This window comes from Coptis chinensis, chromosome 9 (genome assembly GCF_015680905.1).
Source record: "Coptis chinensis isolate HL-2020 chromosome 9, ASM1568090v1, whole genome shotgun sequence".
NCBI classification, from domain to species: domain Eukaryota; kingdom Viridiplantae; phylum Streptophyta; class Magnoliopsida; order Ranunculales; family Ranunculaceae; genus Coptis; species Coptis chinensis.
In genome coordinates, this window is record NC_141464.1 from 37,184,451 (window position 1) to 37,248,204 (window position 63,754).

The 63,754-nt window shown below is 37.3% G+C and overlaps 1 protein-coding gene and 3 long non-coding RNA genes across 5 annotated transcripts; all 4 read left to right on the forward strand.

The window, feature by feature from the left end:
• Nucleotides 1-29,359: 29,359 nt before the first annotated feature.
• On the forward strand, nt 29,360-30,016 carry LOC147475834 (uncharacterized). The gene has a single exon (XM_086585552.1). The coding sequence runs from the start codon at nt 29,360-29,362 to the stop codon at nt 30,014-30,016; it is 657 nt and encodes a 218-aa protein (XP_086441678.1).
• Nucleotides 30,017-32,246: 2,230 nt separating this feature from the next.
• On the forward strand, nt 32,247-35,501 carry LOC147475835 (uncharacterized). 2 transcript variants are annotated; one of them, XR_015208943.1, is made up of 6 exons: nt 32,247-32,725; nt 32,823-33,429; nt 33,499-33,668; nt 34,362-34,530; nt 34,643-34,707; nt 35,002-35,501. It is a non-coding gene; the product is annotated as an uncharacterized LOC147475835 (long non-coding RNA). The 2 variants fall into 2 exon arrangements; XR_015208944.1 differs by having other exon boundaries at nt 34,384-34,530.
• A 1,319-nt stretch (nt 35,502-36,820) lies between these two features.
• LOC147475836 (uncharacterized) lies at nt 36,821-37,357 on the forward strand. Its single transcript, XR_015208780.1, has 3 exons — nt 36,821-36,956; nt 37,066-37,104; nt 37,261-37,357. It is a non-coding gene; the product is annotated as an uncharacterized LOC147475836 (long non-coding RNA).
• Nucleotides 37,358-37,486: 129 nt separating this feature from the next.
• Nucleotides 37,487-39,086, forward strand: LOC147475837 (uncharacterized). Its single transcript, XR_015208781.1, has 2 exons — nt 37,487-37,694; nt 38,855-39,086. It is a non-coding gene; the product is annotated as an uncharacterized LOC147475837 (long non-coding RNA).
• The last annotated feature ends 24,668 nt before the right edge of the window (nt 39,087-63,754 follow it).

The following is a 63,754-nucleotide window of genomic DNA, read 5'->3' on the forward strand; positions in this document are numbered from 1 at the left end:
TCGAACTACATTTCAAACTCTAAACACTTGAAGATGCACTTCACTTTCTAACTTGTGCTATCAAAACCTACAATACAATGGCACAACAATCTAAGATTATAAAACCAAACAAACATGCCAAGCACTCACACAGTGTAATATATAATTTAAAATTAGTACACATGACATTTAATATTTAAAATGACGACTGAGATGTGATATACCTTGGGTATAACCTTCCTTTTCTTGTCAAGCTTCTCCTTCTTAGCCTTAACACGCTCCGCCTCGGCAAGAAGGGCCATCCTCCTAGCAGCCTTAGCATACGGGTTCAAATTCGTATCTGAACTCTTAGCAGTCTGTGAAGATGCAGCTCAAACTCGTATTGGTTTGGTTTACTCTGTCCTCTGTGTTCTCTTCTTCTCTTTCTTTATCCGATACATGAGCTTCTTGTGCAGCTGCAAAGACAAATTCTTCTGTCTTTTCAGTGTTTCCTTGTTTCTCTTCTCTCCTTCTATATACAACACCATCAAATTTGTTCTGAACTCCATTGCTATAATATTAAGGATTGAGAAGAGATAGAAATCAATTTTTAGAGAAAGGAGAAGGAATATGTGAATTGCCATCTTTTCTCGTAATATGTTATTAATCGGGTGGGGAATTGATTGGAAAGGTATATTGAGTTCGACAATTTTCCGTGTTTTTTTTTTGACTTTGTGAGAGAGTTTGGGGTTTTTGTTGGGGTTAGATTCCGGCACAAAAAAAGTAGATGAATTTTTTTAGCTCTCCCTATTTTATCATAATTAGCTTTGCCCATGTGGACACTCTCCAAACTCTCCCTCAATTGATGAGGGGAGAGCTATAATATATATATAGAGATTGGGCACGCAAAATTTGCAAATCGAGGGGAAAGATAGGAAATGTCACCAACTATACAGTAGGCAAAGCTCCGATCGCATGACCCGGACTCGTCAAATAGCAGTTGGTGAATTCACCCAGGGCACTATCAGTGTTACCGAACACATCTATACAGTGGCTCTGAAATGCAAATAGCTCGACGTTTTTGTAAGGCACATTTGGTCAATATATCACTTCCAAGTTCCAACTGCGAAGAATAGAAACAAGTTTCTGGCAAACTAATATTGAGCAAACATTTACAGAAAACTCCTACTCGTTTTTAACTTAAATGGTAATTTGCAAAGCTGGAATAGTGCGATGGTGGAGCGCTTATCAAAATTGGCTCAAATGTAAAATTATATCTATGTTCATCAGAAGTGAGAAACCTAAATCTGATATCCGTGATCGCTTACAAACAAGAAATTCTTATATATAATGCAAACAAATAAAACAGCCAATTTCAGATCATCGAAGACTCTTCTTGTTTCCAAACGCATTGTTGTATAACAAGTGGCCATATTCCAATACTTCTATTGGATCTCTTGCTAGCGACAATATAGCCTGCTCCACGTTATATTCCGTGACTGCGCTAGTCTTGAAGAACTGAATACCATACTCATCAGCGAGGGCCTGGCCGGTGGGAGTAGGCACAACCCTCTGGGTTTCATCCACGTCAACCTTGTTTCCGACCAATATCATACAGACATTGTCACGAGCAAACATTTCAACATTACGGATCCAGGCCCTAACGTGTTTGAAAGTTGACTCATTTGTAACGTCATACACCAGCATAACGCCCATAAATCTTTTGAAGTATTCTCGATCACGAAGCCTTTCCGAACTACTTATGATCTCATACTTGTTTAGTTTTTCATCAATGGGTAGAGAAAACCTTGAGATTCCACGCCGCCATTTGACCGACTGACTCTTGGATCTTGCACATGTACGAAGGGAATTCTTGCCCACCCCCTTATCGCCTAATAGAAGAAGCTGTACGTAGTAACCATCATGTGTATGAGGTGCAGAAGAAGCCCTGAAGTAATTTGTCAAGCAAGAATCAGTGATGTCAACTGTGTTTGGGCATGCATTGCGAATTTTAGAGACCGAAAGATAAATAGAAACAAAAGTAAATCGTTCAGATAAGGATATCATGGTCGAAACATCTTTGCATGGAGATCACACTTGAATGCTTCCCGTTTTGCCGTCCTAAAATTCTCCCAATCAAACCGCCGAACATGAATTATATTGCAAAATAAGTTTGTTACCAAATTGTCAAAGAATTGAAATCCCTCACCTGTTGACATCATATAGAAACTGATTTGGAGCTGGTGAAAATTGTATCTCCTTCTCAGCCTTAAGAAGCCTTTGGTTTATGTCTGTCATCATCATAGAGAGAACATAATCCACTTTAAAATATTTGGCACCACCGGTCTCGCAAAATTTCATATCGTACACATCGGCAAGCGCCTGACCCTCGGAAGTAGGCACAACCCTTCTTTTAAAAAATCTGTGAAAACTGTCAGGCTTGTTTTCCACCAGCATCATATACACATCGTCACGAGCATAAGATTCAATATCTTGGAACCAGTTCTTAATGTTGTTGAAAGATGACTTGTTTGTAATGTCATACACAAGCCAAATAGCTAATGCGTTCGCGTAGAACGAATTACGGGAATCTCCAAGAAGAGACAATGTCCTTACTTCAAATGCTATCGATTTTCCATCAGCATGAATACTATTTCTCACATAGGAATCACCTTCATCTGAATAACGTACTTGATCATCATCTGAAAAGCGTTGGAGAATGGATCTCTTGTTTACACCCTTATCTCCTAATAGAAGAATCCTACTGTCTCATTGATACCAGAAGCCGCTCGTATCCTAGTAAGTTTAGCAGACGTTGGAGAGGAAATCCTGAAACTGAATCGTCTTAGTAAGTATTATAAAATCACATAACATGAGAATGAAGATCTGGGGATCGGAGAGAAGAGACATAAAGTAAGGTATGAATCATTTCTTACTTGTTGGGTACCTTGATCGTTGGGTGAACAGAGAATAGTTGAAGAACAATTAGTTGATCAATTTTCTGGATTTTATTTTAGGATCTTCATGTTGGGTTGGTGGAACCGTCGAGCTTTGCTCCGGTTGTCCGTATACCACACTCACCCCGGCATCGATGAAGAGGGCGACCAAGGCCGTCCATGCCGCCTTTCCATTCCGGCAACAGCTACCGATGCCTGATGCCTAAAGAAGATTTGGCCAAGCCTACCTAAACCAAGGCACTTTATTTAAGAGGGCGCCACTTTTTTATTTCAAGAGAGGGCCAAATTAATGAAGAAGGCCCAAATTTTAATAAGGATACCACATGCTATAGCTCCAAGCTCCGCACTGCGCCCAAGCCCATTTTACTTCCCTTTGTCTATGTACACCTATATAAAGGAAATAGATTAGGGTTTTGAAGTACAACTTTGAGAGATTCATTTCTAGGGTATCGTGGGGAGCTCTGTTGAGCTAGGGTTTGAGTGAGGCCTCTTCTTATTGATTCTTGATCTCTTGTAAACTCCAATCTTTGTTATAAAGGAAACTCGGCTCTTGTGTGTGGATGTAGGTAACATTTACCGAACCACCTAAATCTTTGTGTCTCTTTGCATTGTTACTTCCATTATTATTGTTGCTATGAATTGTGATGATATTGTAGTGGTTTTGCTTTGTTGAGGTTGTTGTGATAACTACCAAAGTCTTGGGTGGGTGATTTCCTTGGTGTGATCTCCAAGTTGAAATCATTTGGGATAGAAAGTAGCTAGATTGAGGTGTGACTTTCTAGTGAAATCTCCCAACAAGTGGTATCAGAGCTTAGGTGACTGTGTCAGAGCTACAGGGTGTTTGAGGAAATTCCTCTGAGAGGTTCTCCACCGTAGTTTTTGATTCAGTAGAGTCATGACGACCGAAAAGGAAAGCTACAAGATAGAGAAGTTTGACGGAAACAAACTTCGCTATTGAAGATGCAAATTGAGGATGTTCTCTATCGGAAGGATTTGATGGAAACATTGATAAGTGAGAAGCCCGAGGAGATTCCACAAGATAAATGGGATTTGCAAGATAGAAAGGCCTTGGCCACAATCCGCTTGAGTCTTTCAAGTCGGTAGCCTTCAATATTAAAACCGAAGACGGCGGGTCTCTCATGGAGGCACTTACTACGATGTATGAACAACCCTCGCCGCAAACAAAAAGTCTATTTGATCACCAAGCTGTTTAGTATGAAAATGTTGGAGGGGACTTCCTTCATGATCACCTAAATGAATTCAACCAAACTAAGGACCAATTGAGTCGGTTGAGATTACATTTAGTGATGAGGTACTAGCTTTGGCGATATTGGACAATTGCCTCCAAGTTGGAAGGCTTACTATGGCGGCTATTAGTGGCTCTCAAGGGAATGACCAAGTTGAAGTTTGAGCATGTTGTTAGTATGGTACTAAACCGAGGAAATCCGAGACAGGATTGTCCGTCATCTTCGGGATCAACTTCGTGGTCGGCATTGAGCAATCGAAAGTAGGGGAAGAAAGCCAAACAGAGTCGAGTAAGAAAAAAGTGGAGGGGAGATCGAAATCTCAAGCCTCCCAATTGCAAAGCGTTGAACACAAACCTCGAGACATAAGTGAAGTGGTGTGCTATAATTGTGGTAGGCCCGCCACTATAGCCCCAATTGCCCTAAGACCAAGAAACAACAACAACATTAATAAGAACAAGAAAAAGAATCAAGAAGCTAATGTTGTTGAGATGGTAGATGACGCTTTGATATGTTCATGGAGCACAAGAAGGAGTCTTGGGTACTTGATTCCGGGCATCTTTCCATGCTACCTCACATCGAGTTCCTTGAGAACTACACCGAAGGTGACCTTTGAACGGTCTTTCTCGGTGATGACCAACCTTGTGACATTGTCGGCAAGGGTGATGTGCATATCAAGATGAATGGCTCGTCATGGTTATTGAGGGACGTCGACATGTTCCGATTTGAGGAAGAATTTGATTTCTCGTGGGGCAATTGGCAAGTGAAGGATTTGTTACAGTTTTACCGGGTGATACTTGGAAAGTCTCGGCGGTTCATTGATTGTTGCAAATGGTAAGAAAGATGGTACTCTCTACATGACCGCATTATGGTTGTGAGTCGATTGTCGTGGGTACATGGCAAAGAGGATCCAATGTTTGGCACCGCAGACTTGGTCACATGAGTGAGAAAGGAATGAAAATCCTTCACTCTTTCGTAAACTCCCAAAGTTACAAATGACCGAAATTGACTTCGGTGGAGAACCGTGTATTTGGAAAGCGTAAGCGGGTGAGTTTTCGTGAGAACGGGTCGACTCAAAGCTAGAAGGCTTGAGTTGATACATACAGATGTCCGGGGCCGACTAATGTCTCTTCACTTGGCGGAAAGTCATATTTTGTGACTTTCATTGATGACCATACTAGGAAGGTGTGGGTCTATTTCTTGAGACACAAGTCGGCGTTTTGAAGTGTTCAAGACTTGGAAGGCCATGGTCGAGAATGAGACAAGCTTGAAAGTAAAGAAGTCGAGATCCGGCAAAACGGTAGAGTATGAGGATTCGTGGTTTAAGAAACCGTTGTCGACAATGGCATCAAGATGGAAAAGACTTTGCCGTACACCCTCAAGAATGGGGTTGCAGAAATGATGAATAGAACACCGACAGAGAGAGCTAGGTGTACGCGCATACTAGCGCGGCTTGCCCGCCTCTCGGGCGAAAGTGTTAGCACAAAGAGCTTACCCCCAATAGAGGACCATCGCTGCCTTTGGATTTTAAGATTCCGTGAGGGAAGTGTGGAGCGGGAAGGATGTGAACCTTTCCCATTTGAAGGTGTTTGGTTGTGTGTCCTATGTTCACATTAGTGACCAAGCTAGAAGCAAGCTTGATGCTAAGTCACTAAAGTGCACCTTCATCGGCTATGGCGGTGATGATTTTGGGTATCGCTTTTGGGATGATCAAAATCGAAAATCATTCAAGTAGAGATGTTGTGTTTAATGAAAAGGTGATGTACAAGGACGAGATGAAGCACAAAACCAAAGGAATCGGGTACGAGAGCAAACGCAGTATGTTGAGTTGGAAGACTTTGATGTAAGTCGGGTATAGTGGGAGCCCCACAATGAGGATGACAAACAGTAGTGACTCGAGAATAATGAGGATACTACACCACGTAGTCCATCTCCACCTCGTGCCCCCAGGAAGACATCCGTGCCACATGTACCGAAGTTCTAGATATCCGCCTCCACCTATGTGAATTACTTGCTACTTTCATCGATGGTGGCGAGCCTCAATGCTATGATGAAGCATTGAGGTGAGTGATGCAAGCAAGTGGGAGCTTGCTATGCAAGATGAGATGAAGTCCCCATCTCCCCGTGGCACGGGGAGTTAGCCAAACTACCCATGGGCAAGAAGGCTCTACGTTTCACAAATGGGTGTATAGAGTCAAAGAGGAACATGATGGTTCCCGTGAGATACAAGGCAAGGCTAGTAGTCAAGGGTTTTCAGCAGAAAGCGTGCATTGACTTCACAGATATTCTCCCCGGTGGGTGAAACCGAATACTATTCGGGTGTTGAAAGTATTGTTGCAAATGAAGATTTGTATCTTGAGCGGTTGGATGTTAAACCGCCTTCCTCCATGGTGACCTAGTTGAGGAAATTTATATGCAGAACCGGAGGGTTTCATCAAGAAGGGTAAAGAGAATATGGTATGCGGGCTCGAAAGAGCTTGTATGGTTTGAAACAAGCCCCTAGGGCAAAGGGTACGGAAGTTTGATAACTTCATGCAAGGAAATGGCTACTATAAGTGCAACGCCCATTGTTGTTACTTCAAGAGGTTCGACTCGTACATCATCCCGCTGCTATATGTTGATGATATGTTAGTAGCGAAGTTCGATATGTCGAAATTGGGAGATTGAAAGAGAAGTTAGCAAGTGAGTTCTCTATGAAGGATTTGGGTGCAAAAAAACAGATTCTAGGGATGAGGATCGAAGAGATAAATAGAAAGGTATTCGAGAGTTGTCTCAGTCGAAAGTATATTGAGAAGGTATTGAAGAGGTTCAAGATGGGTAGTGCGAAACCAGTTTGCACACCTTTGGCGATCCACTTCAAGTTGTCCAAGGAACACTCTCCCAAGATCGTTGAGGAAAGAAACTTCATGGCTAAGGTACCATACCCTCCCATTGGAAGTCTTATGTATGCCATGGTTTGCACACGTCCGATATAGCCCAAGCAAAGGAGAAATCGTAGATTTATGTCTAATCGGCAAGCAACATTGGGAAGCCGTGAAGTGGATATTGAGATATCCGAGAGGTACTACGAGAAATGCCTATGTTATGGAAGGGTGTTGTGAACCCGCAAGGGTATGTGGATGCCGACTTTGCATGAGGTAGATCGCAAGAAGCACTACTTTATGTCTTTACACTACCGCAGCCGAGTTGGATTTCTCGCCATGAAGATTGTTGCTTTGTCTACCACGTATGGCGAAATGTGGCCGCTACGCAGGCAAGCAAAGAGATGATCCGTTACGGGATTGATGGAAGAGCTTGGGATGAAGCAAGAGAGAAGTGTGTTACACGCTGATAGTCGAGTGCTATACATCTTGCCAAGAATTCGCTTTTCATTCTAGGACCAAGCACATTGGTCTCCTGGTATCATTTTATCCGATCTCTCGCTGGAGGATGAGGTTTTGGCACTTGAGAAGATCCAAGGGGAGTGAGAATCCGGCCGGATATGTTGACCAAGGCCGCGTTTCATCGAAAGTTGAAGTTGTGTTCAACCCTCGTGGGTCTTCTTGTTTGAAGACCATGATGAATGAGCCGAAAGTGTTTCTTTAGTTTTTGGATTTGATTGAGTTGTTACAATTGAGATGTGATGTGCATGAAGAATCTCGGTTCTTCCAAGTGGGAGATTGTTGGGTTGGTGGAACCGCCGAGCTTTGCTCCCTAATGTCCGTGATACCACACTCACCCCGGTATCGATGAAGAGGCCCGTCCTTACTTCCAAATGCTATCGATTTTGCCTAAAGAAGCATGAATACTACCTAAGCTCACATTTATTGAAGAGGGCGCCATAGGCACCTTCATCTGAATAACGTACTTGATCATCATCTGAAAAGCGTTGGAGAATGGAGCCCATTTTACTTCCCCTTTGTCTATGTACACCTATATAAAGGAAATAGATTAGGGTTTTGAAGTACAACTTTGAGAGATTCATTTCTAGGGTATCCTGGGAGCTCTGTTGAGCTAGGGTTTGAGTGAGGCCTCTTCTTATTGATTCTTGATCTCTTGTAAACTCTCCAATCTTTGTTATAAAGGAAACTCGCTCTTGTGTGTGGATGTAGGTAACATTTACCAACCACCTAAATCTTTGTGTCTCTTTTGCATTGTTATTCCATTATTATTGTTGCTATGAATTGTGATGATATTGTAGTGGTTTTGCTTTGTTGAGGTTGTTGTGATAACTACCAAAGTCTTGGGTGGGTGATTTCCTTGGTGTGATCTCCAAGTTGAAATCATTTGGGATAGAAAGTAGCTAGATTGAGGTGTGACTTTCTAGTGAAATCTCTCAACACTTCACAATCCACGTCAGAATCTACTTGTCTTGAAACGTTTTCTTTAGATTAGTGATAGAATCCCGAGAAAGGACACGGAAATGTTTTCCAAATCTTTAGATAATTTACCTGAAGAATTGGCAAGTCAGGCTAACCTATCTGTATAATAACTCTATTACAATACACTAGATATTTCACCGATTAATGCTCAAGCTCAGTTAACCTAACAAGTGTGTCAGTTGAGCTTGTTTATATGTTGACAGAGAGTCTAGGTAGTTGCTATGGTCAAGGACATATATTGAGTACTGATCCACGTACTAGTTAATTTAGTGATAGATGGTAGTTTCACTACTTGTAATTTCATGAAACTTAGTTCTGTGATTGTTAATGATATGCTCAACTGGCACTAATATACACCAGAGTGACCAGACAGTTGAACTATTTTTTTTTTCACAAACATTGGCAGCTCAAGCTCAATGCAACAATAAACAACTTGAGCATCCAACGCTTCCGAAAAAATTTAAATATCATAGCAAGTAATTCGTACAATTCAGTAGGGGTAGTAGAGAGTTTTGGGAGTACTCCACCACCAACCATGCTGCTTTCAGGTGAAGAATGTTTGCTGCGTTCTTTTTCTGATGATGCATTTGGCTCTAAATGGGTGTTACCCGAATGAATCTTAACACTCTCTCTTTTCAGATCAATGGGCGGATTACTCTTGGAAGGTGGCCTCGATGCGAAACTCGAACCAGATTCTTTGGGGGTTGAATCATCTGCTCGAGAGAGAGAGTTTTCCTCGAGCAACCTAAAAATAGAAGGGTTAATTTGCCCAGTCAAACACAAAACTAAAGATAAATGGTAAGGCAATTTTGTTTATATATCATATACAATGTGCATGAATGATATTAGAAATCTCACAGTGAGAACATACCCTTCGGAAAAGGCAGGAGAGAATTTTGGGAGTGTTCGACCGCCATACATGCTACTTTCTGGTGAGGAATCATAAAACGGAAACGGATTTGGTGGCTTCTCAAGTGGTATTTCACCTTGGAGCATTTTCACCACACTGCTCATGTCTCGTCTATGTTGAAATTTTTGTTGAGTACACCATAATGCAACTATACATAACTTCTCGGCTTTTAGTTTATTATTTTCCTCAATGCCACACATTAGAATGATTTCCTCTAGTTCGTCTTTCTGAACTCTTTCTGCAACTTCTCCTGGAAACCATCCAGGCCAGGCCCTCAGAATTCTTTTTCTTCCTCAAAATTTCAAATAACATCATTCCAAAACTATTGGGTTTGTGGAACGGTCGAGCTTTGCTCCGGTGTCCGACCTTGTTACTTTCAGTTTGGAGAAGGGGGCGCGACCCGCGCTCAACCATGCTTTGGACAAGGCACGCCATGCGCTGACACTACTGGAAGTTGGGTGCGACCCTCGCTCGCTCATGCCTTGGTCAGGGCGCACCCTGTGCTCATGCCTTCCGGAATTTTGACAGATTTTGAAATTTCGGCCCAAAGCCCATTTTCTCACCTTTTTCTATGTGTACCTATATAAAGGAAATAGAATAGGGTTTTGAGACAACTTTGAGAGATTCATTTCTTAGGTATTATGGGAGTTCTATTGAGCTAGGGTTTGAGTGAGGTCTCTTGTTCTTGATTCTTGTTACTTCTTGTAAACTCTTTAATTTTTGCTATAAAGGAAACTCAGCTCTTGTGTGGAAGTAGGTAATATTTACCGAACCATCTTAAATCTTTATATCTCTTTGCATCATTTACTTCCATATTTATTGTTTGCTATGTTTGTGATGATAAATTAGTGGTTTTGATTGTTGAGTTTGTTGTGATAACTACTAAAGTCTTTGGTGGGTAATTTTCTTGGTGTGATATCCAAATTGAAGTCATTTGGGATAGAAAATAACTAGATTGAGGTGTGATTTTCTAGTGAAATCTCCCAACAAAAACTATAAATATCACTTTTATGAGTTACTATTTGTCCTTTACCCACCTCCAAGCTGCATAACCGGTGGTCCCTCTGTATCCTGACTGTTTGACCTGACCTAAATTCCTTGCCATTCCAAAATCTATAATTTTAGGAGAAAGATTTGAGTCAATAAGCACATTATCAGGCTTTACGTCGTAGTGAATTATTGGTGGCTCACAATGCTCATGCAGAAAAGAGAGCCCAATTGCAATCTCATACAACTTCCCCCATTCTATGTTAAGGTGATTCTTGAACAAAATTTTATGAAATGATCCGTTTTTCACGTATTCGTAAACAAGTGCTTTCATGTTGGTATCAAAGCAATACCCATATAGTTTGATCAGGTTTCGATGGGAAGTTTTGCCCATGGTGCCCACTTCAGCTTCGAATTGTTTCCTCATAATTTCCTTTGTGTTATTGTTGTCTTTCAGTACCTTCACTGCTATTTTGACACCATTAGGGAATTCGCCTTTGTAGACGTCTCCAAACCCACCAGCACCTACATTCTTCTCGAGATTTGACGTAAATCTCTTAAGTTCATCAAGTGAAAATGATTTTGGTTTCTCGTTTGTTAGTTTATACAAAAAATCTTCGATTGGTTCATTTGGTTGTGAGCCGTCATCGTGTTCCATCAGTTTATCTCACAAAATATAGGTTGTAGTCCAACAAAGTAGAGTATGAAAAATAGAGTGATAACGACAACTTCTGGAAAAGAAAAGATGACAATGAGCTGGACATGAATTTCTATAGATTAGAGAATAGAAAATAGACACTGATGATATATCATTTATCCAATAAACAACTAGTTAGTTCTGTGGAGATGTTTCATTCAAGGATATCTTGGAGGAGCAATAGAATAAAAGTTTTAGGATTTTTAGTGCAACAGTTCAGTGCATATATATTTTGGTATATTATCCTAAAACTACCGATGTTCCAAAATGGGGGTTTTCAATAAACTTTGGTGAATAATTACTAAATTTTGTATTTTGGTGGTCTACAGGTTCTCTAAATTCAGCATTTGGAATAGGTTGACGCAAAAAAAAAAAAAAAAAAAAAAAAAAAAAAAAAAAAAACTATCTTACCAGGAATGACTTGATCAAATTTAAGTTTCAGTGCACTCCGATTTCTTACGTGTCAAATAATGATGCATGATTTCTCCGGGGGCATTTTGTATATTGTATTATTTCATAATGAAGGCTTCCATACATACCAAAATAAGTAGTCTGTTTTTAGATAGAAGTTGTTCTTCTCAAACTGTTAGACGAGACTAAGAGTTGAGTTAGTTGAGTTAGAAAGAAAGAGATCGAAATGAAATTTTTGGTCTTTTGGAGTTTTCAGCTTTGATTAAGCCAACTTTTTTTTTGCTCAAACGTTGAAAACTGAAGCTGCCAATTTATGGCATAGGGCTTTGAAGATTGCACAGTGCAACTGGAATGTTTAAAAAATTTATCTTTAAAATTGGACAAGTTGATATTTTCTTATACTACCATGCAGCACAACTGTAAATCTAAAGTCAACAGATTCACATATTGCATTTTAATATGGAGTATAGTTTTCTTAAAAGATCTCAGAGACTCAGATGTAGTGCTCTCTGTATGTTTCACATCTAAATATATTATTTCACTTAAGGAATGCAATGGGGCTATTCAAATTAATTGTCTATCGAATTATTATTTTCAGTACATGCACAAGGTTGCTGTGCTTGAATAGGTCCAAATTGTTTGATGATATGCGAGCACCTAAATATATTGTTTGATTCAATTATTAAGTGAAAATATGTATTTCATAAAAATCTCACATCTAATTTGTATATGAACTGAAAAAGAAAAAAAAATGGTAGGCGGTGTAGACAGTAGACAGTGAATTATAGTTATAAACAAGTCTTATTCTTGTTGAACACTCATGAGTACGTACCATATACCAAACAATCTTTTCAGAGTTCAGCATCGAACAGTTAAAAGTTTTCATATCGAATAACCTAAAAAATCCGTTCTATGATTGGTGCATTGCGACTTTTGAAGGCTTCTTTCCTCTATGGTGATCGAGTTTGGGTTAGGGGCAGGAGTAATGAGTTGAGTGCTGAACAGTTGAATCTTGAAAGGTAAAGAGGAGTCGAGGAGATGGGGTTCTATTATTCTATACTTCCATAGAATATATATTTGTAAACCTTGGAAACTGAAACAGAACATCGAGTTTATAGCAAAGAGACGCTCCATTTATTACAAGATTATTTTCCATACTACCAAGCACAAAATGAATTCTTCAGTCAATGGATTCACATCTTATATTTTTAGGGCATTTCTAATGGAGGTGTAAAATTACATCTTCACCTAAATACCATTAGGATTTTACAATTCTAATAGTATACTATTGTATAGTCTATAAATATTCACATTCTATACTCCCAATAGAAAAGTGTAAAAACAATTGGATTTTAAACTCGGTTGTTTTAATTTGAATTTTTTTTTTACCCCCTTGAGATAAGTCAAGGAGTATTCTTTCTTAATTGCAACAAGCTTGTTGTGCTTTGCAGACAATAAGGCGGGTTAGCTAAAAAGTGATTACGGCTGTCAAATGCTTGCAACATCATTATTAGAAAGAACCTAAAAGTCATATTTGAGCCGATTGTAATTTAAACTCAATCGATTATGACCTCTTACTATCACCAAACCTTTAACTTGTGTTAATTTTGTTACTTCTATATAGGAACCTATTTCTCTAAATGATTGGTTAATTCCTTACTATACTTGTTTTCAGTCGATTATTTGGATGTTGTGCACATCTTTTACACAATTTATAAACCTGTGTTTCAAATCTGTTTATTCGAACTTGGTATTGGTATTGGTATTGATTCAAATTCGAATAATTTAGGGCGACTGTAAAATTTAGTGATACTAAAACAAAGACCTCTAATAGAATATTTTCTCTTTCCTATGTGCACTCTAATATGAGAGATAATCTTTTCTAATAGTATACAATCCCATGTACATAGAACCTCTTTGAAGAGTTTGAGTGTATTTCTAATTCTTATATTTTGAGAGTTTGAGTGTATTTTCACTTCTTATATATTTGATCAGATAAACAAAATTGCTAAAAAAAATAGGTGATTTGTAAAAGGTAATTTCCTATTACGAACCAAACATTTTTAGTGTTCTAATTCTTATATATTTGATCAAATAAAAAAAATTGCTAAAAATATGTGATTTGTAGAAACTAATTCCCTATTACAAATCATACAATTTTAATAAAGCACCGACTTATTTCGAATATATCATTAACACGGCCTTAAAAAAACATAGTTAAAAACAATTATATAAAAAATAACATCACAAAATATATAATAGAAAATGAACAAAAAAATAACGGCAAAACAATAATGACAAATATTTTAAAAAATATATAATACTGAATGAAACTAACGTCAAAAAATAATTAATGGGGAATCGAAAACTGGATGTAAATGCATCAAACTAATCTCAAATAATATTTAATAGGAAATCGGAAACTGGATGTAAATGCAAGTATTAAACTAATCTTAAAAAGTAATTAATAGAAAATTGGAATATGGATACAACTTCATTAAACTAACCTTAAAGAATAATTAACGGAAAATCAAAACTTTGATACAAATACATCAAACTAATATAAAAAAATAATTGTCGGAAAATCGGAAACTGGATGCAAATGCATTGAGCTAACCCTCAAAGATTAAATTAATGGGAAATCGAAAACTGGATGCAACTACATTAAACTAACCTCAAAGAAAAATTAATTATAAATTGGAAACATGATGCAAATGCGTGGAACTAATATTAAAGAATAATTAACGGGAAATCAGAAACCGGATGCAACTGCATAACACAATATACTTTATAACAAATCTCAAATATACTAAGCATCACTTTGCATAACACAAAACAAATACTGAGGTCTACGTAACATATAGATAATACATTCTCATACGTATATGGTACAAATGGTTCTTCGCCATTCACTCAAGGCATCGATCCCCATGTTTAGCAGTGGGTTCAACATGGTAGTCCCAACTCTACCGCCACTCTAACCCATGGGTTCAACGTGATCGAATGTGCCACTTTCATCAAAGTGGATTCAACGTATGCCCCTTAAGCGACTTGGGTTCAACGTGAAGACCATTCCCATAACTAATAATCACAACCAATAATCACAAATATATATTTCACTTGGATAATAAAATTACTTTCACCCCAAATAATATCGATACGAAAGCGGAATATAATATACTAATTCTTGAGAATAGTGTCACACCCCGAATTTCGACAGAATTCGGAAAAACATTATTTGTTCCCGACTCTTCGATCTCCTGAAGTGTGACGCACTCTCCACTTCCAAAAACCCATAAACAGTTTAAATATGCAGATAATTAAAACCAATAAAAATTTTAACTTAAACAAGAGTCCTTTTCATTATAAAAATTTACAAATGAAAATACAAAAATATTGTCTAGACTGAAAATCTATATCACCTCAAAGAAAAACAAAGCCTATCTTGAAATGCGACGCTAACGCAAACCACAAGCAGCAACCAATCTTCTTCAACACTAAACCTGTCAAGACTTATCAACACCCGATAAGCAAACATGCAAAACGGGTCAGCATTATAAAAAATGCTGGTGTGAGTAGCTCTAAAATACAACATATACTTATACCAAATATATACACAAACCTTACGGCAGTTAGTTCCTCCACCGAAGCGCCTTAACTTTCAACGACTAATACAACATCTTTAAGTATAATAATTAAGGCAGGTAGTTCCTCCACTGAGGCGCCTTAACTTCCCACTAACCACACAACAAACTATACGTATAATAAATAAGGCATGTAGTTCCTCCATCGAGGCGCCTTAGGTTCTAACTAAACAAATAACCAACATATTACCATAATTATATTATTTAAGGCTTTCTTTGCGTGTCCCTAAAATCACGTCGTATCTATGTCTTACCTAGTTTCCCTGGCTACCACAATTGCTACCCAACGCCGAACATGTACATCCACATGCCTCCCCTTACATAATGTACCACTCCGTGCGTAACTACCCTGAGTGGGATGCCGCACACCAGGTAACCCTCACACGAAAGCCATTATGTAAGTAATGCCACTATTCGGCATAAAATATCGCGCGTCTCGTTCTATTTTGCTTAACGGAATAATCAAGCCACTATTCGGGTTATTTCGCCCGTAAGGGCCATTCAGATTCACCAAACGCCGGAAAGGCCAATCATATTACTTACGCCCGAAGGCTATTCAACTTTCACTGAAACGCCAGAAGGGCCAATCATATCACATACGCCCACACAGGGCAAATCACATGAGTTGTGGTAGTCAGGTTCTAGGATTTTCGTTACGTAATTTATTCAGGTGTCATACATTTATGACTCATAAAATTCCACTATATCCCGTGCAGGTCAAATACCTTATTGCACTAAGCCACAATATTTATAAATATCTCAATTATATCTCATAACCACTTTCATTCTGTCACGTGCCAATATATTATTGCACTAAGCCATAATCCCGTGGAAAAATATCCACACATACTATACTACTTCATAATAGCATCTCACATATATAATAATAGAGTGTTTATATATTTATTTCTCCAAAACTATTGCATTTAATATATATATCCCAACATATTATATAATGTCACAATATCAACGTCAAATCTTAATTAGATAATGACCACCAAATTTATACAAGCTTCCACAGCATTTTAGCATTTGATTTGTCCAGACAATTTACAACATAAAATATACCACAATTAAACAGTCCACAGTCCACAATCAAAGCTCAATATATATATGTTTTACACACTACTCACGTCAAATCTTAATTAGATAATGACAAACAATGTTATATAATGTTCGACAATATTTTATTACTACATTAGTCCATAAAATCAAATATGATAAAAACTGGAAAATGTCAACATTCCACAGTCAACGGTCAAAGTCAACGGCCAAAGTCAAAGTCGACACGTCATGGTCAAAGTCAAAGTCAAAGTCGACACGTCATGGTCAAAGTCAAAGTCAAAAGACAACGGTCAAAGTAAACTGTCATGGTCAAAGTCAAATTGTCGTTCCCATGTTCAACAGGTTCAAGGTCATAGCCATGGTTCATGGCTAAGGTCAAAGGTCATGCCCAAACCTTAAAACCCGGCCCCAAAAGTCTAAACCAACTTATTATTCAACCTGACCCAATTGGGGTCATAAGGACAAACCCACATAAAATTATAAACCGGCCCAAAGAAACTAATTGGAAAAAGGCCCAAACAAAATAAAATAGAACTGGTCCAAACTTAACAAAACTGGTCTGGCCCAACAACTAGAACTAAAGCCCAACAATTTAAAACATAACCAGGCCCAATCAAAACAAAACAAACCGGCCCAACCAAACAACCCAAACCCAAGAGAAACTGACCCAGGCCCAAGCCCAAGTCGTCATCTCCTTCCTCTAGCAGCTCCACCAGCCACCAAAATCCGGCCACCCACTCCCATTTCATCAAGTCGGTTCGACTCCTATACACAAACCCTACAACTTTAATAAAGCTAATAACTCTAAATCATTCAATCCAAACATCACCAAAACTAGATCTGGAAGAAATTTCGGCCTCCATTAATGGCTGCTACAAGCTTTCAACAGCCCCCACCACTCTACAACACTCAACCCAACATCCACAACCAACAATATCAACTAAAAACCGTTCAAACTGCTTTACTGTAGTGTTTTGGGCAAGTCGCCTTTAATGGTTTCTCCGAGCTTCCAACAGCCCAATAAACCGACAGTCGCACCCCATCACCAACAATTAGTCACCCCACTATCACCCATGCATCATAATCCCACTACTCCAAACAACCTAACCCAACAAAACAAAACAACCAATTCAAAGGCAAAGACGATTTACGGGGTCGCATTGATGCCGAATTTACAGCTTTGACCCCACTTCCACCCTCCAATACAAACAACATAACTTAAAATGGCGAACGATTCATGGGACTCGCGCCTCCATTAACAACGCTCCCGAGTTTTTCAATAAAAATGTAAGGACCCCCCACGGTATCACAGTTCAACAAGTGTTTGACTAGAGTTTTAACAACTCGCGAACCGAACACGACGTCGAATAAAACAAGACAAAAGAGCAAAGATAAAACAGAAACAATGAGCGATATACCGACATATGAAAACTACAAATCCGGTGAAATAGCAAAATAGCTACTCACCTATATAACAGCTCCTACGAATTCCTCCGAGTCCGAGTCGTCGCGCTCCGACGCTCTAGCCAACGAGCTTTCATTTCCGCCTCCATTTTTATTATTTTTTTATTCTCTCAAAACCCTATTCTCTAGAACAATGTGATTATATACTTGGGTCTGAAACGATTTGGGCCCAAAAATCAGGCCCGCGTATCCCAAATCCAATCCAGCCGATTTTTAAATAAATAATTAAATTAATTAATAAATAAAAAAATACGTATTTTAAATACGGGCGTACAAATAGACATCATCCTATCGTCATGGATTAGTATATTACTACTGTCTAAACACTACCATATAATATGAACGTCTAACAAGCTCATCATGTATCATTTCTTCCTTCACACAATAATCATACAAGTTAACATTTATGGCTCAACATTCAATAATAAGAAAAATCACTTTATAAAGAACAATTGTTAATCCCCTAGATAATTCAGAATATAACTAATCATAATCAAAGCATAAATACTCTCTAAATTTATAGATATACAAGCTATAACACAAATTGTTAACAATACAATATATTTCTACTCAATTTCAACCACAAACTCCAATTTAACTTAAGGATTTGAAGGTAGAGTCACTTGCCTCACCTCCTTTAGCTCCTAGGTAAGATCAAACCCACAAAATACCTTTGATTTAGCTCCAAATTTGACACCCTACCAAAACCCCACTTTGTATATTATAGCAATTGTGAAGAAAATTGATTAGAAGGTATTTAATCACTCAACTAGCTGGGAAAAATGCATATACTTGCCCCATAACAAAACCATAACCTAGTTCTTGTGGAGACATTGAGAAAAGAATGATCGAGATGAAGTCGAAGTCGGAATAAGGTGTATGCACTGTTTTCCCTTTTTTTTTTGGGTTTTCTTCATGGGTTAAAAGTTACTGGGTTATTATTGGGCCCAACACCAAAAAAGCCCTATTACAAAATATACGGTTTGGGGTTTTACATACTTCCACACTTAAAAAGAATTTGGCCCTCGAAATTCGACATTGCTAAAATATAAAGATCTCGGGGTCAAACCACTTCTTAAGAGTACACAACAAATAACATAACCAACGAATAAAACATATAAAGTATACCATAAATTTAGAAATGCAAACTCTAACTAGTTTAATCTAACATGTCATATTCATATCAAACATATATCATTATAGTACTTATCATAAGGGTGTGAAGTGAACTCTACAGTCTTGAGTTAACACACACAGCGTACCTTACTCCTAAAAAAGACGAGGATACTCTGCTCGAATATCAGCCTCTCGCTCCCAAGACGCTTCATGCTCACTGTGATGGCTCCATACTACCTTAACTAAGGGAATCACTCAATTGCGTAGTGTGTGTTCCTTACGGTCAATGATACGTAAAGGAACCTCCTCATAAGAAGCATCAGGTAGAAGAGTCACCTCATCCAAGTCAATAACACACGGATGATCGTCGTCTTTTAAATGCTTCCTCAACATTGACACATGGAAAACATTATGAACTCCTTCAAGCCGCTCCGGTAGCTTTAAGCGATATGCAACCTGCCCTATCCTGTCCATTATACAGAAAGGTCCAACATATCTCGGTGACAACTTGCCTTTCTTACCAAAACGCTGAACGCCCTTCATGGGGGAGACCTTTAACAATACGAAGTCATCTCTTTGAAACTCCAAATCTCTGCAGCGTCTATTAGCGTAACTCTTTTGTCAACTCTGGGCTATGCGAACCCTATCTCTAATCAAAGTCACCTTCTCTATAGTTTCCCAAACCAGGTGAGGTCCTAAAAGCGTAGCTTCACCTATCTCAGCCTAACATACTGGAGATCTACAAGGTCATCCATACAAAGCTTCATAAGGTGCCATGCGAATAGTCGACTAATAGCTGTTGTTATATGCAAACTCCACTAATGGTAAATGCTCCTGCTAACCACCCTTAAAATCCAGTACACACGCTTTAAGCATGTCCTTAAGAATCTGGTTCACCATTTCAGTCTGCCCATCACTTTGAGGGTGATAAGCAGTGCTAAAGTTCAACGCCGTACCGAAAGCCTTTTGAAAGCCCTTCCAAAATCTGGAGGTGAACTGACTATCTCTGTCAGAAACAATAGATACAGGGACACCATGGAGTCGAACTATCTCTTTAATGTAGATTTTACATAGGTCATCCATGCCATGAGTCTTCCGAACCGGTAGAAAGTGAGCCGACTTTGTTAATCTATCCACAATCACGCATATGGTGTCATGCCCTCTCTGTGATCTAGGCAAGCCTTCAACAAAATCCATAGTCACGTGCTCCCATTTCCATTCAGCTACTGGTAATGGTTGTAAAGACCCAGCCGGCCTTTGATGCTCTGCTTTAACTTGCTGACATGTGAAGCACTTAGACACATACTCTGCCACATTGTGTTTCATATGCTTCCACCAAAATTGTCGTTTTAAGTCTTTGTACAATTTTGTACTCCCTGGATGTACTGTGTACCTCGTGCGATGAGCCTTATCTAATAATTCCTTCCTTAGCGCGGCTGATTCAGGAGCTACAAGCTTGCCTCTAAGTCTCAAACCACCATCCAGGGCAACTACAAAATCAGAATCATTACTAGATGATATTTCGGCAACTCTTGCTTGACCCCAAGTGTCACCACTTTGAGCCTCAATCAATCTGGAAATAAACGTAGGGTGAACCGTCATAGTCCCCAAATACATCATAGGTTCCTGAGACATGGGATAAATATTATACTCTACTGCAGACTCAACAAGTCTCCACCAATAAGTCATCAAATATGCAACTCTAGCATGTGGTTTTCGACTCAATGCATCAGCCACAACGTTGGCCTTACCAGGATGATACTGGATAGGGACTTTAAAGTCCTCAAGCAACTCTATCCATCTTCTTTGTCTCATGTTCAACTCCATTTGAGAGAATAAATACTTTACACTCTTGTGGTTAGAAAAGATCTCGAACTTCTCGCCATACAAATAGTGTCTCCATATCCTGAGTGCAAAGACTACGGTGGCCAACTCTAGATCATAAGTAGGATAATTTTGTTCATGCACTTTAAGTTGTCTAGAAGCATATGCTACCACTTTGCCATCTTGCATCAAAACACATCCCAAGCCCTGGTGTGAAGCATCTGTATATTGACATAACCAACTCCACTTTGAGGAATGACCAAGACTGGTGCGATGGTTAACTTGGACTTCAAGGTATCAAATGCATGCTGACAATGGTTTGTCCAAACAAAAGGCACACCCTTACAGGTTAACTGAGTCAAGGGAGCTGAAATACGTGAGAACCCCTCAATAAAGTGCCTATAATAGCCAGCTAATCCAAGAAAGCTACGGATCTCTGTTACAGAAGTAGGCTGTTGCCAGTTCAAAACTGCATCAACTTTGGAGGGATCTACAGAGACACCCCCCTCGGAAACCACATGGCCCAAGAACTTCACTTCTTGTAACCAAAATTCACACTTCTCTAGCTTCGCATACAACTAATTCTCTCTAAGAGCACGAATTCGTAGATGATCTATATGCTCCTCACGGGACCTTGAGAAAATAAGAATATCATCAATAAATACAATCACAAACTGATCAAGATAAGGTCTAAACACCCTGTTCATTAAGTCCATAAAGAAAGTTGGTGCATTCGTTAGCCCAAACGGCATAACCAAAAACTCATACGAGCCATAACGAGTCACAAAAGCAGTCTTAGGCACATTAGCCTCTCTGACCCTCATCTGATAAAAACCAGTTCTCAAGTCAATCTTTGAGAACCACTTGTCTCTCCTTAACAAGTCAAACAAATAATCAATACGCGGCAATGGGTATCTATTCCGGATGGTCTTCTTGTTTAGTTCCCTATAATCGATACATAACCGAAGTGAGCCATCTTTCTTCTTGACAAATAAAACTGGTGCACCCACCCCATGGTGATGTACTACGCCGGATAAAGCCACGATCTAACAAATCTTGGATTTGGGACTTTAACTCACTTAACTCAGTCGGAGCCATGCGATAAGGAGTTCTAGCGATTGGTGCAGTACCCAGGACTAACTCAATACAGAAATCAATCTCCCTTGAAGGAGGTAAACCAGGAATATCCCGAAAGACATCTGAAAAATCAGTAGCAACAGGAATATCGCCAACCCGCGACACTAAAACACCCTGCTCTCCATCCTCCAAATGAGCCAAAAACGCCTCAGCCAAGGTATTACCTCTAGCTGTAGCGATGGCCACTGGATGGTGTCCAGGTAGCTCAAACTTCACTGTCTTAGCATAACAATCTAACCTCACATGGTAAGTCACTAGTCAATCCATACCCAAGATTATGTCAAAATCATGCATCCGCAATACAATCAAATCAATAGGCAAATCATCCATACTAATAGGACACTATACACATACTCTATCAAGCAAAGAGGTCTCGCCCAACGGAGTCACAACCTCTAACGGTGTTAACAACTTCTCATGCACAATATCCAAAGCAAGCACAAAACTATAGGATATGAAAGAATGTGCATGTAGCCCCAAAATCAAAAAGCACTCGGGCAGGTTTAAAGTGAACTAAGAAGATACCTTCAACCACTGCTCCACCTGCCCCACCATCTCTAGGTGTTAAAGCATAAGCCCCCCCTGTGTAGGAACCTGTTGTACTGGCACTGCTGGTATAGGTTGTGGTGCTCTAGGTGGCACGACATGTAACTGTCCCTGTGCCGTATCTGTAGTTTGTCGGGTCTGACCACCTCCTTGTCCATACTGTCTCTACCCATTATACCTCTGCCTCTCTGTTTGCATTGACCCTGCCACTGTGGTCTTTGTCCTTGTTGTCCTTTCGACTGTACTCGAGGTTGCTTGCAATTATTAGCAATTTGACCTTGTTCTCCACAATTGTAACAATAACCATCAAAAGATTTCTGTACATGTCCTTCCGGTTGTGCTCGAGGATGATTGCAGTAAGTAGCATTATGGCCATATTCTCCACAGTTATAGCAAAACCCATCAAAAGTTTGTCGTCGTCCTCCTTGGGTAGTGATGGCTGAAGAAGATGATATTCCTATCTTTTGCTTCTTCTGGAAATGCTGGTCTTGAACCTTCTTTCCTTTGTCCACACTCACCTTACTACCTTCTTTAGGCCCATGCTCTAAGTGGTCTTGCTCGACTAACTTTCTGAATCTATAACTCTCCTCAAGGTTTGGTGTTCTCTAATCTTCACAAGTGTTCTCAGTCTGTCGCATATGCCCTCCTCAAACTGACGAGCTTTCTGCTCCTCACTCATGTTGGATGTAGTATAATGCATGAGCTGATAAAACTTCATCTCGTACTATGAAACATACATGTTTCCTTATGTTAGATTCAGAAACTCTCGAGCCATGGCTGATCTGGCACTATTAGGAAAGTACTGTAAGTAGAATCGTCTAAAAAACTCGGCCCAAATAAGCACTTGTCGCTCCTCAGCACTAGCCACGGTCTTCCACCATATGGAAGCGTCTCCCTCTAAGCAAACACTAGCCAACCGTTGCTTCTACACTTATGTGTAATCCATGACAGTGAACAACGTCTCTATATTTTCTCTCCAGTCCTCGACCTCTTTTGGAATAGAAGTGCCGGCAAACTTTGGGGGTCGCAGCTTCAAGAATCTCTCCACGTATAGTTCTCGTCCAAGCTTTGGGGTCATGTACTTCCTCGGCAACTACTGGTACAACTGGTGCAACAGGAGGACCTGTGGCGCCTCTCTCTAGCTGGGCAACCCTACAAGCTGTCTCGTTAACCACCAATGTTGAACGTTCCATTGACCTTACCAAAGCGGCTGCCCATGGAGGCATCTCCTCAGCGGTGGTCCCTGTAGCCGCTGGTGGTGGCGGTGGTGGTGGATCAGTACCCTCACCAGTACCAATATCCTTGAGTCTGACCGTGCGACTAGCCTTTTTACCACCTTTTCTCTTGGGTGCCATACTGAAATAGGACAGGAAACACTAACACTAGTACGTGCCTGCATCCAAAAGCGGAAATAATTTCTCAAAATCAAACATTAGCCAAATTGATAGAAATAATTAACAAACTAACGTCCTCACTCGCCTAACTTCAATCTACGGCTCTAAGATGCAGAAGAATAAAGAATAACAAGAGTTTATAGGACCCTTAAACCTAGGCTCTGATACCAAATTGTAACACCCCAATTTCTATAACATTTCATCCGCCCGGTTTGAAACACTAAAGAAATGGCACGACAACTGCATCGAGATCACAAGGCTAAAAGAAAAGCTAGAAAGAGTATTCCACCCTATAGGAGATGTGTAAAGATGGAAGTTTACAAAACTATCAAAGTTTGATAGTTATAACCAAATCTAAAAATAGATATTACAAAATCACATCTTAAAATGGATCCAAGGTTTTGCATACCTTTGTAAAACAACAAAACAACCAAAAGACATGAACTAGACAAGAACCCACTAAGCTTATCTAAGCGACACTCCGTCAACTACGTGGATCACCTGCAAAAGAATTTATATAAAGACATCAACGCGTCGAGCAAGCAAAACTATCAACAAGCCTTTAAGATAATTAATTATAATAAGAATTGGAAACAAGGAAAATAAAACACACATAACATAATATACCTTATGACAAATCTCAAATATACTAAGCATCACTTTGCATAACACATAACAAATACCGAGGTCTACGTATCGTATAGATAATACATTCTCATACGTATATGGTACAAATGGTTCTTCGCCATTCACTCAAGGCATCGATCGCCATGTTTAGTAGTCGATTCAACATGGTAGTCCCAACTCTACCACCACTCTAACCCATGGGTTCAACGTGATCGAAGGTGCCACTTTCGTCAAAGTGGATTCAACGTACGCCCTTTGAACGACTTGGGTTCAACGTGAAGACCATTCCCATAACTAATAATCACAACCAATAATCACAAATATATATCCGACACTTGGATAATAAAATCACTTTCACCCCAAATAATATCGATACGAAAGCGGAATATAATATACTAATTCTTGAGAATAGACATTATTCTATCGTCATGGATTAGTATATTACTACTATCTAAACACTACCATATAATAGGAACGTCTAACAAGCTCATGATGTATTATTTCTTCCTTCACACAATAATCATACAAGTTAACATTTATGGCTCAACATTCAATAATAAGACAAATCATTTCATAAAGAACAATTGTTAATCCCCTAGATAATTTGTAATATAACTAATCATAATCAAAGCATAAATACTCTCTAAATTTATAGATATACAAGCTATAACACCAATTGTTAACAATACAATATATTTCTACTCAATTTCAACCACAAACTCCAATTAAACTTAAGGATTTGAAGGTAGAGTCACTTGCCTCAACTCCTTTAGCTCCTAGGTAAGATCAAACCCACGAAATACCTTTGATTTAGCTATAAATCTGACACCTCACCAAAACCCTACTTTGTATATTATAGCAATTGTGAAAAAATTGATTAGAAGGTCTTTAACCACTCAACTAGCTGGGAAAAGTGCATATACTTGCCCCATAACAAAACCCTAACCTAGCTCTTGTGGAGACATTGAGAAAAGAATGATCGAGATGAAGTCGAAGTCGGAATAAGGTGTACGCACTGTTTTCCCTTTTTATTTTGGGTTTTCTTCATGGGTTAAAAGTTATTGGGTTATTATTGGGCCCAACACCAAAAAAGCCCTATTACCAAATATACGGTTTGGGGTTTTACAATTTTTGAGAAACATAAATCAGGTCCACAAGACAGAATTGGGTGAGAATTATGTCTGTGTGGCTAGAAATTATGGTTCCAGGACAAAACATAAAAAGACAGTTTTGCCCTTCTAAGTGTTTTAATTTAAAACAAAAAAAGACATATGTAGCAACTATCACTCTCTCTCTCACACACACACACGTATCTCTCTCTCTCCTCTCTCATGCTTTCTGATAAGAATAAATTGGATGTTGATCAACTCACACTTATGTTAAATACCTTACTCTCGATTCGTGTTGAAATTAGCTTCGAGTAAGGGTTCGTCCCATGCCTAACATTGAAACACTTGTTCACAACTTTACTTTAATACTTCACAAGAGATAGGGAACTTAAATGAGAGAAGGGTTTGATTTGATGTTTTTACACTACACTTGACTTTGATTTCTCTAAACTTACAAATAATGCAATTTATCTTTTAACTACTTATAAGAGAATTGAGAGAGAAAGATGTGGAGAATTAACTCCACTCATGCAATGATAACTACTATTTCTAAAGTTTTCATATATTACAAAAACTATAATCATTCTTGGGTTCATAAACAAACCCAAGAATGATTAGAGTTTGATCCCTAGTAGATTTAACTTATCTCTAAGAAAACCTACTAGCATGAGGAGTTGATATGGTATACCATCTCTAGAAGCACTACTAAAAAAAAAGACATATTATGACGCATGATTTTCATCTATCTTGACGATTTTCAATAAAACCATCAAGATATGTATTTTGGTAAAAATATTATGACGGCTGTTACAACATTAGATCGGATATAATACAAGTGTCAAGAAAATATGATGGTTTTATGACGGTTGTTGCAATATTATGTCACGTATAACACAAGAGTCAAGAAAATTAATATGATGGTTTTATGACGGTTGTTGCAACATTATGTCGCGTATAACACAAACGTCAAGAAAATTTTATAATTTGTTGACGGGTTTCCTAAAATAGTCAAGTCACCAATATAATAAACCAAAGTACTTAAAAATTTCTTGACGATTTTGTCCAATTTTGACGTAACCAAGACAGGTGTCATAATAATTTATGACGTACTTGGCAAAACCATCAGCTGATATAGTTCTATTTTTTATGAGAGTAAGATAGACTCATCAAGAATTATTTTGATGGTTCTAGTACAACCGATAACTCCGGTAGTTCCTAAACCGTCAATACAATTTGCTGGTTAACATTTTATTCAGGGACCTTAAATTAGTGTTTCTATTTTATAGTCAAGCGTGGTCAAGGCATCAAGGGAGATACCCAAAAAGAAAAAGTGAAAAACTTACGGGTTGCTGGTGTACGTGTTTAATCGAAGCGGGTCAACAACTCAAGGCTCGGGAGTTAAGCGTCAACAATCTAGACTTGAGCATGTCTCACCAAAAACAAAAGTAAACCAAAAAAAGAGAAAAAACGTCAAGGGCTCTATTTTTCCCTGACTTATAATGCGAACAAGTGAGTTTTCTTTTTCAACTTCTTATTTTTCACTAGAAAAAAAGGCGCCTTGTTTTCTTCTTTTCTTCTTGGAATGTCACCATCAGTGCCGACCCTGATGCAAAGCGAGGCAAGCCGCCGCTTTGGGCCACCAAGTCAGTATCAAATTTAAAGGCCACATTATACTCGCCCACAAAAGCCCACAAAAGGGAAGTTTATTACGTTTTCTCAAAAAGCCACCTACGGAAACATAAAAAAAAAACCCAGTCGCTGTTCACCTGTTCCAAAACCAAACTTCTACCAAAAAAAAAAAATAGATAAACTCAATCGCTGTTCGCCTGTTCAAGAAGTAAAGATGTAAAGGTACAAAACTCCACTCACTCTACCTGGTTTTTGGTATTAAATATTTAGATAATTAGATTGGAGTGTTTATTGTTTACAATCATGCCTCCTAGAATTAGAATGCATGCATCTGGTAGTAGCAAAAGAAAAAGAAAAGCAAAAAACAGAACAACTTATTCAATCTCAAACATGAGCTATTCATAAGTATTTTTCTAGTGGCAAAGAAAAAGATAGTTCTGATGAAGATTTAGTGAATGAAGAACATGAAAATTTGGTGGATGCACCACATGAAGATTTGGTAGATGAGGAACATACAATTGCCAATGATAATGAGGATCATATGATGAATGACACACATGAAGACTTGGTAGCTGAAGACAATGAAAATTTGGTGGCTGCAAACAATGAAGATTATATTCGGTGGATGAAGATGAAGAAGATTTGGTTGATGAAGAACTTAATCAACAAACAAATGTGGTTGACTTATTTGGGCCAGTAAACATTGATGACCCGCGAAATTGGGATAAGATGGATCAAAATTACAGAGATTTATTAGTGGAAAGATGCCCTAAAAGAGATAACACTGTCGATTTTCCTAAAGATGATCTTGGTAGGCATTTTTATTCTACTCATTATGTTCGACACTTATCAAATGGAGAGAAGCAAGATAGAAGATGGCTTGTATATTCCAATGCTTTGGATAGGGTATTTGCTTTTTGTTGCAAGTTGTTCAAGCACGACGGAAACAATATTCAGATGGTGAATAATGGATTTAAAAATTGGAGAAATCTTTTACAGAGGCTTAAAAGTCATGAAAAAAGTAGTAGGCAAATAAGTTGCATGAGCAGTTGGATTGAATTAGAGATAAGATTGAAAAAGAATGAAACGATTGATAAACGTGTGCAAGAACAGATCAATAAAGAGAAATAACGTTGGGTCACATATTACTGAGGATATTCTCTATTGTGAAAGCTCTTGCTAGAAATAATTTAGCATTTCGTGGGACAAAAGAGAAGATTTATCAAGAGAACAATGGTATTTTCTTAGGCATAATTCAGATGATTCTGAATTTGATCTTGTAATGCAAGAACATATTCGGCGTATTCAAAGAAAAAAAATTCATTACCATTATCTCAGTCACAAGATACAGAATGAGTTAATACATTTGCTAGCAGAGGAGACCAAAGGTATCATTGTAAAGAAGATCCAAGAAGAAAAATATTTTTCTGTGATACTTGATTGCACCCCAGATATAAGTCATGAAGAACAAATGTCAATTGTTATACGGTGTGTTGATGTTTCTACAAGTCCGGGAAAGGTAAAAGACTTCTTTTTAGGGTTTCTACAAGTGGATGACACTTCGGGATTGGGACTTTTTAACACACTCAAAGATGCACTGAACTTTCTTCAGCTAGAAATCGGTGATATAAGAGGACAAGGATATGATAATGGATCTAACATGAAAGGGAAACACAAAGGTGTACAAAAGAGGTTGCTTGAAATAAATCCAAGAGCAATGTACACGCCTTGTGGTTGCCACGGTCTCAACCTTGCTCTATGTGATATGGCTAACTTTTGTTCTAAAGCTGTCTTTTTTTTGGAGTGGTACAACGCATATATTCATTGTTTTCTTCTTCTACAAAGTGGTGGAAGGTCTTCAAAGATCATGTAAATTAAAATACAAAGAAAAGAAAGGTAAAAAAGGTCTAAGTTTTAAGTCATTGTCTCAAACTCACTGGGAAAGTCGTGTGGCAAGTGTTAAAGCAATAAGATATCAAGTGCCAAAGATAAGAGATGCTTTAATTTTCTTGGCAAATGCTAATGATAACCCTAAAACAAAGAGTGAAGCTGAGTCCCTAGTAACACATGAGATGGAAAATTTTGAGTTCTTGCTTGGTATGGTTATCTGGCATCATTTGTTATTTGCTGTGAACTCTGTTAGTAAAACAATGCAGGCTGAAGATATGCACATTGATGTTGCCATAAATCAACTGAAGGGACTTATTTCTGCATTTGAAAAGTATAGAGAAGCTGGATTTGAGGAAGCCAAGGATGAAGCTAAAGTTGTTGCAACTTCTATGCAAATTGAACCTATTTTTCGTGAGAAGCGTATTATTCGTAGAAAGAGGCAGTTTGATGAAAATGCTATCGAGGAGGCACCACTATCAGCTGAGGAATCATTTAGAGTCCATTATTTTGTGTTTATTTTGGACCAAGCTCTTTCCTCATTGAGAAGCAGGTTTGAACAATTCCAAGTATATGAAGGATTATTTGGGCTTTTATTTAATGTAGAAAAGTTAAACTCTGTAGATGCTAACAGTTTGAAGGTTTCTTGTAAGCACCTTGAAGTGTTTCTAAAACATGAAGATGTTTCTGATATTGATGGAGAAGATTTATTTTCAGAATTAAGAATCTTAAGAGAAATTTTGCCGAAGGAGACAAAGAAGGCGATTGATGTGGTGAATTATTTGAGATTAAGAGATCATTATTTTCCAAATGCTTGGGTTGCTTATAGGATATTATTGACTATACCTGTTACAGTTGGTTCTGGTGAAAGAAGTTTTTCCAAGTTAAAGTTGATCAAGTCTTATCTTCGCTCGACCATGTCACAAGAAAGATTGAATGGATTAGCAATGTTATCTATTGAAAAAGTTGTTGTTGAAAAGGCTGACTATTCAAGTGTAATTAGTGAATTCACATCTAAAAATGTGAGAAGAATGATTTTTAAGTTATAGGTTTATTTTTGCCCCCCTCCCGGATTATATTGGCAGATGAAAGCTGAATAATATAAGTATTTTGTTTTGTCTTGCTGTGTTTTTTTTTTACTGCATATAGGGCCACATTTTAGTGCATCGCTTTGGGCCACGAAAATGTCAGGGCCAGCACTGGTCACCATTTCCTTCTCGACTAATCTTTTTTTGCCACTCATCTGGCCATGGAGAAAAGGCACCTCATTTTCTCTCCACGTAGAAAATAGTAGAAGACTAATATGAAAATTTTCGAAACAGATCCTCGCTTGACGGACTATGATACATTGCTCAAGAATATTCGTGGCCTCAAAGAGAAAGAGGGGAAATCAGTTCAGGTGCCAAATTATGACTTCAAGTCTAGCAGTTGAACACGATATAGGTGAGCAATAGTCAACAACTAAATATAACATCGCTTTTTAGCTTAAGCATTTTTTCTTTTATTTTATTTTATCTGTTTTTTTTCCAATCACGAAGATATGTGTTAATAGAAAGTGAACGATGAAATGTAATTGACTGGGTGCTATGCATGAAGTTGAACGCAAAATTTTGAATTTTTATAGTCATTGGATATAGAACAGACGAACAGTAAATTAGTAACTTGATTAACAAGACTAAATTACATAGGATGATACACTACACCATATATTCGAAAAAAAGACAAGACTACCGACGCCCTTCTTTAGTCTGTTATGAGCACACACCACGTGTGTCGTTGAAGTCCCCGTGAGGCGTCGGATCAGAACCCATAGATAAAAAACAGGAGAGAACAAAAAGAAAAAAAAAACTCACTTTTTACTCATTCGTTCTCTTCATAAAAATAAGAAAACCCTCGCTCTCAAATCACTCTCGAATTGCAAATCACTCTCGAATCTCAAATCGCTCTCAAATCACTCTCTTCTCAATCACATACCATCTCTCTTCAGGTAATGTCGATCACTTAAATTGATCTTTTGATTTCGATCCCAAATAAATGATTTCAGTTTTAATTTTGATCACTTCAATTGATGTTTTGATTGATTTCGATCACTTCTTAATCATTACAGATTGTTCACTTTCAGCTGTTTGATCATTGTTTTAATATCATTAGTAAGTAAACAAACCTTGCTTTCATGGCCCTAAATTTTTGTATAAATGTTAAATGTTTATTTTGGATATGTTTTTAGCTTATTATTGATTGGTATTGGTTTTTTGTGATGTGAATATATGAAATAAAGCTTGAAGTAACTTGAAATGTGTTGTCTCCTTATTAGAAAACATTAATGTTATGGTGGAAATGACTAGTAATGGTTACACAAGTATCAGTTAGTTATAATTCAATTGCATTTTGTCAGTTGTTTGTTGTATTGTAAGTTTTAGGTTATGGAAAAAAAAATAACGAATTTTAGCTGAACTTTCAGTGTGTGTTTAGGAATTTTGGAGCTTCTCGAAATTTGGAAATTGAATTCCAATGCTCCAATAAAATTAACGACTCGAATTAAGCTTGTTAATACACTTCTGTCATTTGTTTAAGATCTACTTTCGGGAGATACTGAAAACATACAAACTATTTTGTATATAGACTGCGGCAGGAGAGCGTTGTCTTGATTCTTAAAAGTTTTTTTCTCATCACCTGTAAAACAGCAGGTTTGTTTTATCATCTCATTTCTATTTTTGGTATTAATTCTTTTGTTTATTTTTTTTTCTTCCTTCAAAGTGTATTTGTCTTTAAATCTATTATCGATTTAGTGTGACTAAAGAAATATGAAGGATGTCTATTTTTCTAATTTCTGTTTATATATGTACTGGGAAATAGTGATGTAGTTAAAAAAATGGGAGACGTGGGGAGAGTGGCAAGAGTCAAAAGGGGACAACCTTTTAATGTGGGAAGTGCTATCCTTGTCTCCTAAAAGCACAAAGCCTATACTGTGCTCTGTGCCTCCAGTGCCCTAAGCCATAGCTCTGTGCTTGTCTTCGAGTTCTAATTTTCTAAAACAATACAATCTTGTAAGGTTATTCACTTATTCACGAGCTGACATTTTATGTTTCAGGCAGTTCATACAGGTGCTAATCTTGAATTCGCTATTGACACATGTTTGGGTTACTCTGCCATGGTAAATCTGTCATAGGAGTTCATTTGTTTGTTTAAAAGTTGTCTACGTAATTCAACGAAAAATTAAGATTTCCTGTTCTAATTTGGCAACAGGGTAATGATTTTATGAAAGGGGTCCGAGTTAATCTCATTGGAGCCTTACCATCAAGATTGCAGGTAATCTGACTTCTGATAAAATCCCTGTAGACAGTTATGATCAAATGATCAACATACAACCAAAATTGATGCCGTGTTTGCTTCATGAAATTTTAATTTGAGAATATGCCATCAATAATGATAACATCTAAACTTTCATCTTGAAATGGCAGGAATATCTGAGCATTGTTAAAATGCACGTTGAGGATAAGAATATTGGTCTAGTGATGGAGGTTTGTCTTGAATGAGAGCTTTCATTGATTCTAATTTCAGTAATTTGTAAGAGTATCTTCCAAATATTTTTGTTATCTTTTCAGAAGTTATTTTGGTCACGAATTGAACTCCGTCCACTTCTCCTATCATATAATGAAAGGTTGAAAGATTTAATTTTTTTGGATCTTGCTTTGGATTCAGCTGTGAGAACCACCATGGAGAGAGGATTGAAGGAGTTAAGAAGTACCGATATTCCAGTTAATAGATGCTTACCCCTCTCAGTTTCGTTAACGTCTAAAAGTATTCGTTTTAAATTCTCAAGTGAAGATTATTAATTTGTTATTTATTGGACAGGGAATCATGTTCTTCATTTCCTTGATGCTTCAGAACTTGTGTCTATCCACAGTCGACAATGAAGACCTTATTTATTGCACAAAGGTACCCATGTATTGACTTAGTTGCCTTCTCTCTTCTTATTACGAATTAAACTAGAGTATCCATACAGTGATATGGTGTTATCCATTTATTCACTCACTGATATTTCCAAAGAGATTCGTACATTTTTTTGCATCTTCAGCATACATAATGTAATCAGAACTTTCTTATCTTCACTTTTTTTAAAGTTTATACCCTTTTAAGTTTATTTTGTTTGCTTTATGCTCATTTTCTATTCTTATGAGTTTATACCCTTTTTTAAAGGTATATTGTACTCCGTGCCTCCAGCGCCTTAAGCTTATGAGTTTTTAACTAGTATAACGATGCAATTTGTTGAAATTTGGCTGAGTCAAGTATCACAGAGCCACCAAGTACGTCATCTATAGGGATGCTGGAGATATTCGAAGGTGGGATTTACAGTGTGATTAGAAGAGCTGTTATAATTGGGAACGGTTTTTCAGGTGCTAAAAATCAAAGTATTGGTTTAGTTCGTGCTCTAGGCCTTTCCAATCATCAATCCTTCTATGTAAGTAGTAATTTTATTCCAATTCTTGTCGTTACAAATGAGCTTTCATTGACCATTTTCAGTATGCAGCGTGTTACCAGGCCAAGAGGAGGCATTAATGACTGGCTTCATTGGCTCCCACTCTCTCTACACAAGAAGTTAGATTACATCCCGAGGCGTATTATGGTGATTCACGATTTCCATTTGCAGTCGGGAAAAATAAGTTGGTGCCTTTTCTTCCTTTTAACAAACTCTGAAAAGTATGTGTCCTTTTAAATCATTATACACTAAAAAGAAACTTTGTTGTTGATATTACTGAAGAATTTGCGTAATAATGGATCCTGACACTTTTGAAAAGTATGTGTCCTTTTAAATCATTATACAGTAAAAAGAAACTTTGTTGTTGATATTACTGAAGAATTTGTAGGTTGTCCATCTGTCACTATGCAGGGAGTTCTAGTTACCTCATTACCTGTATATACATCTTCTTTTTTTAATGGTTTATTGTCATTTTGATTGGTAGCATACGTGAACTACAAGGTTATAATATCACCTTGCCTAACTAAAGTGTTTGGCTGTTATGTCACTCTTAGTATCTCACTAAGGATGCAATGTGATTTAAGAGGTGTGACAGCCGATTGTGAGTTTGTTAAGGGATGCAACCTATTTGGAGTGTCTTAGGTTCATTAAGATATCTGGAAAAACACCATTTCTTTTAATATGTTTTATCAGAGATTACATATTATATAATAATAACAAACTTCCAACAGTAAAAGGCATGAATTAAGCCCCATATTTGATCGTATTCCAGTATGATGCCTTTTGATCTCGACTAGGTGTTTTAAATGAAAATGGTGATGAGCCCTTGATCTCTTGAGATATTGCATGTGTAGGAGCCTTCAACAAATCTTATATAAGGATTATGGTTCTATTAATCTATTAATCTATTGCAGGTTCCTTCCTTTATTCTTGCAGTTATTCGTGGTGCAAAAGATAGAAAAGAGTATGCAATCTTAGTATAGAGACATAGAGCTATGGTGGTCATACAAAGGTAGATGAAAGTCAGGATCACTCAGAAAGTATTTATGAACTCGCGAGAGGCTTTAATGATTATACAGTCTGGTAAGAATTGTGTCTTTGATGCTCGAGGATCACATTTCTGCACGAAAAACAAGAGTCCTAACTTGCATGCTTGAGATGATTGGCAGGCTTGATGTCTTTTGATTTAATGCAGTTATTCGTGGCTGGCTTGTCAGATGTTCTAGTGATGTTGGCTTACTTATCCCAACCAGATCAAAGGTACTGTTGTACCATTTATTTCAGTCTTTCATAACTATTAAAGTCTAAGGAGCATGCTTTTCATGTTTTTATGGTGCTCAGAGTTTGCTACTCTGTTGTTCATCTTTTATCCTTTAGTATGAACACAAAATGCACCTTCAAATGCTTTTAGAATTAAATAATTTGCCACCCAAAGCGTATACCAATCAGAAATTAGTGTTACTCAAAGCATAGAGATGTTTACTAGCACATGATATTGTTCTCGATTGACATTGCCTAAAGTAAATTCTTATGATTATTGTTTTTTAATTGCAGGGTTCTCAATTTTAAAATGGGGCAGGAGGTGTACACAAAGGAGGAGATTGACTGGAGCTACATTGAATATGTTGATAACCTTTGTCATTCCAACTATTTAGTCCATTGTTTTAGTTTGGGTAATACTTGGCAGTTTGGTCACTAACCATGTGAACATGTGTTTTGGTTTTCTTCAATGCATTATGAGATATGTGTTCCTAGAAACACACATTTTACCTTTTGGGCTTGTTAAGTGGGTGTGGGAGCATGGACCCATTATTCACTTTGTGAGGTTTCTTTTTTAATTTATGGAAGGTATAATATTTGGATATGGTTGTGTTTCTAAAGAGATTTTGGGCCAGGGAAGAATGGATCCAATTACCCTATACTGGGTGGGTTTCTTTTGGCCATGATTAAGTAGATTTTGGGTTAGGGATTTTTTTTGGCCTTGATTTGGTTTTTTTTTAATAAAATGAAAAAATGAAAAACGACACATGTCAAGTGTCGTAGAAAAAAAACGACTGCAAAAAAATATGGGTCACCATATGACACCCAAAAGTGTCATTTTGTGTTAAAAAAGACACATCTGTCATGTCTTTTTTCAATAGATCTGGTGTAGTGATAGGACTAGCATGCGTGCATGTTTGTTCACATACATATATCCTCATATTTCTAACATAAAGTGAAATTCTAAAGATTTTTTTATTAGCTAAAAAACATAATTTCTAGGCAATAAATTCAATGACAGTTCTTGAAACTTGTCTTACTATATATATATATATATATATATGTTGAATCACAATTTAATGATTTGCGTCACTACTGTTGTTGGATATAGGTGCACATGTTGAACAGGGAAATGGTGTACATAGGAATTGTACTGTTAAAGTATCTTCCACTACACATTGTAGATGGAGCACTGGTCCTGCTTAGTAAGTTTATCTATGGCGATATGAACAAATTTGGACTAGGTAGGCTGAAGGAAGGCCCATTCTTTCTGAAAGTGAAGGATAGTAAGTATCCAATCTTTATATTCTCCACATCATAAATCGAGTGGTTTCAGTAGGAAACACAACTTTTATAAATGTCTTCAGATTCTTTTTTTTTCATCCATGGGAACACACCAATCTATACTTGAATGATTCTAGGTGCCTTCCCATACCCTTGGAAGAGAGGTATCACCTTTACGAGGAACTTTCTTTGGAGGCATACCACTCTGTGGCCGAGCCTGCTTAATTCTTTTACTTGGTCCCCACTCAGCTACCCATCATGGAGATTTAGGATCTTTTTCATAGGGCCTAAGCGCTATGTAGATATAGATTGTTCCTAAGAAGCCTCAGTCGTGGAGAAATTTGCATGATGTGTACTAAAGTCATGTCTCCACTGCCACCCTCAAATCTAGGAGCCATTCCAGTATACCCTCGGGAACATATCCCAGGGGTTTCATTACAACATACATGGAAGATACTTATTTTGGTTCTTTAGAACTAAAAACCACTCTCAAATGTTTTCAATTGTATCCTATTTTTTCCCTTTCGTCATAGTTTCATTTTGTATTTTAGTTTTGAGTTCCAATTGTTCAGAAATCTTAGTTGTACATGGTTTCTAATGATAGAGTTGTATTTTTTGTGTTACTGCCTCTTGCTCTGCTCTTTGTTTTCTTACTAGAGTGTTGATAAACTCTCTCTCCCATATATGACTCTTCTTTCTCCATTCTAGTTCAAACAAAATTTATTCTTTCTAATTCAACACTTCTTATGTAACTCAATCATCCCATCAGGACAGTGGAAGTCCCAAGCTCCCGGATTGTGATAATCGATGGTATCTGCGCCTTGAGTGAGTGATTGCGACCGTTACTAGATCTTCGCGTATCTGTCACAGGTGGTGTTCATTTTTATCTTGTAAAACTGGTTTTCTGGGACATACAACATACAGGCCAAGAACCTGAAGAAATTATTCATCAGATTTCTGAAACGGTTCTTTCACTTTTCCCTTGTCAGATTTTGTTCTTTAGAAATAGTTTGAATGACTTGTATGGGTTTTAATTGGTTATCGGTACTGAATTTTTGTTCGGGTTTTTGACAGATTGAAACGATAGCAGTGGAAGGCTTTGGATCGATCAAGGTATGCCTCCATATATGTTTTAATTTCTCTAACCTTTTTCATTTCATTTCCTGCTAATTGGCGTGGGTTTTTCTGATTTCCCCCTTTAATGAATTTAGTTTTATTGACCATAAATTTGATGATCTCTGATATTGTTATTATATTTTGGAAGCAAAGCTTGACGAGGAGAGGGAAAAACTAGAACACTAGTGTTTGTGGATTTGGAAAAGTAGAAGTTTAAGCGAAACCAAAGAGTAGGTTATCACTCTCTCAATCTATCACCAGGTTCGAATTAAGCATGTATGTTTTTATTTCAATTGGTAGCTTTGACTTCTAAAAGGTCTTCATGAAAATGAATGCCAACCGTTTGATTAAATTTCTAAAAGAAATTAATCTTTTAAAGGCTTGGCCACAAGTTCACAAGAAAGAAGGGCGAAAGCCTGAAGTATGTTAGACGAGAGGAAAGCAAAAAATAGATCGCGTAGACAAATCATAAGTTCGGTAAAAAGATTATAGACCTGAGACTCACAAGTTCTTCCAGATGAAATCATCTGATGTCTCTTCAAAGTCTTATCTCTTTGTGACATCGCTCGTCTTTCTTGCATCAGCAGGTTTGTATATCATTTCCTTTTTAATCCTTATTTGTGATAAATCTAGTTGGGCAATTTTGGTTTTGGTTATAGTTTCGAACCATATATTATAATAGTCCCCAACATGTAATGAATTTATATGTCTTGAATCTTCAGTGCAATCTGTGTAATGAAGAACCATTATGGATGATATTATGCCTTAGGAGTGTTATTGGTCAATTGCATGTTCTAGATGTGTGGGGGTATTAACTCGGTTTATCCTTGTACTTGGAAAATGGTTGGATGCTCTGCTGAAGGTGTTGTTATCTCTTTGTAAGTGGTCTTGTTATATGTTTATTGTTTCTTGGAATGAATATATATTAATGGTTTTGACTACAACATTTTTTTTTTGTGGGGAAATGGATAGTACGAGATTAATTAGAGTTTTTGTTGTAGATAAATGGCTAGTATGTGTAGTTTGCACACTTTCAGCAGGTACAGGTGATCTGACTCACCTTCAAACAACGTGAACCCTTGTTGTAGTTGCTCAAGGGGTTTCTCTTATTATATAATCTTCTTTTTTACATTCTCGTGTTAATTGTAACTTAATGCTCAACTAGTGTACAATAGCATAAATGGTTCTTGCTTTCGTATGTCATTGATAAGGAAGTTCTTGCATAGTGGTAGAAGTTTAATCATCTAGTACTTTCATTTTGAGATTGTCATTGTGAATTTTTTTTGTGAAATATACCATTATTGGTTTTCTTTTCACTACTAAGAAAAGGACATATTATGACACATGCTTTTCATTTATCTTGTCTTTTCAATACTAAAAAAAGCCTATATGCTTGGTGTAGCCTGATTAGTTATTATTTATAACCCCGATTAGTCTTGGACAGAGTAGTTAGCATAGCTAATGCTCTTAGGATGAATAGGGAGGGTTTCAGGTTGGGAGGTGTGAGCTTTAGTATGAAATTTGTAGTATTTGAATGATCTCAGTCTTCTTAAGTGGGGTTATTTCTTCAAACTTTTATTTCTCTATCATACTTGACCGTATCTCTTTCGTTTAGTAGTTATTGACTTATTGTGCTAACATATTGTTTGTTTATTTTTTTTAATACTATGTAGAAGTCGTTATATGATTAAATTTTTAGTTTATTTATTAAACAAACTAACACATTCTTCTTCATATTGTTTTTTAGGTTATAAGTGAGATAACTCGGTAGCTCAATTAAGTTTGTTTGAGATTGATCAGTTAATTAACAATTTATTGGCTGGGTTATGTAAATTGCATTATTTTTGGAATATGAGACTTGATTTTGAATCAAGTGCTTGGGTTATTTAATTTTTTTCTCCGTGAATAAATTATGTAATGTGAACAAGTTCTTGGAATGATTTATGTTGGAAATAAAAGTATGATTCTTGTTTTCGTAATGACTTTAGTTGTCAGGTGTTTGAATGTATTGGTTGACAGGAATTTTCAGATTTAGAGAGGGGAGGTTATGACGGCTTCCAAAGAACTATCGTGTTACATAACAATTCTTGACGTTTTTGTTTCTTAAGATGACGCTTAAATAAAAACAGTCATAAACGAAGGTTTAGTTTTTTACGCTTTTTCTAATAAACTATGACGGTTAAGTAAAACATGTCATGCAAAAGGATCCAATTATGACGTTTATAAATGAATTTTTCTCATATTAAGTTTGAGTTTTGATGTCAGCTTTTCCAAAACCGTCATCAACTTTATGACGTTTTTTGTTAACTTTTATGACGGGCTCTATATTTTGGAGTTAATGTTGAAAACAAGCTCTTCTGAAAAATTAAGCAATGAAAGACTCCATTGATGGAGTTTCTCCTCACATTAGCATTATTAACCCTCCACAAAGGAGGGTTTTAGCTCATGATCCTAGGAGGGATAAATTAACAACAAAAAAAGAACAAAAGAGAAATTCAAGTTGAGAGAGATCAGAAGAAGTTTTTATTCCTAGAGTGGAGAAGATTCTATTAACAACTTACAAGCTTTCTAAACTAAAAACATGGAATGAATGAATAATTTTGCTTTGCTTTTTACATTTATCTCATGGAATAGAATGATTACCAAACATGAGTGGTGCTCACTCCAATTCCCTTACACAAATAGATAAGTGCTTCACTTTGTCTTCCACTTGCCTTTTTCTCCATCATTCTTATCTCCACTCATCTTGTCTCCAATTATGAACAAGATAATGAAGATTCCACATAAGTGATGGGGCCCATGTGTTTTGACATGTGGTGGGTCCATATGGGCCCACGTTGACTTTTACAACTTCTTGTCTTTGCGTAGAGTGTTTCGACCAAATATGATCAAAACACTAAGTGGTGATGAAAGAGATGAAGAACGTAGAAAAGTATTTAGAAGAATGATGGTGATTGGGAGAATGATGAGACTGTACCTTGCGGTTGCCTACGTACCCAAATTATCGATGGGATCAAGTCTCAAGAATGTAGTTCTTTATGAAAAATAGTTTTTGTATTTATATGTGTAGAGTAGAGACTTCTTGTAACTCAAGTACTCTTGTAGCTTAAGTAATTGTAATTGAATATAACTCTCAATTTATAATTATCTCTTTGATAAGAAACGAATCTAGACATAAATTAATGTACGTTAGTTGCAAGCCATGTGGCTAAGGTTCAGCCTTAAACACATGAGTTAATGGGCATGTACATTGATTCATGATATTTGCAAATTGGGTTTTAGCCCTATCGATTAAATGAATAAAATAGAGACCCCTACTAATGGACGTTTGCCACGTAGGTGGGGGTCGAAACACCGCCCCCTCTTTGGCATGTGAACAGAGTTCATATGGCAAAGAAGAGAAGAAAAAATCAACAAGGAAAAATAATGAGAAAAGATAAACGGAATGAAGAACCAGAAGTGGGATGTATAATGCAGTGGTATAAAAATCGGGCTAGGTAGTGTCTAGGCGCTAGGCGGAGTATAGCCAAACTGAGTTGGTATCTAATCGTTGAAGTAATCGGTAGACCGATTAGATAGGATTTGTACGGGGCTGGACGGATTAGTTGGGCCTGTGTATTGGGCTTTGTTATAAAAGCTGATCACCCTAAAAAAGAAACTTAAGTTTGAAACGTTCATAGTACCAGTCCAACATAAAAAACATAATAAGTCCAAATAGGACAAACTACTATAAAGGTCGGTGAAAAAAAAATGATATAAGGTGTATCGCCTCAATATAACTGCTTGGCTCACTCATGGAACTTAAGTGCCCCCACCCTTATCTTATCTTGGATGTATAACCTAATAGTGTCCCACCTGAACTGAACTTTGTCTTGGAATTTGAATGGCCTAAGGAGTGGAACAGTGGACGAACGTGATTGGATAATGAATTGGTAAACATAAAAAACCCGTAACAAAAATAGAACTCGCGAAGGGAAAAAATAAAAAAAAGGGTCGTCTCCTCCTTATCTTCTCCATGTTGTTCGAACTGACCGAAAAGCAAACAGCAGCATAAAACTAAAGCTATATATACGAATTGTTGATGAGGTTGAATGATATGGAATTTGGTGGGTGGTGGACACAAATTAGGTCTGTTGGGGTGAAAATTCGTTGGTGGTGGTGGCCTGAAATTGAGGAGTGGAGGTGGGTTGTTGTTGATGAGTGGTGATGGAACGAAGTTGTCGGGAATCATCTGTTTGAAGTTTGAATGCCGACAGTCGGTGGACTATGGTTGGTGCGTGGAAGACGATCAGTGTTGTCAACATCTCCACTCGATTGTTAAACGAAGCGTCCGACGACTGCAATTCTTTAGCGATTTTTCGAAACTCCAAACGAAACTTGACCAAATCGTAGAAAATCTTTGTGGAATATGACAAAGTGGTGTAATTTGATGTGATGCGAATTTTCGCCGTATGGAAAAACGGTGGTATTATGAGCAAAATATATTCACAAAGAGTCGACGGAGAAAAATTTCGCACAGAAAGGTGTCCAATTAATGCCGTAAAAGAATTAAAGAAGCTGACAGAAGTTTCATTGAGAAAGATCGGCTCAATGCTTTAGAAAAAATAACAAAGCTGTCGGAAAGTTTCAATTTGCTCGAAAAGATTCGCTCAGAAAAAGCGGCTCAATACCTTAGGAAAAATAATGAAAATGTTGGGAAGGTTCAATTCGTTTGGAAAGATTTACTCAGAAAAATCGACTCAATGCCTTAGAAAAAATAATGAAATTGACGAAAATTTTCGCTCGGAAAATTTCTCGTAGAAATATCGGCACAAATCCTTAGAAAAAACTAATGAAGCTGACGAAAATTTTCGCTAGAAAAATTTCTCATAGAAAGATCGGTACAATGCTTTAGAAAAAGGGGCTTGCTTGTGCGCGAGCGAGAAAAATAAAAGAACTGGATTGTGAAGGAAAGAATGATAGAGAATGTCGGGGTGACTATTCGGAAAGCAATGGCTAAAGAAAAAGTGTTGTTCACTTCACTGTGGATGAGCTCGAAAAATACTTTAATGATTGTCGACAACATTAAACAGGTATGTTAGTATTTTTTATCAGTTATCTTAAAATTTTGGTTAAGTCTGAAAGACTGATGAAAAGATTTATATTTTTGTCGCAGGTTGAAACGGAGGAATTACGAGCAAAATATATTGACGCAAAATTTCGAGTGGAAAGATCTCAATGCCTTAGAAAAAATAAAGAAGCTGAAGAGAGGTTTTGCTCAGGGTGATCACGCCATAATGCCGTAGAAGAAATAAAGAAGTCGGAGAAAATTTCCGCTCAGAAAAATCGGTGAAAAGTGTCTCTCAGAAATATCGGCCCAATGCCTTAGAAGCCGACGGAAAGTTTCGTTGAGAAAGAGCGGCGCAATGCCTTAGAAAAAATAATGAATGCGGAAGATAATTAACCGAAAGTGCTAAGCGAAGCGAATGCAGATTTCGAAGAAGAAAATGAAGATTTAATTGAACGACCGTAAGACAACTGACAGAGACAATTGATTAGGTAATTGTGCGAATATAATACCATAGAGCTAAAACTTCTTTTGATGAAAAATAACAATAAAGTATGGGTTTGCTATTGAATATTGTTGTTGTAACTAGGGGTGGGAATTTGGCCCTAACGACCCTAACCCGGCCCTGACCGACCCAACCCTAAGCCCTATAAAGCCCTCACAAAGTTTAAGGCAGGGCCTACCCGATCCTAAGGCCTTCTAGGGTAGGGCTAGGGCTAAGGTTCTGAAACATAGGCCCGACCCTAATTCAGCCCTAACCAAGCCCTAGTTATAGATTTACATTTTCACTATAAATACACGTACTATAATTGTCCAACTCTTTGTTAAAAATATTTTAAATTAAAATAACATTGTCCTTTGTAATTTATCACTTACATCCAAGGGTACTTCCAATAACTTGTCTTATATAACAAAACCTTGTCAACCTATCTAGCAGCCATGAAGAACAATGAGCACTAGCCTAATAAAAAAATAAGACTTTATTCCTTTGATCATCAAATCAAAGTCTAGAACTTATTATTCTCAATTTATTTTCCCACTTACTTCTTATACATTATATTTTTATTCACATGCAAGCCAAGTCTAGAACTAAAGGTTTCCGTCCACACTATTAAAGCGAAATACAGAGCAGACATTTGTAACACAGAAACCAAAAAAACAACATTTGTCCGAAAAATGACATTTGTAAAACGAAGAAAATATATAGGCCCGGCCCTAAAACCCGACCCTAAAACCCAACCTTAAAGCCTTTAAAGAGGGCTTAGGGTAGGGTCAGGGCTTGAGATTTAGACTTGTGACTCGGCCCAACCCGACCCTATGTTGACTTTAGGGCCGGGCTAGCCCGACCCACCCATTGCCCACCCCTAGTTGTAACAGATAACATACCTGCGAAAAACTGACAATGTTGTTGATTTATGTCGTTGAAATGAAATAGAATGAGACGCCCCCATGTAGAGAAAAACGCCCCCAATGGTAACTTCGTCAGATTTTCTCGTAGCTATAATAACGAACTAAGCGAGCGTAAAAGCGTTCAAACTTAGGGACCGACGGCTAAAACGTGGTAACTTCGCGATTTTTGTTGTAGCGATAATAACGAACTAAAAGCGGCGTAAAAGCGTTCAAACTTAAACTGACGAAGCTAAACGTGGTAACTTCGTCAGATTTTGTCGTTGCGATAATAACGAACTAAGCGAGTGTAAAAGCGTTCAAACTTCGACTGATGAAGCTAAACGTGGTAACTTCGTCAGGTTTTTTCGTAACGATAGTAACGAACTAAGCGAGCGTAAAAGCGTTCAAACTTAGACTGACGAAGCTAAACGCGGTAACTTCGTCAGATTTTGTCTTAGCAATAATAACGAACTAAGCGAGCGTAAAAGCGTTCAAACTTAGACTGATGAAGCTAAACGCAGTAACTTCGTCAGATTTTGTCGTAGCGATAATAACGAACTAAGCGAGTGTAAAAGCGTTCAAACTTAGACTGACGAAGCTAAACGTGGTAACTTCGTTAGATTTTTTCATAGCGATAATAAGGTTGCGATGGAAACATAATTATACCATTGGAACTAACAGAGTGTTGTCCGTTTTTTCGTTCAGTTTGTTTATGGAATAAAGGATGGTATGGTAATGAGAAATTGTGACTAATTGTAAAGACAAAACAAAATTGTCAAATGTTGCCAACAACATATTATTTGCCATTGTAAGAAGTCAACGATGCTGGAATACCAAAACGGCAAATAATGTCACGCCATAAGAAATTTTTAACGTCTAAAGCATGGATCAGGGCTTCCGCTCACTTAGTAAAATAATTTGTTGCGACGAGCAAGAAACGAACACTATCAGGGGCTTTCGAAATAAACCAACAATGTCAAGTCCCCATTTCGCAAATGACCCAGGTTTATGGATTGGATGATACTTCGTCGCAGGAAGTTTGACCCATATCATCTATCATGTTTTTGACAAGGCACACACTTCTTGGAGAAACGTTTAACATCCTTCGGCATGTATGGCCACCAATATCATTGGGTCATTGCTATGTGAGCGAGACTTCGCCCCCGGGAGTGTTGTTCATATAGTCCTGAATGAATTTCTTCGAGGCCTACTAAATCGTTCGTTCTACCCAAACAACAAATGATAGGATTGAGACTTGTGCCGCTGCAATAGAGTTTTTCGTCATCAGCAATTCTGGAGCATCGTCAGCTGCATGATCATTGTCGGTAGAAACCGAGACATTATCAGTGTCAAGCTCGTTGGAATCATCTAACAGTATAAGTGGTTAATCCAGTGTTGTCGTGATAGCGACGACTTGATTTTCCACGGATAAGTATGCAATAGAATCAGGATGCCTTACATCATAACGTTGATACGACACAATACTGATAGATGTAAAATTTCATACAATTCGTTGAATTAAGTCAAGATAAACGACCGTTCTATCATTGTGAGCCACATATTATCATTCAAAGTGGCCAGCGACTAACTTAGAATAATTAATCGTAACTTAGTCGCCCCAATTGAAGAGTTGTGCGTATACCGCAAATGACAGTGTCGTATCAGTCCATATTATTTGAAGCATCAAAACCCAAATGTAAAGACCTTATCAATTATGTCTTTATTTAGCTTCAAGATGACAAAACCAATACCGAGCTAGACTTATTATGCAAACTATCGATATAAATCTAGCAATCAGCTGATATATCTAATAAGTATTTCAAGTCATCGCCCCTGGGAGGTAATGACAATTAGGGATCGACGTGTTCCTCATCGAGTAATGCGTTCGACATAGGAATATCATCAATAAGAAAATCAACCACTAGTGAAACCAAAGTTTGTCTCTTTTTAATTGTATGAGTGGCAGAGACAATGTTGTCGCTTCTAAGGTAACTTGTCCATTCTGCGACTCGATCCGTAGATATTGCGAAAAAACTTGTGTAGTGGATATTCGATCAGTATAAACTTCGACTATTCCTTGAAAGAAGCTGAAGACGTCTAACAACATGAAACAAGGCCAATGCAATTTTTTCAATGCAAGAATGCCTCCATTCAGCTGATATAAGAGTCTTACTAATAAATAATATGAGACGACAACATCATGTTCACAATGATCGTCAGCAATTGCATCGGGACCTTGAGCTTTTCTAGTATTCGTCATAACTTTTGTAGAACGTGATCGAGGGTGTTGAATAAGAACCGCAGACGGCTAATTATGTTTCAACCAAATATGATCAAAACACTAAATGATGACGAAAGAGATGAAGAACGTAGAAAAACATTTAGAAAAATGATGGTGATTCGGAGAATGATGAGACTGTACCTTGCGGTTGCCTACGTACCCAAATTATCGATATGATCAAGTCTCAATAACGTAGTTCTTTATGAAAAATAGTTTTTGTATTTATATGTGTAGAGTAGAGATTTCTTGTAACTCAAGTATTCTTGTAGCTTAAGTAATTGTAATTGAATATAACTCTCAATTGATAATTATCTCTTTGATAAGAAACAAATCTGGATATAAATTAATGTACGTTAATGGCAAGCCATGTGGCTAAGGTTCAACCTTAGAAACATGAGTTAATGGGCCTGTACATTGATTCATGATATTTGCAAATTGGGTTTTAACCCTGTCGATTAAATGAATAAAATAGAGACCCCTACTAATGGACGTTTGCCACGTAGGTGGGGGTCAAAACACCGCCCCCTCTTTGGCATGAAAACAAAGTTCATATGGCAAAGAAGAGAAGAAAAAATCAACGAGGAAAAATAATGAGAAAAGATAAGCGGAATGAAGAACCAGAAGTGGGATGTATAATGCAGTGGTATAAAAATCGGGCTAGGTAGTGTCTAGGCGCTAGGCGAAGTATAGCCAAACTGAGTTGGTATCTAATCGTTGAAGTAATCGGTAGACCGATTAGATAGGATTTGTACGGGGCTGGACGGATTAGTTGGGCCTGTGTATTGGGCTTTGTTATAAAAGCCGATCACCCTAAAACAGAAACTTAAGTTTGAAACGTTCACAGTACCAGTCCAACATAAAAAACATAAAAAGTCCAAATAGGACAAACTACTATAAAGGTCGGTGAAAAAAAAATGATATAAGGTGTATCGCCTCAATATAACTACTAAAAATTAGCCCTGTTGATTAAATGAATAAAATAGAGACCCCTACTAATGGACGTTTGCCACGTAGGTGGGGGGTTGAAACATAGAGCTTACCGCATTGATCGATTTAACAGTTCCCATGTCGAATTTCGAAGTCCGGAATTAGGAGATATGATCTTCGGAAGTTCCATGGCTTTTCTGCACCGTTGTCTTGATTTAAACCGGAAATGGTCGGTGTTGAGTCCACGGGCTTTATTTTGGGCTTTTTGAGCTTCAAATGGGCAAAGAGATAAGATTTCACGTTCAAACACTAGTCTGTACAATTTTTTCATGCCAAAACGCAAGTTTTGTTACAAATTTGGGTCTAACTGCCAAAAACCTGTGAAGGCATGAAAATATAATTAATTTACATTTATTAGACACATAATTAACCCAAATGTTATGTCTCTACAGGGTTTATAACACAATTTTGGGTGCTTATCACTTTCTCTCCTCTCCTCTCCTCTCTCTTCTTTCTGTGTTGTACACATGTATCGTGGTGTTTGCATGTGTATTGTACATATGCTTAGTGGTGTGTACATGTTTGTTGCACACATGCATAGTGGTGTTTGCATGTGTTGTACACATACATAATAGTGTGTGTATGTGTGTTGTATACATACATAGTGGTGTTTGCATATATAATAGTCTGATATACACACACTATTATATATATCAGACTACTACTCCAAACTTTAAAATATCATCGACAACAACAGTATCGAAATCGAGATAAATCACAAGATTGATTAACACAAGATTTGAGGATTTTAAAAAGAAATTTAATTGTTGTTCAATTGTTTGTCGAACTAGTGTCGAAATTGACCCAATTATTCTTTAATTATCAATAATCTAGAATTGAAAAATGAAAATTAAAAGTAGATTGCAAAGTGAGAAGAGTGTTTGTCATAAGAGAATAAGATGTTTTCTTTTAGCTTAAATCACTAATCATGCACAACACACAATTCAACTAGCTCAAAGATGGAAACAACTAGATCTTAAAAAAAATTACAAGTTTCTAGTTAGAGTTTTTTTTTCCTAGATGGAGAAGAAGATAAATGTTTTTTCATATCTTAAACCACTAATCACAAGTTCATAATACACAAATCAGCTAGCTCAAAGATGGAAACAACTAGATCTCAAAACTATTTTACAAGTTTCTAGTTGGAGTTTTTTTTGTTAGTAGAGGGAAGAGGTTATAATTGGTATTAAACAAAAGTAAATTGCTGAAGTCAGCCCAAAAATGTCCTAAAACCGAAATTATTAATGTCAGCTCGTTTTTGTCATAAAATCGAAATTACTGTTCATTTTCATTGGGGCCTCTAAAACTGAAAATTTTAGTCAATTTATGTGTTTTTGGGCCTAAATTTGTGTTTGGGAAATCACTCACAAAACCAAATTTCAAGTTTAAATAACTCATCAACCCAGTTTTTAAATGAAAATAACTCTCAACGGACAAAATAACTTGGCCTTTCTTCTTTTCTTTCTCTTTTTTTTTTAATCACCCTTGGCTCTTTTATATATACAAACCCAAAAAGTTAGAAAATGCAAGTCCTGTTCGGAATTGGTAAATCATTAATACTTGTCATCCGTACTTCCCATTAATAGACAGACCTCTTTCAGTGATTCTTGCTCTCTTTTTTCGCTTGAACTGATTCTTACTCCCTGCTAATGTGAATTGTGTTATTGAAATTGATTTGATTTTATTGTATTACTAAATTTCTAATTGTTTGACTCCCAGATTGATTTCTTGCCTTTCACTTCCGATTGTTGCCACCAGGTAATATAATATTAGGAAGGGATCCATTTACTCTCTCGTCTCTACTCACTTTTTGAAAAAGTACGCAACACGTAATTATTTGTGTCGTTGTTTGTATTACGTATCTTTTGCAAATCTTACTTAGCCTAATATATATATTGATTAGTATAGTGGCTAGCAAGGTATCAATCCTACTCTAAATAACTAAGTGATGATAATAGAAATTCCTAATCTAAATTACTCTAATGGATGCAAGTAAAAGATGTGGCTAAGTAATAATTAATATATAGTTGATTTGATTTGAGATTTAAGCTATGCATAAAATAAACTAAATTAAATATATAAATATGAATCAGGAGAGAGAATATCTTGGGAGAGATGAATCCACCAAAATCATAGAATTAGTCTAATAGATCTACCTATCATGCTTAATATAAATCACCAATAGAAACTCACCATACCTACAAACCTTATGCTCATAACCATGATGATAATATGTGGCTTTCAACGTGCTTTCTATCTTTCCATCAAATACTTCTTCAATCTCCAATGATATCTTCTATCTAACCAAATTGTGCTTTAAGTGGCATTCAATATACAACTCTAGGTGCCATGGAAAATCCACATGTGGCATTAACCATACAACTAATTGAGGTGCCATAAAGAATCCAATCATCATATTAGAACACTAAAAACTAGAAGAAAAGAATCTAGGGTTTGTGGTATTTGGCTCTACACAATCTTGAATTACCCTAAGACCTCCTAACCTCCACAGGAGCGTTAGATCAATGGACGAATAAGAAGAAACTCAATGAGGGATTTAAACTAAAACATGATAGAAGAAGAACTAAACTAAAACATACGAAAAAGGCTTCATCTCCCCTCCCAAGAGAAGGGAGATTAGCCCCTCATACTATGCTATGAACACAATATGAAAAGGAATAATCTTTATAGCTATTAATGGTGAAAAGGTATGAACTTTCTTCTCTCTTAATTCTAGATCTAAGATGCAAACACTAAATTTCCTAGATGATATAAACTGAGGTTTTTGTGCCTTATTTATTGGCTTACATCCTCTCGCGGATAGAGATCCGAATCCTATGTTTATTTGGTGTCAAACTCTCTGTAATCTTTCTAGAAGAAATCCTTACAAAGTTGAATTCGGTTGGGCCAAAGTTGGACGTGGCCCACTTTGTTCTGCAGGCTATTTACCAAGCTGCAACTTCTGACAGCTTTCAGTTTCCTAGTTCTTGTGAAACTCTGACTTCTTTTCCATATTGATCTTCTCTTTCTATGAAGTCGAAATTAAGGCTTTGAGATCAGATTTAAGACTCTTTTAACTCAATTATTATCCTCTTTTAGAGTCCCATTAGGCTTGGCACTCATGGAGACAAATATGACATTTTTGCCCTAGGCCTTTAGCTGTAATTCCCAATGACTCCTTTTTGACTTGTTTGACTTTTTTTCCCTCCATATTTCACATTTAGGTTCTTTGACCTGCAAAAACTCAAATTGCATCATATTAGAATATTTAAATATAAAATGGAGACTAACATACACATAATTGCGGTTATAAATCATTACTTTTGAACACTTATCACTTTTGTACTCTTAATAACAACAATTAGATGATTTGAATTAACATTTGAGAATTAGTTGATGTGTCAATTTGAAAATGTAAGAAATTATAGAATTTGACCCGGCTCAAGCCGAGCCGTTTACAACACAAAAATATTATCTCTAGTTTCAAAACACGTGTCCAAGTTTTCTCTCACCTTTGGTCAAAACAAAAAAATTCAAAAGTTCCCTAGAAAACACCATTTTTTGGGCAATCAAGAAGTTGCTTTTATGGGTGGATTTGAAAGGAAGTAATATTATTGGAAAGCTCTTGCTAGAAAAAAAAAATTGGCTCATTAGAAACAAGAAAAAACAAATGAAAAGGACACCACAAATCATCTATTAATGGCCATAAGAACTTCTCACTATCCAAATTTGATATATTAGTTTCCATCTCCACAAAAAATAGAAAAAAGAGAGAGCAAAAGATAGGTAAATTGCAGAAGGGGAAGAGATGATTTGAATGTTCTTGTTCGAAATTCTTCAACTCATCATTGGCTTTAACTTGCACAATTGAATGGTTGTGAGGCGATTTCTTGACGAAATCAAAAGTCACAATACTTCTTGTCCAAAAACTCAAAGGGTGAGTATTTCTTTGAGAGAGAGATAACTCAAATATAATAATGGATTGAATTAGGTACGGTCATGACACTTTGTTGTTAAAAATGGTGCTTCCACACTTGATCGAGAAAAGAACTCTAGAAAGTTTTTTGTTTTGACCTAAAGGTGAGAGAAAAGGGGACATGTGGATTGAAACGAGTGGTAATGTTTTTGGGGTGCAAAGGGCTCAGCTTGAGCCGAGTCAGATTCTCTCTTTTCTTACTTTTATCATACTGACACATCAATAGATTCTCAAACGTTGATTCCAACCATTTGATGGTTATTGTTGAGAGTACAAAAGTGAGTAAACACGGGAGAGTAAACCGATCTCTTTCATATAATATTATTATGTTAGCTCCTTTTTCCGGATCGGATATTTAATGATTTTGTTAGATTTGATGGAAAATTCAAATTCCTTGTATGAAGAATGTTGATTATTGTAGTGTGATTAGATGTTTTGTACTAATTCGATTGTGAGAGTTTCTTGTTGGAAAGTTGAGGAAATGTATGGTAGCATAGTAGTTTAAGACTTTAAGGAATGAATTGTCACAGCCCGAATTTCTAAATAATTACAAAGTGAATATTTGAAATATAAATATCTCAAACATCAGTCGGTTCAATTGTCTAAAAACCCAGGCTATGACGGGGTGGATACAACACATGCCAAAACCAAAAACCCCCATCATACAAGAATCAACTTAAAATAAAAATAATCCCAACAATTATCCACCATTACTTTATTAAGATATCATTCCGTCCAAACAAAACATCAAACAGACTCTCAAAATAAATAGTCCTTACTACCATGTTCTCATGTCATGCTGAAAATATAACTACGTTATTACATCCTTTCAATAAGAATTAGACCTAACAAAACTAACGGACTGCTCCAGGCAAGAATCCAATTCACACGCCGCGGTTCCACTGCCTTCCACCTATGTTCCCAAGAACACACCCACGTTGCCAAAACAAAGCAAACATGGGTCAGCAAAATAGAATTTACTGGTATGAGTAGACTAACCACATATAACATATCCAATCTTTACTTATCCTAACTAACACTTTAAATATATCATAACCTAATCATTCTCAGCTTGGAAGACAGGTAGTTCCGTCATCTCAACCGGCATAGTTTCTTCCCAAGCAAAATTTCTATTATATTAACTCATTCTAATAACTCGTTTTAATATCTAAATAATTGAATTACAACTTACCGATATCCACTGCTGTATAAGGGTAGGACCGCGTCTCTGCACAAAATATTATTTGGTCCTACCCTCCTGCAAAAGAAAGTTAGAACTTGTATATAACATATGTAGATATCTTATATGTATTCAAAAGTAAGCCCAAACACACTCGCATAATCAAATCAATTTCTCTTATCAATTACTCAATTACTTTTCTTATACACCCACCCTTTAGTACCTACTCCACAATTTGCACTCCACACATTTGCCAAATCACACATTCCTGTGTGCCTCTCTCCCACCGAATACCACCATATCATAGCCACCTATGGGCTTTCATACACATATTTCACAGCCTTGATAAGCACCCAAAAGTGTATTATGAAACCCCGTTGAGACATATAAATTTGGTTAACTATGTGTTTAATAATCATGAAATAAATATGTTTTCATACTTTTGCAGGTATTTGCAGTAAACATGGAAATATGGTTTAAACCTGCAATAAAGCATGAGGAACGACATGTATATGAATTCTTCCAAATCCGCACAGAAGCATCAAACTTTCGAAGCTCCTACCTCTTGAACCAGGACTCCGAATGCGACAAGTGAGCTTCTCAGACAATCAGGGCGATGAACTCTACGAATAGGCGGGAAGTTGTAAAATTGCCCAAAGACCGGACCGCCACTAGACTGCACATATGACCCACTATACGGGCCTGCAAGATTGGATGAGTCATCAATCATGGAGTATGTCAAGACAAAAATGGCAAATTATTGGTGCAAAGTTGACACCTTGCATGTAATTAATTAGATTAGGTGTTAATAGTGAAAAAAAAAGGCAAGGTGTCACTTTGTTTTAATGTGGTGGATAAAAATGAAGTAAATGTGGTTTGATGTTTCACATGGGAGGAAATGAGATGTCTCTCAAATGAAGAAGAAAAATAAAACAAGGGGCACTCCATTTACTCTCTTGACTTCTTTTCCTTACCTTGTATTATTTTAGTTCCTTAGTCATTCTTATTATTTAGTTTTTTGTTTTGTAAGAAAGCTTGTAATAGTTTTAATGGAGGAAACCTTGGTTTTCTTCTAGGAAATAAATAAAAAGCAAGTGAGTTTAGTTAGTTTTTCTTCTTCTTCTTTCTCTCTCTTTTGTTCTTCTAGCTTGTAATTCATCATCCCAAGGATCATGAGCTAACTTCTCTTTTGGGGATTTAATCCATCTCATGTGAGGGAGAATATTTGTGGTTGGCTTGGTAGGTTGTTAGGAAGAACAACTAGACCTACATCCTATCCCAAAATGATAGTTGGTGTAGTGTCTAGTTAGGAATCAAAGTAATGAGCTTAGAGATAAATCATTGCTTGGTTCCACTTGCTAGCATGTATGAACTCTTTAATGAGCCATACATGTTAGGGATCAAGTTTTCTTCCATTAGGGCTTGTCTATGAGTCTAGGAAGAATCAAATGAACCTTTTCAAATCAACAACTAAATATTATTTTCACATGAGGAGGATTAGCTGTCCACCTTTTCTTTAGTAAATTGTATTTTGTATTAATTGCATGATTTCAAATCTTAATGTTTTTTTCTTTAATGTTTGTATAGGAAAGAAACCTAGCATTAGTAGTAAACTTACTCACTAGTTCCCTAAGAGTAACAACCAATTTGTAGTTGTCCTAGACTTTAGGTTGGTTCGAATCCTTATTCCAACTTTACGAAACGAAGATCGTGAGTAAGGAACTTTGAGTTCACTTTCGCATCAAATTAGAGAGTCAAATCTCTAACGTAGTAAAAAAAAAGCTAATATCAAAATGGCGCCACTGCTGTTCTAAAGGCATAGGACTTGTTCTACAGATTGGAAGTTGCATCAAGGGGGAACCCCCACTTTCTTCCTTTCTTCCTTTTCGTTTTTTTTCGGATTTCCACTCGAAAACAACCTCTTCGCTCACGGATTTTTGGCTGTGCTTCCAGGTACCAAAAGTTAGGACTGGGAACGTACACTTCAGGCGATTATAAGAGTTCTGTGAAAAGTTGAACTCATTGTGCCATCAAAGACACGCGTGCATGGTATAGGACACGCGTCCGCGGGTGAATTTGTTCTGTTGGTGCTACTAATTTACCTCCAGCATCCCCTGATCTACCTTGATCCATATCCAGGCCTAAATCTCTGGACCTGTACCTGAAATTTTGAATATCTATTGGGATTAATCACATCGACGATTGAAATGTCTGTTTCACTCTTTGGCGGACTAGCGGGAAGCTACAGGCTCCAACGTTTTACTGTTTTTTTTTTTTTTTTTTTTTTTTTTATTGCATGAATGCCATGTACGTAGTTATTATAAATTAGTTTATGGATTATTATTTACGTCTTAGGCTAGAAATATGCATGAATCATATTAATACGCCCGTAAATATTTTTATGCGATTAAGTGGGTATGAATTGCATATTAATGTACCATTGGTACTGTTTTGCATGGATATCTTTATTTATATGTATAAGTGTATATTATTGCATGTTTGGTATTTATCTACGTATACGTACACGGTATTGTCTAATAAGTCGATTTTGTCAAGAAAGAGGAGAACATTCCAACGAGGGTTAAAATCTGAGTTGGGTAAGTTGTTTCTAAACCCTACATGGTAAAGCTGCTCTCTATATGACATTCGCAATCTCATTGAGTATTGTCAAAATCGAATTATTATGCAATACAAGATTCGTATTTTAGTTTCTGTATAATACCTTGCATGTTTAGTTTTGTCGTATTTATCTGCGTATGTATACTATATTGGCATGTTAATGTATTTAGATACGTATAAGTGATTCAAATTTGCATGTTACTGTTGATATACGTTTACGTAATATCGATTTACAAATTAGTATACATATACGTATTACTGATGTATATTTGCCTGTACGTATGGAAGTATTTATCGATGACACAAGCTTGCCTATTAGTATAGCTATACGTATGAGTAAAGTACCTTCACATGCTACTGCACCTAGTATTGTATGAGTAGATCGTATTTTCATGTTTGTATTTTCACCCTTGCATAAATCTTAAAAAAATAAAAAAAAATAAAAATAAAAATAAAAATAATAATTATTAATTAATTAATTAATTAAAAACAAATTAAATTAAAATTAATACCGCCTTTGCATAAATTTTAATTCCATAAATCTTAATCATATTCCAATGGTGTCTAGGAAATTTGAAAGATTGAGGTTACTTAATTAGAACTGTGCTTGCACGGAAAGCCTCCCTCATATCTCTGTTGTGACCTGGCTGTTGGTTTATGCACACGTATTCCTAGCTTCACTGCTACGTTAGCAGCAGTTTAGGCCTATGTTGTTCAACTCTAATGTTTAAGATAATAATAAAATTCGAGTCCTACTAAATTCCTTCTGTAAGTTAGATCTAATTTTATGCTTGCATGAGATTAAGGTCTGGTTCCACTAAAGAAATTGAACATACCTATCGTCGAAAAAGATACGATAAGACATTGCGTAAGTTCTCACCTAAAAATTGTTCTTCTTCTGCTAATTACCTTTATCACGATCCGTCGTCGCCATCAACTTCTGTCATTATGGCCTAATTTATCCTCCACCAAAATGAGAAGCCCTCTCGGACTTTTATCTTCGATTACGGAAGGACCTTCTTCCTGCATCAAACTTGAGGACATTGTCGGTGATTTTCGTATCCCACCAAACGTTTTCAGTTTGTTACCTATATATCATGGTTTGGAGCACGAAAAACCTTACAATCATCTTCGTAGGCTTCAACAAGTGGCAACAACATTTCACCATCCAGCAGTCTCTAAGGAACAACTCTTGCTTTGACTGTTTCCATTCACTTTAGCGGAAAAAGCATCAATTTGGCTAGCAGGGCAACAGCCACAGTCCATAGACACATGGAATAAACTAGTTCAAGTTTTCAGGCTTCAGTTTTACACTCAGAAAAAAAAAAAACAACTAAAATGCTTCAGAAAATTCAATTCTTTCGTCAAAATCCTCATGAATCCTTTTACGTAAGCATGGAGTCGCTTTTTGATCTTCCTTTAGAATGTCCTCATCACCAACCGACAAAGTCGTCCTTGTTCGCTTCATTCTTTAATGGTCTTTCCGATCATCAAAAAGAAACTCTTGATATAATGAACGGCGGTTGCTTCATGGACAAAGGAGCTACTGAAGCTTATACTTTTCTTGAAAAACAAGCAAAAAAAGGTACACACTGGGGTAACACTGAGTTGTCTAGGTCATCAAAGGATAATGTTACAAAAGCCACATCTATTTTTGAAGTAAAACCCGATCCCGAATTAAAAAATTTGTTAGAATCCCTAACTAAAAAAGTAGATGCCCTTGCCGTTCAAGTAAACGATCAAATACCAAAACAGGTCCTGAATGTTGACACATCCCCATGTGTTCTTTGTCTCAGTCCTGACCATCCTGATGTTTATTGTCCCTTGTTATATGCCTCCCCTACTCAACCATCGGAGGAGGCATGTGCATTCAACATTCCCAATACACCGTGGAGACAACATCCGAATTTCGCTTGGCACCAAAATAACCAACAAATGGGGGCTCCTCCAGGTTTCACTAATCCACCTGTTCGACCTACCAACAATTTTATTCCATACCGCCAAGGAAATAATCAACAATACCAACAAGGTCAATTTCAAAATAATTCCAATGCTAACTATCAAACCAACCACAACCTTGTTCCAGCTAATCCAGATCCCAACTATAATCAACAATTTATCAGCAATAGTCGTGAACTACTACCTATTGCACAACCTGCGCAACTCGTTTCGGATAGGACAAACGAGACTTTCTTAGCCTACATGAACCAACAGTCTCAAATTTTAACGTCTATCCAACAATCACTTCAACAATTGGCGCAAGAAAAGAGTCAGAAAGGCGTGTTTCCTGCACAAGCAATTCCAAACCCTAAACCAGCAAACACGGCCTTTGAACTCACCAATGCACCTGGTACAAGTACCTCCAATCAAGGTGAGGTGCATGCAATCACTACTCTACGATCTGGAAAAAATATAGACAATCAAATACGTATGCCAGATGATCAACCAAAGGAATCCGAAGGTTCCAATGAACCTATTTATAATAATGAGCCTACGGACGATTCACCAGATCAAACAAAGTCAACATCTCAGAATTTAGGAAATAAGCAAGAAGACCCCTTTTCCAAATTACGTCCTAAGGCACCATTTCCTGCACGCTTGGCAAAGAATAAACCTGATGAGAATTTTGCTGAAATTCGAGAGACTTTTAAAATTTTGACAATCAACTTACCTTTTCTCGATGCCTTAAAACTATTACCAAAACATGCAAAATTTCTGAAAGATATGTGCACCACAAAAAGGAGAACTAATGTTCCTCAACAAGCGTTCCTCACTGAACAGTTTCCATCCATCACAGAACACAATGGTATAGTCAAATACAAAGACCCTGGTAGACCAACGGTTCCATGCACCTTAGGTGACAAATATACGGCTACTGCGCTACTAGACCTAGGAGCTAGTGTGAACTTACTTCCATATTACTTATTTAAACAACTAGGTCTTCATGAGCTCAAACCTACCACCATGACTCTATAGTTAGCCGATCGTTCCATAAAGTATCCAAAAGGAATTGTGGAAAACGTCCTTGTAAAAGTCCAAGACTTCTTCTATCCTGTAGACTTTGTTATTTTGGATACAAAAGTTGAATGTGATTCCATTCCTATCATCTTAGGACGTCCGTTCCTAGCAACTGCTAATGCTCTTATTAACTGTAGGGATGGTTCAATGACCATGTCCTTCGGAAATCTATCGGTAGAAGTAAATGTGTTCAAGTTGATGAAACAAATTCCATCCTGACATTGATGGTGAGGTGAACAGGGTTGATAGCATTCCGCAAGAGTATTTAACAAACTCGTTTCCAGAAGATGAAGTGTACCAATTTCTTTCCTTTAGCGAATCCGAGTTTGAGGACGATGATTATACACAAGAAGTCAATGAGTTATTAGAGTCAATACCATTATTTGACACTACGACTGTGATGTCCAGTAACTTGGATGAACATCAATCTGTTTACTGCATGGATGATGACTTTCCTCAAGAATCTTTAATACCCACTCCGCCTACCCCTGATTTAAAAAATCTTCCTTCGGAATTAAAATACGTACAGCTTGATCCAAATGGTCGTCACCCAGTTATCATTTCTTCAAAATTAACTGACGATCAGGAAGCTCGTTTAATTAATGTCATTCAACAACATCGTTCTGCTATTGGATGGTCCCTCGATGACATTAAAGGCATTGCACCTACTGTGTGCACCCATCGCCATACACCTTGAAGAAAATGCTAAGACGTCGCGTGAACCGCAGCGTCGACTAAACCCTACCATGAAAGATGTGGTACGAGAGGAAGTTTTAAAATTACTCGATACGGGTATTATTTACCCTATCTCTGATAGTGTTTGGGTGAGTCCAATACACGTTGTTCCCAAGAAATCTGGCATTACAGTTGTGAGAAATGATAAAGATGAATGCATTTCTGCTCGTATCCCAGTGAAATGACGAATATGCATTGACTATCGCAAACTTAATACCGTCAATCGTAAGGATCACTTTCCACTCCCATTCATCGATCAGATGCTCGAACGTTTAGCCGGTCATGCATATTACTATTTTCTTGATGGTTATTCAGGTTATTTTCAGATAGTCATAGACCCTGCTGATCAAGAAAAGACCACGTTCACCTGTCCATTTGGTACATTTGTATATAAACGAATGCCTTTCGGCCTTTGCAATGCACCTGGTACTTTCCAACGCTGCATGCTTCACATTTTCAGTGATATGGTTGAACGCGTTTTATGGAAGTATTCATGGACTTCTCAATATATGGAGATTCTTTCGATAGTCGTCATCAAATCTTGAAAAGGTATTTACACGCGTTGTGAAGAGAAAAACCTTGTTCTTAATTGGGAAAAATGTCATTTCATGGTTACAAAAGGAATAGTTTTAGGACATATCGTTTCAGAAGACGGAATTGAAGTCGACAAAGCTAAGATAGAAAAAATTGCTTCACTTCCTATACCAAAATCAGTTTGAGACATTCGCGCATTCTTAGGACACGCATGTTTTTATAGGAGATTTATTCAAGATTTCTCAAAGGTTGCTCGACCCTTAACCAATCTCCTGCTTAAAGATGTCGTTTTTTATTTCAGTTGCAATTGCAAACAAGCCTTTGAAATTTTAAAAACCGCATTAACTACCGCTCTCATAATTCAACCACCTGATTGGTCTAAACCTTTTAAATTAATGTGTGTCGCGAGCGACTATGCTATTGGAGCTATACTAGGACAACGCCGAGAAGATAAGCCAGTTGTCATTTACTATGCGAGTAAAACCCTTAATGAAGCTCAACGTAACTATACCACCACTGAGAAAGAGTTTCTCGCAGTTGTATATGCTTTGGATAAGTTTCGTCCTTACCTAGTGGGTTCTCCAACTATTGTCTACACTGACCATACGGCACTTCGTTATCTATTAGCGAAAAAAGATGCAAAACAAAGGTTGATCCGATGGATTCTCCTTTTGCAAGAGTTTACTCTAGAAATTAGAGATAAAAAAGGTTGGGAAAATGTGGTTGCAGACCATTTATCACGACTTGTCAGTGATGTTGATACTAATACCGAACCTATCTATGATTCCTTCCCAGATGAACACTTGTACTCTATTTTTTCGTCCCCTTGGTACGCTGACATAGTAAATTACTTAGTTACCGAAGAAGTCCCTTCATCTTGGTCTCGTAATGACCGGAAAAAGTTCTTATCCACTGTGAAATTTTATTTCTGGGATGATCCCTACCTCTTCAAGTATTGTTCCGACAAACTAATCCGTTGTTGCATTCCCGACTGGGAACACAATGACGTGTTATCCTTCTGCCATGAACAATCTTATGGTGGTCATTTTAGTGGTAAGAAAACTGCGGCCAAGGTTCTACAATGTGGATTTTATTGGCCAACACTGTTTAGAGATGCACATGAGCATTGTAAAGCATGCAATCGCTGCCAGCAGCTAGGACACATTACTCAACAAAATATGATGCCCTTAAATCCCATTTTAATTGTGGAAATCTTTGATGTATGGGGCATCGACTTCATGGGTCCATTTCCAAATTCACATGGCTTCCTATACATTCTAGTAGCAGTTGACTATGTATCAAAATGGATTGAGGCATTGGCATGTCGTGCTAACGATCATAAAACAGTCGTTTTGTTCGTAAAAGAAAATATTTTCTCTCGATTTGGTGTTCCAAAAGCTATAATTAGTGATGGGGGAAAACATTTCTGCAATAAAATTTTTGAATCATTAGTAAAGAAATATGGAGTCACGCACAAAGTGGCAACTCCGTATCATCCTCAAACCAGTGGTCAAGTAGAAGTCTCTAATAGAGAGATAAAATCCATTTTGGAAAAAACTGTCAATCCATCTAGAAAAGACTGGTCTCTACGATTATCTGATGCCTTGTGGGCATACAGAACAGCTTTTAAGACACCTATAGGAATGTCTCCTTATTGCCTCGTTTTTAGAAAACCTTGTCATCTGCCGATTGAACTTGAGCACCGTGCTCTATGGGCCATCAAAAGCCTCAATTATAATACTAACGCGGCAAGCGCGAAGAGAAAATTGCAGTTAAATGAGCTTGAGGAAATTTGGAGTGATGCCTATGATCTCTCGAAATCCTATAAAGCCAATATGAAAAGAGTGCATGACAAGCACATATTGAGAAAAGAATTCAAAGTGGGTCAAAAAGTTTTGTTGTACAAATCAAGATTACACATTTTTCCAGGAAAATTAAAGACTCGATGGTCTGGTCCTTTCACCGTCTCTGCTGTCACCCCTTATGGGGCTATTTCTTTGAAAAACATAAATGATGACAGCGAATTTCAAGTAAATGGCCAACGCCTTAAACATTATCATGAGTTGCACTTTCCAGATGTCGAAGAGACTCTTCTCAATGACCCAGTCTATATAGACTAATAGATTCGATGGTGTACTTCTTTCCATGTGTTTAAACAAAGAAAGTACATCATTTGGGTAGCCGGGCCCTCTTCTATTTTCTTCTAAAAAAAATCCCTAGAGTGTGTGGTTGCAAGCGCCGGAACCATAGTCCACAAAAACTCTACTTCATAACTGAGTATAAATGTCTTCTGATAATTGAGCAAACGTGCCTCCTGGAAAACAATGGGTACCAAAAATTTCAACTCCTTCTTTCTCCTCCCTTTTCTATTCTCTTCCTCACAAACTCCAACTCATCATTTGGTCCAAATCTCACCCATCTTGAATAGGTAATGGTCGTAGTACTTTTGCTCGAAAGCGACGAGCGAAAAGGATGGGGTGGTGTATGAACTTTCAAACTCCTTTCTGTCCAGGTATTGATCTTCTATCCGAGATGAGCCGGTATAAGGTATATTATTGTCTGACACCAGCTCAGCAGGATAAACTTCGTCGTCGTCCCGTTGTTCCCACAGGTTGGGATTCGTCTTGAGGATCTGACGTTAAAAGACTCAATATGTATATACTCGTTTTTCCCTTAGCACCAAGCATGGTGCCCAAAGAGAGTCGTGATATGCAACATCAGACATTTCTTAGTTCGTGCGGGCAATGGATTCTACCAAGCCAACCCCGATCGGTTTTCTATGTGACTGTATCAAGGGGCGGTTTGAGGCTATACCATATGTACTAAGGGTAATATTATTACTAGACCATTGCACATTGGTCAGGGATGGTACCGTCCTGAACCCTAGGCCCCTATAACATAAAGGTTAAGCCACAGTCTGGCAGGATTGGGTTCGCCCCAAAGTCGACATGAAAGTTGCCTGAGTTAAGCTGTTGTGATGTGTTGTTTTATTTGGATTTCCGGTGTTGTTGACACGTTCCTTTCGTCTTGTACATTTGTATATAAATGTGTAAATAAATAAAATTCAAAAAAAAAAATTGAGTTTGAATGTGATTATGTCATATTCCAGTGGATGGAATTTTTAATGTCGATCGTTTTGATATCTCATTGGTTCAATTTGGAGTTAAAACGAATCGAAATTCCAAGTTTGAAATTTCGGAACAATTCGGGACATAAAGGGAATTTCTGGAAATCATTTGGGCTTGGGCAAAAATATTGGACCTAACCCAAAATCACTGACCCGGCTACAAAACCCACACGCGAGGCAATCACGCGTCCACACCTCTCATTTCTTCCCTGATAAACATAAAAAATGCTAGTTTACCTACGAAATGAACGATGAAACTCAAAACACAAGTAAACTAAAACTTAATACGTGCCTAATTTATCAAAGATTTCTACTCTCAATCCTATGAGATATAGTGGAGTAGATGATTCGTTCCACTCCTAGTCCTTCCACATGGTCTGTTCTCTACGTATAAGTAATCTAAACTAAAGTCTAATGAGAGATTTATGAAATGGCAACTAGACTACGATGCAACTACCCACAAGATGCAACTAGTCGACTATTAGAACAAGTATGGGAATACTACGTCGATTCTATGAGAAGGAGTTAGAGGGGGATTGATTCCACCTTAACTCGACGACGAACCCTACTATCGACGAATCGAATCAGAATCCGAATTGAATCGCTTCAGCAAACAATGCTACTCCTAATCCCTAATTACACATGGCATTTCTACCAATTCATAACTAGCATGCGAACGATTACACCCATTCTCATGGTGAACTAATCATTTCTAGAGTGGAAAGGAAATTACGACGACTCTACGTTAATCGGGTTCAAACTTTCATCAAGGCTTCTACACCCCCTCAAATGGAGGTTTAGCCGAGAATCATCACGCTATCATTCCCAATGGAATTTAAACAAGACATGATATAAAGATTGAAACTTGCTTGTTTAAACTCAATTCAAAACTACTCATGCAATAATTGAATTTAACTAATAATGACAAACAATTGAATCTAAGAATTGAACTAAATAAGTAAATGGAAAATAAACTAGATTACCAAGAACACTATTTTATTAATCTAATGAATAATAAAACAATTATTCAAATACTAAATTAATAATGTACTTGTTCTAAAGTAATTAAATATGAAACTAGATCTAAAACAAGATATGAAAAACTAATTAATTAACTAATTGAAATTCTCAAACTAATTAATGGAGGCTAACTAATCTAGGTCTAACTCTCTACTATTAACAAAGAGCTAAGCTTTTATTTTTATACTTTCAGATCCAAAAATCGTGCATGGGCTTGGAGCCATGTTTTGGGCCAGAGAATCAGGCCCAAAACCCAATTCTTTCAGTCCAAAAAGGCCTCTTCAGCTGCAGTTGGCTTCAATAGACTTTTCATCTACTTTTGCTCCTCTGATTGGATCAAGGCTCAGACCATTGGAAAGCTCTTTCTGAGTCGGTCGTTTTGACATAAGGTAGGCCCAATTCTGAGGTCTGAGTCCAAAGATACGGCCTTCGGAAGTTCTGCTGACTTTGCGTGCTGTTCCTGCCCGCGTCGACTTTTCAGCTTTTGATCGGGCTTTAGAAAGGCTTTGTCTTCTTGAATCTTGGCCTTTAATCACAGAATTCCTTAGCAACCGACCTTTGCTCCTTTATCTCGCTAAAGTGGCACATTTCTGCACATAATGGACTTTGAAGCCTGAAATACATAAAAACACGTAATCAGTATTAACTCTTAATTATTGCTCACATAATTAGTCTAAAAGTATGATGGTTAAGGGGTTAAAACTACAGTTTTGGGCTCTTATCAAACCACCCCC

What these genes read in the sequence shown, in the direction of transcription:
- LOC147475834 (XM_086585552.1), top strand. Translation starts at nt 29,360, where the DNA reads ATGCAAATTGAACCTATTTTTCGTGAGAAGCGTATTATTCGTAGAAAG.